General features: G+C 41.3%; 1 protein-coding gene across 3 annotated transcripts; it reads left to right on the top strand.

The window, feature by feature from the left end:
- Positions 1-20,249: 20,249 nt before the first annotated feature.
- Csgalnact2 (chondroitin sulfate N-acetylgalactosaminyltransferase 2) lies at positions 20,250-60,321 on the top strand. 3 transcript variants are annotated; one of them, XM_036182374.1, is made up of 9 exons: positions 20,250-20,346; positions 23,779-23,910; positions 37,274-38,189; positions 40,589-40,805; positions 42,466-42,567; positions 45,781-45,959; positions 47,254-47,348; positions 55,123-55,204; positions 59,064-60,321. In XM_036182374.1, exons 3-9 carry the CDS (start codon positions 37,535-37,537, stop codon positions 59,135-59,137), a joined length of 1,404 nt encoding a protein of 467 aa, XP_036038267.1. In that variant the 5' UTR covers positions 20,250-20,346; positions 23,779-23,910; positions 37,274-37,534; the 3' UTR covers positions 59,138-60,321. The 3 variants fall into 3 exon arrangements, with proteins under 3 accessions (XP_036038267.1, XP_036038266.1, XP_036038268.1); XM_036182373.1 differs by lacking the exon at positions 23,779-23,910; XM_036182375.1 differs by lacking the exon at positions 23,779-23,910 and having other exon boundaries at positions 55,123-55,212.
- The last annotated feature ends 11,768 nt before the right edge of the window (positions 60,322-72,089 follow it).

Raw genomic sequence — 72,089 nt, 5'->3', positions numbered from 1 at the left:
GAAGAAGAATTGACAGGGAAGCATATTTCCCACTGCATACAGAGAGCATTTGCCCTAGACAGGATAGAGGGACGCCATCCCTCCTTCAAGCATGTTCACATAGCATATTAAGCTTCCCCAGCCTGTAGAGGGCTGGTCAGGAAGGCTGAGGACTTTACCTCTGTGGCTGTAAGACATATATGAGCAAGGATTCTGTGACCCACTCTTCAGTGTGCAGATTGGCCAGTCTGGCATCGTCTCCCAGCCCGAACAGAAAGTCCCTCTTTGATGGCCGCACCTTAGCCAAGCTTCATAGGACTTCCCACTTCACTGGGTGCTAGGACTCCTAGGATGGATCATCTTGGGTAAGATTGTTAGAAACCAGATTTTATATATAGGGAATGGTTCGATTTGGTCGCATTGCCATGCTCTATAACAATGTCAAGTGACATTCTTGAGGGTAAGCAGATAAGTTTCATTCACTTCCAATGTTACGGAAACATGAACATTTTTTAAAAGTCAGTTTATCCTTGTGACTGTGGCATTGTGTGTTGTGGCAAGTGACAAGATGTTTTTGCAGCTATGGGGACATGTTAAATTACAGGACCTGGCCAGTGAGATCTCTCGGCTGAAGCCCAGACACAGGAGACTTGACAGGGACACATCTTGCTGTGGCGACATTGTGAGCAATGGGGTTGGGCAGTAAGAAGGGAGCCCATCTCCTGAGGGCATCCAAGCCATTGTGGCTTCACTGTCGCCCTCCTATACCAGGATACCTGTGTTGGGTGACACAGTAATTTGTTAAAGTAAGTGTTGGTAAGAAAGATAAGGGAGGGCATCCTACTGCTAAAATATCATAACTAGTTTTCAGTTGGGGGCAGAAACGTTTTTGACATTGAATGCAGATATTCACCTTGCAAACTGTCAACTTCATGAATAAAAATGTTAAGGTTACTTTAAGTGTCTGAGTATTTCATCTTTATCACTAGTCCAGATTTAGGACTGGACCAACTGTGTCTTTTATTGGCTGTTTTCACCTCATCTGCACTCTGATCCTTTTGTAGGTTTAGAAAGTTTAGAAATGTCTAGTCTGTGTTTAGGTAATATGTAAGGCTGCTTTTGCTACCTGAGGCCAGAGACCTTAGCCAGAGATGGTAGTAGATGGATGGTGCTGAGTCATACCCCTGGTGTGAGGCCTCCATTCCCATCAAGGCTTTCACATATCTTGGGTCACCCCTGAAAGTTTTAAAGAACTTGGCAATTTTCCTGGTAACTCTGGTCATGGGGCCTGGTAGAGTAACATTCTGAATTCCTGAAAACCATTGGGTAAAGAAGCAGACTGAAGCTTGAGGGGTGTCATCAGTTTACAGATAGAAGTCACTCTCCTAGAAGCCCACTTTTCTAAGAATAGGAATAAATACCCAGCAGGAGAGATACCAGGATCACAAAAAAAAACAAAAACGAAAGAGAAGTACTCTCCACACTTGGGAGGCTGAGACAGGAAGGTCACCACTACAGTGGGAGAGCTTGCCTCAGAAAAAAGAATGACATTAAGGTTGGGAAAGTTCTGGCTTCCTAGAAAATACTCAAGGAAGAACTGTAGCAGTGTGCATTTTTTGATTTATTGCGGGAATCACCCACACTATGATTGCCTGTTAGCTGCAAAGGCTGTTTCCTAGCTGCTAGGGAGAGGGGACTCCCAACCTTTTGAACTGCATGCACAATGTGCAGAAAGCACCAGGGCTGCAGATTTCATGAGTTGCCCGTGCTGGGGTGGGCTTTTGCCAACGCAGCTGCCTCTGAGTCAGACATGCTCCTCTAACCCAGTAAACCTATCGGGTCTCCAAGTCGGACCCTTGGTGCCATCACTACTTTTGTGTGGTGCTGGTTCCCTGTCTGGTAGGCAGAGACATTGGTTCATGTTGCTCAGGATTAGTGCCACACAACAGATGGGAATCCATTTGTCTGAATCGGTGAAGAATGTCATAGAGAAATTGACCTAACACCTACCTGAAATCATTTGGTGCTACCATGCCATGCTCTTGGGAGCACCTGAGGTTATCTAAGAAAGTTCTTAGATTTTCCCCAGTCTTCCTCCTCAGAGTCAAGAGTCTAAAAGTGTCTCTTACAGTGTCTTCTTGAATTCCACCAGAGGTTCATCCTTTGACAGTTACTTGGTTCTAGCTATTGCTTTGGGCAAACCTCCTTGTTTAGCATAATAGTTTGCCACAGCAGGTTTTTTTTTTTTTTTTTTTAACTTCAACATAACCCCTTTTAGCAGAGTCCCTTCCTCTGAAACAGTCTTCTTTCTGAAAAATAGAAGTGTAAAAGTTACTTAACTTGCTGGCCATTTTGGTGGCATCCTGTGTACAAAGTCATGAACATCCAAAGGCATGTGCACTCCAAAAGCATATTTCCTGTCTCTTCTCTGTGTTTGTCCCATGGGCTAGCTAGTTGACAAGTTGTATGTGTTATCAGACACGGAGACTGACGTGTCTCGGGGGAGGACTGTACTCTAAAGAAGTAGAGCTTACATTGCTACAATAGATTCCATTTGATAACTTCAGTGTTAACGTGGTTCATCCACCAGTAAGTCTTAAGTCCAATTTCTCAGGAGGAGGATCTAATAGTTGGAAGTGAGGTCAGAGAGCAGACTAAGTGAAGCAAGACAGTCACCAGGTTCCTTTCCCTGAGGGGCAAGAGGGAGGGGATTCCACGCTGCAGTAGTGAAGGGTACCACAAGCAGGAGAGCAGTCGAATCTCATCAAATTAGTTGACCCAGGAGGGGAAAGGTTGCAATGAAGAAGGGCAGCTATAGACGAAACACAGAGCACAAATGAAAATTTAGCAATGAAACCCATTATTTTAAAAAACAACTTCACACCATCTTGGCTTCTTCAATAGCAGAGTGGAGGTGCTGTAAGTGCCAGCCATGAGACATCCTTAAGATATGCATTAGGGTTCTCTAGAGAAACAAACAAAAAAATGATGAAATATATTATAAAATGGGACATAGTAGATTGGCTTGCATGGTGTCTTTGTTATGGTTTTTATTACTGTGAAGAGACACAATGACCATAGCAACTCTTACAAAGAAGACATTTAATTGGGGTGACCTACAGTTTCAGAGGTTCAGTCCATTATCATCATGATGGGGAGCATGGTGGTAGTAAGCAGACATGGTGCTCCAATAAGCAGACATGGTGCTGGAGCTGAGTGCTACATCTTGCAGGCAAAAAGAAGTTGACTGACAGTCACACTGAGGGAAGCTTGAGCAAAAGAGACCTCAAAGTCCACCCCACAGTGACACACTTCCTCCAACAAGGCCACACCAACTTCAACAAGGCCACACCTACTAATAGTGCCACTCCCTTTGGGGGCCTTTTTTTTTTCAAACCACCACACATGGTAAGGGCTGTATAGTCCAACAATAGCTGTCTGCATGTTGGAGAGGCTGAAAATGCAGAAGCTATTCAGTCCCTGAGGCTAGATCTGACACTGAAGACCTGGAGGGTTCCCAGAGAGATGCTGGTCTTCATTTGATATTGAAAACCTAAAGGAAGCTGGGTTCATTGTCAGCAGAAGATGGCAACAGGATCAGTGCGCTCACCAAGAAGCACAGGCAGACGGGCACCATTGGTCCTGCTGTTCCCTTGGACCTCTCCATACTGCCACCGCCATGGGAAGATGCCACCTGCTCTGGTAGAACAGCTTTCCCCTCTGCTAATCATCAGGAAGCACCCTCAGGGGTCCGCCTGGAAGTTTATCTTGGTTGGTCCCTCGTCAAATCAAGTTGAGAGTCAAGGTTAATCATCATAAGACAGAAGCGCAAGGTTGATCATTTTTCTAGTTCTGCTTTTAAGGCACGTTGGGCAAGCATGAGTAATGGTTTAGTGAAACTTTTAATTAGTTCTGCTCCCATCATTTCCCCCTATATCTGTGGAATCTTGATTCCTTAACTGGTATCTGCATAACATGAGATGCAAAAATCAATGGTCCACACAGAGTAATGTCAACCTACCTGTGCATGAAGAAGCCCTCTGGAACCTCCCACAGGGCCCAGAGGCTCTACTAGGAATTAACCATCACGGGTCCTTTTGAAGAGAAAGTTTCTCCTTAGTAAAATTTCAAGACTGGAGGCTAGAGAGATGGCTCAGCAGGTAAGAGCACATGCAATTCTTGCAGAGGACCCTGGTTCAGTTCTCGGTACTCAAATGGTGGTTCGAAACCACCCATAACTCCAACCCCAGAGGAATCTGGCACCTTTTTCTAGCCTCTGCAGACACCAGGCATGCACATGGCACATAGATATGCAGGTAAAACATTCATTCTCAAAATAAAAATAAATCTTTAAGAAGATTTTGAGGAGATTTCAGGGCTGATGTCACAGAGCAGGAAAGAAGGTTTTGCAGTCAAAGGCTCAAGGCTCAACGCTTTCAAATGAAGGCTGGAGAACAGATAACATCTGTGGGGTATTTAAAATGCTTGTTACCTGGGTTAAATGTTTACTCCAAGGAAGAGATGCAATAAGGAAGCAACGTTTAAAGCAGAAAGAGTCATGCTTGAATGTACCAGAGACCAGCAAGCTTGCTATCTGAAGTGGGTAGAATTGTATTCCTCAGAAGATGCCTTTGAATCCTCATCCCAGAACTGTGAATTGGACAGTATTTGAAAGTAGGAGGCTTCATGCTGCAGGCCGCAGGAATATATCATAAGAACTCAGCTGGTTATGGCAAAGTCACTACCTGGAGGAATCAGGGAATTCCTCCAGAGGAAGCAAATTCCAAGGAATTTTTGGTGTTACTTGGCTTGTTTGAGATGTGTGTATATATATCAGCTGTATTCTGTTACGAAAATCATGTGTGCCTTCATAGTTTTCCCAATTGACTTTTCCCAAGGAAGGGCTAACAGTGTGGACTGATGATCACTCTCTGGACATACACATTCCAGGTATTTGGAGAACAGCCTCAGGAAAGGCTTTCTCTGGAATCAGGTATCTCCCTTAGCCACTTTCAAGGACTAGCAGTAATAACAGTCCACATGAAAGTCTCCTGATTCAAGGTAAATTCCACAAGGAGACACCGCCTACCTAGGTCAGGTGGACGTTAAGTAATAGCTCTACACAATTTAGCTCAGACCCTCCTTTCTTACAGCCTTACTAATTTTATAGACCTCTAACTCCTTACCTAACCACTTCTAGGAATATTTAGATAAACTTCTGTGCTGACAGCTATGCTCAGCCAGAACCCCAGTTCAAGCCTCCCTATAATTATCATCAATGGCAGCATCAGGCCAGGTTCATCCCCAGATGAAGGAAAGTACCTTATCAGAGACACCTCTGTACTCTCTAAGAACAGACTTAAGCATCCAGACTACCTGCTTGAAAGGCCTGGCGGATGTGCCAATTAAGCTTTACTTCCTCCTTTCCCAAACCTTGATTCTAGTTCCAGATCTCTCTTTAACTATCACCAGAGGCATCTAGCTGTACACAAGTTGCCTAGCGACTGAGGACACTTGCCCCACCCTGCAGAAAAAACAGCAGATAGCTTGGACAGATATGAGCCACAGGAAAAACAGTTTTATTTTCTCCCATTGACCTAGCAACTTATAGATTCTTAACATTTTCTACCAACCACGTTTAAGACTATAGTTGAGCACATAAGATCCCTCTTCTTAGTTATTACTGGAATTTAGCCTTTAGTCAATTCATTTCCCCATTGGTCACTTCCTTTGGGGTTTCAAATGATAATTAACAGTTATTGCCTCCCTATGTGATTCTTATTACCCCTCTGTTTAACCCTGGAAGCCTGGCTTTGCACTGCTAAGGGAATACTGCTTATAATTGTATATATACCAGGACTTCCAGGGCACGTAGAGGACGGAGAAGAGGAAAGAGAATGGAAGAACTAGATGGGTAAGAACTTGAGAGGGGACAAACTGAGATGGGGAAGAACTAGACTGAAGGACTAGAAGAGAGTACTAGAGGAATGAGATGGAAGATGAGGAAGAGCCAGATGGGGAAGTACTAGCAGGGTAAGAACAAGCTGAAAAGGCCTAGGTGAGGCAGAATTAAGATGAGAGAATTAAGATAGAACTTAGACTGGGCGGTGGTGGTGCACACCTTTAATCCCAGCACTCGGGAGGCAGAGGGAGGCAGATCTCTGTGAGTTCAAGGCCAGCCTGGTCTCCAAAGGAAAGGCGCAAAGCTACACAGGGAAACCCTATCTCAGGAAAAAAAAAAAAAAAGAGCTTAGAGGGAGCAATAGGTAAGTATAGAGAAAAATCAGGAAAGAAAGGAGCTAGGCACAAGAACAGAACTGAAAGTGTGTATACAGGATGTTATGACAGAGGAATTAAAGCAAGTGGACTATGGAGCTTGGTGTGCTGAGATTCTATTTCCTGAAAATAGTCCTCACCGTTAGTAGTTCTCTCTCCTGAGCCCCTGGGATGTATACTATTAAGATGTATACTATTAAGGCTGGTCCCTCTAATATTATACAAGAGCTTCATATTACGGAAGCAAATGAAAATGAGGTTAGACTCCAGGGATGGGCGGCATGGATGGAGAGGGATATGCGGCCAGAAAGAAGAGAGTGTGGGCGGCACTTTGAAGACACAGGTGTGAGTGGAGTATTGCAGATCCACAGCAATGCCAAGGGATGTCAGAAACCACCAGAGGACATGTCAGAAGGGCTTCGCCACAGAACCTGGGAGCCAGACTGGGACATCTGGCTGCTGGGCTGCAGACTCTGGAACTGTGAAAATCAAATGGCTGTCTCCTTGTGTCTGCCAATGTGACCTAGAACATGAATCTACCACCTGAGTCTATAGTGAATTGTCCTTGAGTACTCAAGACCATGGTTAGGTACCAGAAATTTCCCCATCTCTGGAGAACTTCATCAGCCTTGGGGGACTTTCTTGTTTGGATTGCTTTGCAAGGAATTGTGTAGGGCATCTCCATGCCCCGGTGCTCCTCCTGTTTGCAGTACTAACAACCTCACTTGTTGAACAGATAAGCGATGGGATGCGGCCATGCAGCTGTTAGATATGCAAAGCCACCAGTTTACTTTGGTTCCTCTCTTGGGTTTTGTTTTTTTCCTTTCAAAACTCTCGTCTGGTGTTTCAGCTCAGGCAAAGGGCTATCTCTTCACTCCACTTCCATTACAGAATCACACCTCCGGTTTCAGGCTTAACTCCACAGAGAAAGTTATTTGAAAGGACTGCCTTTTAAATTCCCAAATGTAACCATGTATTTTCTAGTTTATTCTCAGCTCTCTGTGGTGGTTTGAATGAGATGGCTTCCACAGGCTCATTTGTTTGAATGTTTGGGTCCCCAGTTAGTGGAACTGTTTGGGCAGAATTAGAAGGTGTGGCCTTGTTGAAGGGGTGTGGCTTTGTTGGAGGAGGTGTGTCACTGGGGGTGGGCTTTAGGGTTTCAAAGCCCAAGCCAGGCCCAGTGTGTCTGTCTGTCTGTCGGTCTGTCTCCCCTCCCCCCCCACCTTTCTCTACCTGCAATATATTAATCAGATATAGGCCCTCAGATACTGCTCCAGAATCATTGTTATGCCGGCTGGCCTGCTGGCTGCCACACGCCCCACCATAATGATCATGGACTCACCCTCTAAAACTGTAATCAAGCCCCCAATCAAATGCTTCCTTTACAAGTTGCCTTGGCCATGGTGTCTTCACAGCAATAGGGCAGTAACTAAGACAATCTCTTATATTGTCTTTTTATTGTATGATTGAATTATAATCCAGTCTATTTACCACAAATATTTTAGATGCAGCTTTAAGAGACTTCACTCTCATGTTTTGAGCCCTCTTGTGGACTGTATTAATGCACAGAGAAATCCACAGAGTCCCTTTCTGTTTAAATCCACCTGCTTTTGCCATCCAGAATTTCAAATTGCAGAAGTAGAAATAGATTAGATAACCCTGGATCGTCACATGCCTCTCCACCAAATACTGTTATTCTATGACTAATTGCCAGTATTATCTAGGAAAATCCTTAATTATAGCTTGTTTCTAGTATTTTCCCTTTTACATTGTCATTACATCCACTCACTGTGTGTCTGCACACACATTCACATGCCACAGTGTGTGTGGAGGTCAGAGGACAACTATCAAGAAGCTCTTCTTCACTTCTTCCATCAAATAGATCCTAGGGATCAAACTCTGGCCATTAAGCTTTGCAGCAAGTGCCTCTACCCGTGGAGGCGTCCCTCAGGCCCTGTCCAAGGTAAGCATTCTACAGTTGCCTGCATATGTGGCTTTATAGGAGGTATGAGCCTTTAAAGAGACAACTGGCATTTTCAGGGACTAGGCAGGGATCTGAACACAAAGAAGGAAGTTGTGGACATATGGTAGAAGGAGATACACCAGAGCAATTTGAGGTGGTGGGGCATGGGTTCAGGGAGATGATTAAAGGATGTATCTACTAGGAAACAAATCTAGTATTTTTATTAATATTTGTCAAATTGGATTCATTTCACCAAAGAATATTTTGGGGAAGCAATTTTTTTAATTGGACTTTCACTTGGACACTTCTGTTTAGTGATTGTAAACGATTGCACATCAGGCCTGGGACGCATTCTTCTTCCCTTTGGTCTGTGAGCTGTTTGTAAGCTGAGTACTTGTGTCCAGTTTCAAGTTTCCAAATCCTCTTTGGTGAAGCGTGTGGGAGACCTGCTCTCACCTTTAAAAGGTTCCTGTGAGGAGGAGGAGAGGGGTAAGAAACTTTTAGATAGAAAGATAGCAGAAAGGAGGCAAACGGAAACACAGGATAGCTTTGGGAGGACCTAGATTAAAATCCACCGGCCTCGGGCCACGATGGTACACACCTTTGATCCCAGCACTGGGAGGCAGAGCCAGGAGGATCTCTGTGAGTTCAAGGCCAGCATGGTCTACTGAGCAAGATCCAGGGCAGGCACCAAAACTACATGGAGAAACAATGTTTCTGGGGGAAAAAAAAAATCCACTGGCCCCTTCTGCCTCTTCAAAAGGGCTTTTTATAACAATGCCAAGGAGTGGGGCAAAAGGTCTCCCCCTTGCTAGATCAAAGCACACCGCACAGCCAAATGTAGACCCTTCCAAACACCTGGTGACCATGCCCATGGTCCAATCATCGGCTTACCCAGCCCTGCTGAGTAAAGCAAGCTCAGATTCTTGGACCCTAGTAAGTTTTCACTAGGAAACTTCTGTGGGTCTTTACAGAAGCGAATGCTCTTCAGAGAGGGCGCAACAGCTGTGACTGTAAACACAGTGCCCACGCTCCTTCACTTAAAACAGCCTACATCCTGCTACACTTAATGCAAACTGAAAATGCCAGATGTTGCCGTGCATTTACTCCACCTCGCCAACCGAACGTCGAAGCCCAGCAATACGACCTACTGTAGAGCGCTGGCTGTTCACTCTCAGGACTGTGTGGCTGGCTGGCGGAGGGCTGTGGCTCAGCACGAGAGCCCACTGTTGCAGATAAGGGGAATAGAACAGGGGACAACCACAAGAACTGAATTTGTTTCCACCCCAGGAAGAGGAGCCCTGGGAGACAGCCGTGCAGAATGACGAGCCGTAAGTGCAAGTGGCAGGAGTCTGGAGTGCAGTGACGTGCTGGCAGAAATGTCGCCCCACGTTTGCTTCTCGGGGGCTGAGCTCATCCTCTAAGATTAAGCCTGGTGATTGTAGTCTGGAGCCGAAACTCTAGGAGCGAGACCACCTCTGGCGCTGCCTATCTGCCACTCACCACTGTGACTCTTGACGACTGCTCTAGTTGACACTGAGCTGCATCCCTCCAGCAGGATGATTAATACTTAGGACATCTTGCAAGTATGAGGACAGGGTGTCACCAGACACTAGATATCCGTGCTGTGGTTGCCTCCACTCCCCCAGCAACCGCGAGACACATCCTAGCTAAAACAGCCACAAGGACTCCGAAGGGCAAACCTGCCCAGCCCCCAACTGCCACGCCCACGTGGGGCTGGAGTGGCCCCTGATACACAGGAAGGTAATCTACTAAAAGGAAGGCAGAGCTGGCAGACACCGCATCGGCATCGACCAATAGAGGCTCGAACCAGCTTAAAGCATAGGAAAGACAAGAGTCCAGGGAGTTCAGCTGAGCCTCCCCCATGCAGCCATGCCGTCTCCAGTTTTCCAGGACCAGAAAGCACCAAAACTTCATCCAAACGTATCCCTCCTTGCCCTTCCGCATTTTTTGTTTCTTTTAATTGCCATTTTAGCAGTAGTGTAATTTTTTCCTTTGTAGTCATCTTTGTATATTCTTTGACTTTGTTTACACATCTTTTTCATTATTGCGCTACCTTTTTTTCTTTCTTGTTCTTTTGTGTCTCATGTTTACCTTTTCCCCTCTACCTTTTTGTTGTTTAAAAACAAAGACCCAGGGCCAGAGAGATGGCTCAGTGATTAAGAGTGCTGCCTGTTCTTTCAGAGGACCCAGGTTCGATTCCAGCCCCCACATGGCAGCTCACAACTGTCTGTAACGTCAAATAAAAGCACAGTGGAAAATGTCACCAATTGACTTGATTAATAAGAAGAAATAGTATCAAAGATGTAGGACAAATGGGAGGAACCACACTGCATTCAAACATCTACGAGAAATAATATGTAAATAAGGGACTGGGGCAATGACCCTGTGGGTAAAGAGCCTGCTCTTGGGAGGGCTTGATGGTCAGAGGTTGCAGTCTATCATGGCCTAGCAGCTCTCTCCAAAGCTCAGCAACGTGAGGGACTCCCTCTCCAGCAAGACTTCCTGCTATCTACCTGCCTTTATCTGGAGAATATCCCTGGGCCCAGAGGACTGACCTTATCTGAAAACTGTCTCTAAGCCCGGATGCCTGATTTATCTCTAGGTGACCCTGGGCACATTTTCCTGCTGGAAGCCTTTCCCCTGCTGCACACAGGGGAACTAAGACTTGTACTAGGAGCTTTGCTATAGGACTCTGATGCCACACATGAAGCCTCATGATTGGAGTGTGCCACTTAATGCAAATTAGGGCTTGTCCCCTGGCTTCCCAATCCTCTGTATTTCCTGTACTCTGGAATAAAGCTGAGCTGATTCACCGAGGCCATCTCCTAGAGGATTGTCTCCATTATTTTCACAGCCATTCGACCCTGTTCCCCACCTCTGTTCCCTCCACCCTCACAGACCAATGCGCCGATGATCCCCGAGCAAGACACCGAGCCACAGCCTGCCACGCAATCATGAGGACCTGACTTCTGATCCCCATGTAAAAGTCTAGCTCAGCAGTGTGCATCTGTAACCCTAGTGTCAGTGAGCAGAGATCGCGGATCCCTGTAGCTTGCTATCCAGTCAGCCTAGTCACTTGGAGAGCTCCGGGTTCAGTGAGAGACCTTTTCTCAAAAATTAAGGTGGGAAGCAATAGAGAGAGACACTTAGCATCAAGATCTGGCTATACACATAAAAAGATGCACATGTGCACTCACTCACACACATGTACACATATGCCACACACAAAATAGTAAAACATAAAGTAAGTAAATAATCATGACCACAGAATCCAATAACTCTGGGATATAATCAAGAGACCAAACTTAAGAATCTATGAGATAGAAGAAAAAACTAAGCTAGTGACTCAAAGCAAAGAGAAATCTTTTCAATGAAATTACGATGGGAAAATTCTAAATCTAGTAAAATGTATATGATATATAATTTTATATATTATATATCAAGTATATAATATATTAACTATATGATATGTTAAAATAATATATAATATTACATATGTGTGATATGTGTGTGTATATATATATATATATATATATATATATATATATATGCAAGAGACACTTAGAACCCAAACTAACAGTACCCTTCCATGGCACATTATAGTGAAGATGTTAAATATACAAAGGTAAGAAACAATAGGTGTAAGGGAAAAACACCAATTCACCCACAGTGGCAAACAGAATAATATCAGATCTATCGCCCCCAAAATCAGCAAAGCATGGAACAATATATTTCAAGGCCTGAAAATAAGTGCCAACCAACATTGCTATGTCAAGCAAAGCTATTTTTATACTATTAATTTAATTTTATTTAATTAAAATATGATTATATCATTTTCCCCTCCTGTCCTCCCTCCAACCTCTCCCATACTTACACCACTCCCTTTCAAATACATGGCCTCTTATTCTTTAATTATGACTGTTAGATATATATTATATATAAGCAAATAAATATATAAATTCAACCACAGAGACTGTTTGGTATCCCTTGTATATTTTAGGACTGACCATATGGGATTGGAAAACCATTTTTAGGATGTCTCTGGGGCAAACCCCTCCTCCCTGTCTCAGCAGTTTGAGACCCCAGGAGATTTTCTCCATCCATGTTGGCATCCAGGTCTTGTTTAAGCAGCTATATTGTTGAGATCTTATGAGTCATATCTGGAAGACTCAATCTTACAGCAGAATCCTGGTCCTCAGGCTCTTACAGTCTTCCACCCCTTCTTCCACAGTTTTCCCTGGACTTTAGAATTAGGGGATATGTTATAGATGCATCACCCCACAATCAGTTCTCTGCATTTTGATTAATTAAAGCTTTCTGTAATGGTCTTCATTTGTTGCAAAACCAGCTTCTTTGGTTACAGAGAAGAGATTCATGCATTTGTGAGTATACGGGTAAGAAAACAGAATGCAGTTAGGAATTATACCCGTTTAGGAATGTGGCAGTAGTAGGTTCGCCTATAAGATCTGTGATCTTACTAGCTACCAGTGGTTGGCAAGGTTTACAGTACCAGATATGAATTCTCTCCTGTTCAGTAGGTCTTAAGTCCAATTAGGCAGCAGTGGTTACAGCCCATACATAAGTACCACTATTGCACCTTTAGGGATATTTTTCTGTGGTAGTTTGAATGTAATTGGCCCTCATAATCTCATTAGGAGTGGCACTATTAGGAGGTGTGGCTTTGTTGGAGTGGGTATGGCCTTGTTGGAGGAAGTGTGTCACTGTGAGGATGGGCTTTGAGATTTCCTATGCTCAGAATACCAGCAATGTCTCAGTTGACTTCCTGTTACTTGCAAGACTCTCAGCTATTCCTCTAGCACTATGTCTGGCTGCACAGACCATAATGCCAGTGTCTCTTCACAGCAACAGAAACCCTAACTAAGACTCTTGCCATGCTGACCATTGTTGTGTTTCATAGGCATCACATCTCACTAAGACTGTTGAATGCTTTCCTCCCTTGGCTTACATAGCACCTTCTGCTATGAGGAAAACTAGTCAGCAAGCCTCTGACTCAAATCCAGTTTGATTCTTCCAAGTCTTGTGTCTAAAATGTGAGGTGCCTTTAGCAATAGAACTTGCCTTCAACTTCTGAGAGACAACCAAGGGGAGCAAAAATAGCCTGTATTGTTTTGGAATTCTCTTGGACTCTGTGACCAACAACTCAAAAGGAGATTTCTTGTTACATGTACTGGAACTGATCTCCCTCTCCTTCCTCATTTAAAGCCCCTATGGTGGTTTGGATAAAAATGGCCCCCACAGGCCCATAGGGAGTGGTACTATTGGGAGGTATGGCCTTGCTGGAGGAAGTGTGTCATTGAGGGTGGGCTTTGAAGTTTCAGATGTTTAAGCCAGGCCCAGTATGACTGTCTCTTCCTGCTGCCTTCAGATCTAGATATAGAACTCCCAGCTACCTCTCCAGAACCATGTCTGCCTGCATGCTGATGCCATGCTTCTCACTATGACAATAACAGACTGAACCTCTGAACTGTAAGCCAGCCCCAATTAAATGTTTTCCTTTATTAGAGTTGCTGTGGGGGTTGGGGATTTAGCTCAGTGGTAGAGTGCTTGCCTAGCAAGCACAAGGCCCTGGGTTCGAGCCTCAGCTTAAAAAAAAAAAAAAAAAAGAGTTGCTGTGGTCATGTGTCTCTTCACAGCAATAAAACTCTGATAATAAAACCCCTCCATTTTCCCATTTCTCTCTTCATTTCACTTCTATCCTGCTATTCCCTTCTCTGGTGTTTCTCCCTTTCCTCCTTCCATAGTCCTTTTATTTTTCCCAGTTTCTGTATGTACTCCATGTTGAGGATTTGCTGCCAAGAACTTCATGAGAGAGAACATGTAGCATTTGTCTTTTCAGTCCTGGATTACCTCACCCAATGTAATCTTTCCTAGTTCCATCAATTTAACTGAGAATTTCAGGATTTCATTTTTCTTTTCAGCTGAATAGTATTCCTGTGTGTGTGTGACATATTCTTTATTCATTTATCAGAATGACATTTATGTTGTTTCCATTTCTTAGCTATTGTGAATAGAGTGGCAATAAATATTGATGATCAGGTATCTATGGAGTATGTCATCGAGTCCTTTGGGCATATGCCAAGAAGTGGTACAGATGAGTCATATGTTTAGTTTGGTTTAGTTTTAATTTTTCAAGGATTCTTTACACTGAATTCTGGAGTGGTTGTACCAGTTTGCAATCCCACAAATAGTGAGTGAGGGTTCTCCTTTTCTCACATCCTCATCAGTACCTGTTGTTAGCTGTTTTGTTGACCCTAGCCATTCTGGATGGCCTAAGATACATCGTGCTAATTGCTAAGGATGGTAAACATTTTTGAGATATTGCTTAGCTATTTTTATTATTTATATTGGGGACTCTATGTTCAGATTTATAGCCCATTTTTAATTGGGTCATTTGCTTTCTTCACTTTTAAAAATTCTTTATAAATTCTGGATATTAATACTTTGTCAGATGTATAGCTGGCAAAGATTCTATCTTACTCTATGGGCTTCCTCTTCCCTCAGTTGATTATTTCCTTAGATATACAGAAGCTTTTCATTTTCCAGATACCATGTGTCAATTGTTGGCCTTAAGTCTATGCACATGGGGTCTTATTCAGAAAGTCCTTTCCTATGTCCATATCCTGTAGGGTATTGCCTATGTTTTCATCTTGCAGTTTCAGTGTTTCAGGATTCACTTTGAGATCTTTGATATATTTGGAGTTCATTTTTTATGGGGTGATAGACACAGGTCTAATTTCATTCTTCTACATGTAGACATCCAATTTCCCCAGCACCATTTGTTGAAGATGCTATCTTTTTTTCCAGTGTATGCTTTTGGCATGTTCAACAGATATCATATTGTATGGAGCAGATCAATTCTCTAGTGAGTGTGTTGTTGACATGAGCATGGCCATGTCAAGGATCCCAGAGTCTTAAACCCATGGGACTGGCAAGGACTCCTGGTCTGAGTATGAATGTTGACAGTGTGTGCAGAAAGTATCAACCAAGCTTCATCATCCCAAACAACTGCATCCTGAGATCGCATCTCTACCTCCTGCCAAGATTAGCTAACTCCCTCCTCATTCAGCTGTTTATAATAAACCCACATCCTCATTCAACTGTGTATAATAAACTCCTTCCTTATTCAGCTGTATATAATAAGCCCACCTCCATATTCAGTTGTATATAATAAACCCACCTCCTCATTCAGCTGAATATAATAAACACCCCCATTCAGCTGTATACAATAAACACGGTGCATTTATGTGACACATAAACATGACAGCGTTCTATTCAGCTACAAAGAAAGTTGAAATCATGACTTTGCAGGAAAGGAAATAAGCTAGAAATACCATGTTTTCTCTCATGTGCAGGCTCTAGACTTAAATATATTTGTGTAGATATGTATGTATCTGTGAGTGTGTGTATGCATGAGTGTGTGTATGACAGAGATTGAGAGAGAGAGAGAGAGAGAGAGAGAGAGAGAGAGAGAGAGAGAGAGAGTAGGTCTTGAAAGTAGAAGAGACTGTGATTTGGAGGAAGTTACCCTAAGGGAAGGAACCAGTCCTATCATGGTGTTGTTGTGTGGCACTCCTCCTGAACAAATGTTTACTCACTCCAGAAAGGGAACTGACAACAGATCAGAGTAGTAAAGATACAACCAAAGTCCAACTTGGAGAACCAATGAATTTTATTGGAGTCAATTACCACAGCAGAAATGACTTAATGACAGCTGTGTTACCAGAAGCCTGCCTCCAACATGGGTGACAGCTTGTGAAAGCTGGAAACCTGGAGCTCACTGCACAACTAAAGCAGATCGATATATTGGAGATGATGTCTTTTAGGCTCAGGTTATTATTGCCTCTTCCAGGCAGCCCAGTTTGTCTTAGAGAGTCTTTCAGCAGTCTTCACTAATTATATCTGCTTAGGAAGGGAGGTAGATGATGTATCTAGTCAATTTCAGGGACTTCCTGAAGCTTTTGAGTTGTTTCCTGAGCTTAACTAGCTTCCCTGCAGGATGGAATGTTTCACCTTTAAAACATCCAGTGTCTTAAGGAGCCTCCCTCAAAGATGGAAGGTTTTATCTTGAGGGAAGTTGCTATGTAACACCTGTGTAGTGGTTCCTTTCTGTTGCTATGATAAAACACTGACCAAATTTGACTTGGAGAGGAAAGGGTTTGTTGACTTTCACTTCCACATCACAGTCCACCACTGAGGGAAGTCAGAGAAGTAACCCAGACAGGAACTTGGACTCCTGAACTGAAACGAAGGCCACAGAGGAAGCCGCTTATGCGCTCTCTTTCCATGCTTGCTCAACTTACTTTCTTATACACCCCAAACCACTTGTCCAAGGGTGGTACCACCCACAGTGCCCTGGGCATTTTTACATCAGTGATTAATCAAGAAAATACCCCCACAGATTTGCCCATAGGCCAATCTGACGGATGCAGCTCTTCAGTTGAGGGTCCCCCCCTTTGAGAATGACTCTTCTTTGAGCATGACTCTACTTTGTGTGTCAAGTTGATAAAAGATAACCAACACCACCTAGAGTATCTTCAGCATTTTCTTCTCTGTATTTCATTTTCTCTCTGGAAACGGATGACCCGAACCATGGTTTGGGAAGGATTCAGAGGTTCAGATGAAGGGCTGGGAGACACACCCACTGCCCAGTGCCTGCACCACAAAGTAGGCACATGGCTCTGCCTGTGGTGTGGTCAGGAAGGAAGGAAGATAAAGGGAAGAGAGCAAACGCAGTGAGACAGAAACCCAGCACCTGCGGGGCTAGCAAAGAAGGAAAAAGAGAAAATGCTTCAAGGGGGCTAGGAATGGATCTATCCTGAACTGCAGTGTGCTAAGAAGTGAGGTGGTGAATTGTGAATTTGCTTAATGGGGACACTCACTTCTCTTTCTTGAGACTTTGCAAGAATTCATCCATTCACAAGCCCACTTAGACCCTGTGTTTGGCACTGAGATGCCAGAAACTCTAGATGAAGTCTCTCTCTCTCTCTCTCTCTCTTTAGTTTTTTTTTTTTTTTCGAGACTGGCCTCAAACTCACAGAGATCCTCCTGCCTCTGCCTCCCGAGTGCTGGGATTAAAGGCGTGCGCCACCACCACCTGGCGAAGTCTCATTCTTTCCATCATAGTCCTCATCCAATTTAAAGTGTCATAAAGTGGACAAGAGCCTAGAGGTTACATTCGAAAGGACCCTTTTAGTTTAAGAGTCTCAGTATGTATCCCAGGACAGCCTGGAATTTACTATGTAGTCCAGGCAGGCCTCAAGGTTAGTATTCTTCTGCCTCAGTCTCCTGAGTGCTAGAGCTATAGGCAGATGCCACACACGGCTTCTGGAGTTTCTTCTCAGTAACCTTTGATGAAATTGTTGGGCCCTGGAACTCCCAAGTTGGGTAACTGCTGCCCTGCTTGCCTGACCTTGACCTTGATGTCCTCCCTATGCTGATTCCCTGCCGGTCTCCACCCTCCTGAATGCTTAAGGGAAGTTCTTTGTTTGTGTATCCTGCATTTGGTGTAAACAGCTTAGATACAAGAATGTAGAACATTCAGTAGAGAACTTCTGCCCTCCGGGGTTCCTCCATTGTGCTGTAAGCCTGTATTTAAGGTTCCCTCCCTTCTTCAATAAACGGCATTCGGCATCCCCTGGCACGAATGACCCGCTGTCTCTTGTCTCTGTTTTTCGAGCCACAGCCCCTTGCTCGGACATGGTAAACGGGTGGTGGTAGCGCTGGCGCTACTGCAACATGAAATGTCACATGTAATGTGGGCACTCAGTCGATGTGGGCCTGGACTAAAAGTGCCACATCTGCCAATCTGGCATCATGATTCTCTAACATTTCATGAGGTGCCATTTATATTTACTCTTATTTAGTACCCTGGAGAACTTTTGTCTTATCTTGGAAATGTAGCAGTTCTGTGCACTTCATCTTTTGCTAGAAGTTTTCATGTTCCAAGTCTCCTAGGAGAGAACTCTATTGTATCTTTACACTCATACTCCTGAGTTGGGTGCTCACACTTGTGTGATAAACAGCATGACAACCCCATGTACTAGGGACACTTTAACCAGACGCACAGGTAGCTAATCATCACACAAGTGCTTACCCTGCTATCTGGGAAGAGAGCTGACTAGTGGGAGGCTACCAATACAGCCAACATGCCTTCTGCTCAAAAAAGGTCGGTACTGAACATGGAAACGATCCCTACATGCTTTTATTTTACTACAATACTAGGAGGTGAAAAGACTGGCCTCTTCAAGAAAGCATAGGCTAATGGAGTCTATGACTGGATGAGTTGTTTATCCCGGGGCCAGGCAGAAGTCAGGGGGAATCAGAACTATGTTTACAGTTGCTCCAAAATGACATGAGAAGAGATGGGGTATTCAGTCAGCAAGCCTGTCTTAGAAGTAGGTGGTCCAGACCCTTAAAGTTTTCTCTTACGGCATTAGAGGGGAACATCTGGGTTAAAGATATCTCAACAGCTGTCAGCCAATAAAGTCAGTTGTGATTAGGAACAAATTGTCTCCCCTGGAGTGCTGCTTCTTCTATAGGCTGCAACCTCACCGTCACCTCAGTCATCCACTTACTAACACAGTCACGAATTACAGCAAGCAGGGCTTAGTTGCCTGCTGTCTGCCAGCCATAGCCCCAAATACTTCCAATGCAAAATGGCATTTAATTCAAAAATAAAAACCTCATGCAGCTGGTTTAAGGAAGTCACTCAAACACTTGCCCCATCCCAAACTCCACCCATCTCAGTGGACTTTATACAGTCAGAATGGCCATTCTGGAGCTATGGAGTTTTCTGAGGATTTCACTTTCACAAGCAAACTTTTCTTTTTCTTTCTTTCTTCCTGTGGTTCTTGCTCCTTCAGTAAAAATAAGTGGAATTCACTTACCCATCATGAAAAAGGGGAAAGATTTTAAAAACCAACTATGATGGAGTTGAAACTAGGGGACAAAGGGCATGTGTGCGCCTTAGATGTTCTTTTCTGTGTCTTGTATCCCTTAGCCTGCATCCCATGTTTCTATTTCTGAATTAATTAGAATAAAGTGACTTTTTCAAACTGCATCTAATCCTCACAGTTTTAGGAAACATGTATTATTGTTATTGGCCACTAAACAGATGAGAAAGCTGAGAGTCTGAGGGCCTAAGTCCAGGGAGTCTGCCAATGCAACCCTGTAAAGAAAACAGAAGCAGAGCGGAACACACACCAGAGCTGCCTCTTGGCACCACCCGGTTCTACCCAGACACATGAGGGCCTTGTCCTGCTAGCCTCTAACCTGCTTGTGCTGGTATTCCTGGTGGACACTGCCTTGAGAATATTCCCCGAGCAATCATTTGGATAGGGGCAAGAGTGGGAGAGGTTTTGTTTTTGTTTTTCTACTCACTAAAATCATACAATTCCAGACATTAAAACCGCTTACCAGACTGTCTACTTAAACTCCGTAATTTAACATGTAAGGAAACTTGGGTCCAGTGAAATGGAATGGCTCACCCAAATGCCATTGGGAGGCTAGGTTCGTTGACTAGGGCCCAGCTCTCCTGAGGATGCTCAGACAGCTCTGGAGACCTATTGGTCCCCATGATAGCGCCCCAGAACAGGACACATTGCTGCTGCTACACATTGCTGCTGTTCTCCAAGTCTTCTGGCAGAGATCTTTACAAAGCCAATCTGTCCTTTGTTTTGGCCTGATACTCCGAGTCCCTGCAGGAGCTTGCTTTTCTTCTTTCATCCTTTTTTGGAGGTCCACAGGCACTCGGTTGTTGTTTGTTTTTAGAAGAATCCAAAGTGTCAATTGTGGAGCTTTCTGTGCCAGGCATAGAACAGAAGGAGGAATGGGCGTGTCCTGCCTGTAAAGGGCGAGGCCTGCTTTAGAAGGCGGGGCCTGGTCGTGGGGGCGGGGCCTGTCGTGGAGGGCGGGGCCTGGCCCTGGAGGGCGGGCGCGCGGTGGCGCCCCACCCTCATTTTCCCTCATTTCCTCGCGCGCGCCGGAAGTGGCGGTGCTCCGCGGCGGCGCGCCGGGCCGGCCAGCGCAGGGCGCTGGCCAGGTGTGCAGTTCCCCTGGGGCGGCGGCGCTGAGCGGCGGGCGCGGTGAGTACCGCCCTCGCCTGCCGCGCCTCTGGGCGGCGGCCGGTCCCTTCGGACGAGCCCTCCGGGACGGGACGCAGCCGGGCGCGGCGCTTCCCTGACGCGCCCTCCCGAGTCTGGTCCGGTTTCAGGAGACGGCTGCTGCCAGAGACCGTTGGTTGGCGTGTCAGTTACGGGTTTTTGTTTTGTTTTTTAACCTACTCGCCGTCGTCTGTGCTGAGTGGCTAAACTTTTTACTGTGGGGTTAAAAGCGTCCTCTGGCAGCAGCCTTCCTGGGTCTGATAAAAATGACCTCCTTTAAAAGATGCTCTTGGAGTAGGAATCGGTGACCCCCGGAGCCTGGAAAAAACGGGGAATCGTCAGAATGACCAGATAGTTTGGAAAATTCCTGCATTTCTGAGCAAGTGGCTGTGTAATTTGTCAAACACCACGGCGGCGCTTGTGTTTGTGGTGATGGTACTGGCAGCATGACAGTTGGATTACAAATCTAAAGCTTTTCCCCTTAAGCTCTTGTTGAATCCTGGAAGTGTCTTTAGCCTTGCTTTTGAAACGTGTGTGTGCAGTGTCTTGACAGTACCTGTCGTTGAAGGCCCCTGGGCCTTTAAGTCCTTGTAGATTAATGCTGTCTTTTAAAGGTGTATTAAAATAACACCTTCGGGCCAGGCGGTGGTGGCACACCTTTAATCCCAGCACTCGGGAGGCAGAGGCAGGGTGATCTCTGTGAGTTCGAGGCCAGCCTGGTCTACAGAGTGAGATCCAGGATAGGCTCCAAAACTACACGGAGAAACTCTGTCTTGAAAAAACCAGATAGATAGATGATAGATAGATAGATAGGCCTTCAATTGGGGAAGTGACAAAAAGTGTTTTATGGCATAAAGTTCAGGAACATCTAGTATTATTATCTGCTACCACTTGTTTAAAATTATATGACTAAAAGAATGCAGAAAGGATTTAGGTTTCCAGTACATGTGGCTTAGAGGATTTGAAACTAAGCAATCAGCTTTAGTTTCAAATAATTTTTTCTTACTTCACTTCTTTTGTGGAGGTATAAAATACACATGAAGTCAGCAAATGCAAACCAATTAACTATATAGGTCAGTGACTCCTTACATGCTTATTACCTATTTCCTACTACACACACACACACACACACACACACACACACACACACACACACACGTACGTCAGATTGTAACTGTAAAACATTCCCATAGTGCTCTGCTTCTTCCAAGTCTGGTGTAACCCTGCTTCCCCCATCTGTATTCTGATGTCTCTCCGCAGCCATTAGTTTGGTCTCTTTATTAATGGAGTTAATATGTAGTATTCTCTGAATATTGCTTATGGAAGTCACCCTTTGTGGTTTTTGGTATGGTGACATTCATATCATGCTGTAGTTATTGATAGTTCTTTTGTAATGTTCCATTGTGTGGTGTGACTGTTCTTCTGTTCTGAGCATGTCTGCTTCCGGTTTTGTGTATTATTGTTTTAGATGTTAAGAATGATATAACATTCTTGTAAATGTCTTAGTGAGTGTGTGAATACATTTCTGCCAGATGTAGAATAACTGAGACATACAATGGGGAAAAATTACATCTTAACTAACATGGACTTGCTTTTAAAAATGTAACAGAATCTCTTAACTAATACAACAGTAAAGGTTTTAAAGGTATAGCAATTATACATTAAGGCATGGTGTCACACACCTTTAATCCCAGCACTCAGGAGGCAGAGGAAGGCATATCTCAGTGAGCTCCAGGCCAGCCAAGGATACACCCTGACATGCTGACCATCTTCTGGCACACTCATTACGTTTCATTATCTTTTACCCACAAGTCAGTTAGAGCAGGCCATGATATGACTGAACAGTTTGATAACAGTTAGGTAAGAACTGTATTACTCAAGTTAGTGGTTGTCAGGGGAAATGTGGTAGCTACCGAGGAAATGAAGCATTGAAAGATACAACTAAAAATGGGTTGGAGAATCATGAGATTTTAAGACAAAAAACATAACATAGTTACTTTCATGGCACACAGACTAGGTGTAGTGTAAAACTGAATTAAATTAATTATAAGGTTAGTTTCAGATGGGAATTTATTGCAGTAGTCTAGTTATTTCCATAACAGAACAAAAATCACTAAACATCTGTAGGAAGTCAGATCATATAATTTGGACAAATGTAAGAAGCAATTGAGTTGAAGACTTTTAAATATTAGTACCCTTAAGTTTGGAAAGGTGCTTTGCCAACTGAGTGCGCGCGCGCGCGCGCGCGCGCGCGCACACACACACACACACACACGGGGGGGGGGGGGGGGGGGAGGAAGGGAGGGAGAGAGACAGAGAGAGAGAGAGACACAGATCCTTTAGGGGACAGAATACTAGCAAACATAGATCAACCCTTCCCTCTCTAATTTCGGGGTTTTTTTTCCCTCGGGGTGAAGATGATCTGAATATCTGAAAGTAAGACCTTTCAAAGGGCTGGTGTGCCAGCAGCTCCTGATTGCTGCTCTCCAAGATATATAAGGATATTTCTCAAAGCAGAAGTGTATGAGTTTAAGAATGAATTGATACACCAAACTCTTAATATTGTTGAAGACACACTTAGATACTGCCTAGTAAAATTTATGAACTATGCAGATGAGTATATAATTTTATAAGCTTCTAAAAAAATGTTTTATTTATTTATAAAGAAATAGAAATCAGATTTCCAAACATTGTATGACAGTAGTGTTGTGTTCTAAAGAGGCTATGGTAACAGGGCATGGTCATGCATGTATGTAATCCCACCACATGGTAAATTGAAGATCATGAATTCAAGTCCAGTCTTGGCTACATTAGGAGATTTTTGTCCCAGAAAAGAAGTCAAACAAACAAACAAAAATGCCCATAGGATTATTTTGAAATTGGAACCTTATCTCTGAACAAAATCATTTCACCCACATTCAGTAGAATATACAAGATATACTGTATCAAAATGAAAATTTTAGGAAAAAATATGTATGGAATTCAAAGAAAACAGTGAAACATTTCTTAGCTCCAAGTTATAAATAAATTTACCTAAGAAATTTAAATGTAATACTAAGAATTTTTAAGTCTTTGTTTATTTGTTTTATTTTAGGTTTCTTTGGGTTTGTTTTTGCTTTTCAAGACAGGATTTCTTTGTGTAGTTCTGGCTGTCCTGGAACTTAAGACCAGGCTAGCCTCGAACTCATATCTACCTGCCTCTCCCTCCCAAGTGCTGAGATATAAAGATGTCCACCACCATGTCCAGCCTGAATTTTTAAGTCTTTAATAAACTGGAGAAAAATTTTAATGTGGCAGTTAGTCAGTCAGCTTGCCGTTACTGTGATAAAATACTTGAAATAAAAGGAAAGGGTTATTTTTTCTCCAAGTTTCAACTTGTGTTCACTTGGCCCTGTTGCTTTGGTTCCACGGCAGCAAACATGGTAGCAGAAATGTGACCTGTCTTGGGACCAAAAAGCTAAGGGAGTGAGGAAGGACCCAAACTTCAGTATCCCTCCCCCAAGAGCACACTCCCAGTCACCTACTCCCTTCTGCTGCTCCTTAATGGTGAGTAACAGTTCTGCTACTTCCCAGTGGCACCAGAGGCTGGAAGCCAAGGCTCTAAACACATGGAGTTGGGAAGGACATTCCAGAGCTAAGAGATAGCAACTGGGAAGTAGAAAGTAGTTAAAGGTATACTGGAAGCTTGTCCTGGGCAAGGGACATTGTAGGAACTGATTATATTCAAGGGAATGTAGGCAGCGGTTCCATTTCAAGGATTGGTGTGCTAGTGAAATGCTGTGTTCAAAGTCAGGTATATTAAAGCCAAGATACCAAGATGCTTAATAGTGGCCAAAATTTTGGAAGGATACACAAAAATTGGGAGGTTGGGTAGTAGAGAGACTTTTCACTGTATACCCTTAATTCATGTTTAACTTTTTTATTTTTCAAGACAGGACTTCTCTGTGTAACAGCCCTGGCTGTCCTGGAACGTACTCTGTAGACCAGGTTGGCTTTAAACTCAGATCCGCCTGCCTCTGCCTTCTGAATGCTGGGATTAAAGGAGTGCGCCACCATGCCCAGCTGTGTTTTACCTTTTTTATCCTATTCCTTTACTTTATGATATTTTATAAGCATAACACTTTCTTTTTTAAAACTGGATATGACCGAGCAGTGGTGGTACACACCTTTAATCCCAGCACTCAGGAGGCAGAGGTAGGCAGATCTCTCTGAGTTCCAGGACAGCCAGAGCTGTTACACAGAGAAACCCAGACGTGGTAATATACAACTGTAGTTCAGCTCTCTAGGAGGCTGAGGCAGGATGATCACTTGAGTTCACCAGTTCAAACCCATTGTGAACAACATACAGAGAGTGAGACATAGGGGAAACTGAGACATATAAAATCATTAAGTTTTAGAATAAGAGTTGCTATATCCCACTGGTTACCTGTACTAATATGACCTGTGGCCTGAGAGGGGTTTTTACTTTGTTTGTTTGTTTGTTTGTTTGTGTTTCGAGACAGGGTTTCTCTGTGTAGCTTTGTGCCTTTCCTGGAACTCGCTTTGGAGACCAGGCTGACCTCGAACTTACAGAGATCCGCCTGCCTCTGCCTCCCGAGTGCTGGGATTAAAGGCATGCACCACCAATGCCTGGTGGGTTTTTACATTTTTAAATACTATGGGAAAGTAACACATTATGACATGAAGATTATATAAAGTTCAGATTTCAGTGGCCCTTGAAACTCAACTCTTTATGTAATTTCTGTATTGTCTGTGGCTGCTACAAAGGCAGAATTGACTGGCTTTGACCTAAAATCCTTGCTTACCTCTGGTTTAGAAGCCAGATACAGAGATCTCTACATAAAGGCATTTTGTGTATGATAAAACTGACATTTCAAAGGGACTGTAAAAAGAGTAATGAAACTTGCTTATATGCTTGAGAAAGAAGGTGATAATTAATTTTGTATTAGGATTACTTCTGGTAGAGAAACTAAAACTGAAAAGTCATGTAGGAAAAACTTGATAGATTTGAATGTTAAAAATATTACATGCTAAAAAAAAATTACACAATGGAAACTAATACCTGACAGTTATTGAGTACATAATACTTGTTGGGTTTTGCTTGACTGTTATAGTAGTACCCCAAAGAAAGTTCTATAATTATCCCCACTTAGATGAGGAAACTAAAGCTTATAGAAATGGAGGAACTTGTAAAGTAGAGCAGATACTGGAATTTTGCCCTTCCAGCCACAAAGCAATTTATACAGACAAGAACTGAGAAAAATAATTTGTAATGTGTTAATGCCATTTTATAGGCATTATATGTGTTAGAAAGAAAGATCTGCTTCATTTAAATATTCTATTGCATAAATGTTTATAGTTTATTTAATCTTTCCTATTTTTTGTTTTTCAAAAAATTACTTTTATTTCATTTTTTAAAATTAAGTATATTATATTTTGCCTGCATGCATGTCTATGGACCATTGAGGCCAGGAAAGGGCATTGGATCCCCTGGAACTGGAGTTATAGATAGTTGTGAGCTGTTATATGGTTGCTGGGAATTGAACCCAGGTCCTCTGGAAGAGCAGCAACTACTCTTAACCACTGAGCCATCTCTCCAGCCCTAAATTGCTTTTTATTTTTATCCCACTGTTAAATAAACTTATCTTATACATGTAACATTATACACTAGTATTGATAATTGTGTAGTAAAAATAATCTTAAAAGTAGAATTACAAATTACTGAAAGAGTGTATGCATTTTAATTAAATCTGTTCCACCAAAACGGGGGTCATGTGCATGCACACATACATATTTAGTTTATCCTTAATTAAAGGAATGACAACATCTGAGAAGGAAAATTAGCTATCTAGGGACTAGAAAGATGGCTCAATGATTAAAACACATCCTACTCTTGCAGAGGACCTGAGTTTGGTTCCCAGCACCACATTGGGTAGTTCATAGCTACTTGGAACTCCAGTTCCAGGGAGTCTGGCATCCCTTACCTCAGGGGCAGCTACACACACACACACACACACACACACACACACACACACACACACAAACCAAAAAAAAAAAAAACCACCTTAAAAGTAATAAATTTTTAAAAATTGGCTATCCAGGAAAACTGGCTCATTTTATGAGCAGAGAGGTTACATTTTATGCCTAAGATTACATAACGCTGTAATCTCCTTCTTCCCAGACATAACAGTATTCTGATAGTAGTTATGTCTTCAGGTAATTCTGTGGCCTTTTGTTGCTGTGTGAAAAAGGGACTTTAAAAAAATAGCTGTGGTAGCTCGTGCATATAGAATTCAGCATTTGGGAGGCTGAGGCTGGAGGATTGCTCTGAGTTTGAGGCAAGCCTGGTCTACATAGTGAGTTTCAGGACAGTTGGGCTGTGTAGAGAGACTCTATCTTAAAAACAAACACACACACAAAAACCTCCTAAAATTGTGCTTAGTTTTTTAAAACTTACAGTAAGAAGCCAGTTACCAATGTAGTTAACATTGCCAGTGCTTTACATTGCTTTTTGTAGATCTGTTTTCCTTTTTGTAGCACAAGCGTGATGGTGATGAATTCTTTCAGCTTATTTTTATGTCTGAATAAAAATATTTTACCTTTGTTTTTCAAAGATTATCTTGATGAATCCTCAGTTGGTACAGTGGAGAACTGTAGTGAGCATTCTCAAAAGTTATTTTTGCTGGGCATAGAATTCTAGTTTGGCTTATTTTTTGAATATTTAAAAAGGTTTTAAACTTATTTTATTTTTTATATGTTGAGTGTATATGTATGCATGTAGGTATGTGCACCGTGCATATGTGATGTCCTCAGAGGTCAGAAGAGGGCATGGATCTCCTAGAATTGGAGTTATGGGTGATTTTGAGCCACAAAGTAGGTGCTGGGAACAGAACCTAGGTCCTCTGTAAGAGCAGCAAGTGCTCTTAATTGCTGAGCCATCTCCCCAGCTCTTCCTTTGAATATTTACAAAATCACTCCACTTTTTCTCACTTGTATTGTTTCCAAGAGTTCATTTTGTTTCATTAATTTTTTGAGATTTCATTTTTATTTTCATGTTTGAATGTTGTGTCTGCATATGTCTGTGCACCACATGTATGCAGTACCTGAAAAGAAAAGGTTTGGCTCAGGAAAATGGCAGTTTATAAATGTACAAGGGGAACCCCCATGTTAGAATGAAGTGTTTAATTTTAATTGTGCAAGCCAAGGGGGCCTTTTGATGGCTGGGCTTCAATACTTTGATAGCTGGACCTTGGTGGTCAGCCTCAGGAGGAAGGGGCTAAATGAGGGAACAGATCTTGGAGGCCAGCTTTAGGAATGTAATCTGATGGTTTTTCAGCAAAGCAAAGGGAATAGGGGAGAAGGGCAAGGCCTACCAGAGCCATGCTCAGGAGGGCTAGTGTCTCTTCAGTATCAGAGGAGGCCAGAAAGGGTGCCAGATCCTCTAGGGTGGGGAGTTCCAGATGGTTGTAAGCCTCCATGCAAGAGCTATGAACAGAACCTGGCTCCTCTAGAAGAGCAGGCAGCCAGTGCTCTTAACCATTGAGCCATCTCTCCAGCCCCACAAGACAGTCACTCCTGTTCTTGTTCCTTATATGTGATGCATTTTTTTATAGCCACTTTTAAGGGAGAATAATTTTTATGTGAGTATCAGATATTGTATGGTAGTATTGTGTTCCCTGAAATATTGTGCACCCTAATAAACTTATCTGGGATCAGAGACAGAACAGCCACAATATTAAACATGAGGATAGGCAGTGGTAGCACACGCCTTTAATCCTAGCATTCCAGAGGCAGAAATCCATCTGTTCAAGCTTGGTGACACTAGCCTTTAATCCCAGGGAGTGATGGTAGAAAACAGAAAGGTATATAAGGCATGAAGATCAGAAACTAGAAGCTTTTTGCTGGTTAAGCTTTTAGGCTTTTGAGCAGCAGTTCAGCTGAGATTTATTCTGGATGAGGACACAGAAGCTTCTAGTCTGAGGAAAACAGGATCAGCTGAGGAACTGTCGAGGTGAGATAGCTGTGGCTTGTTCTGCTTCTCTGATCTTCCAGCATTCACCCCAATAACTGGCCTCAGGTTTGATTTCATTAATAAGACTCGTAGAGATTCATGCTACAATATTGTAAATTCTATTTTATAGTATGCCAAATATTTTATATTCCTATATTCTTGAAAATTATGGTATCATAGGGAATTTAATTCTTTCAGGGTTTGCTTTTAATATTTGTTGGCAGGAGTTAGATGAATGTTTATAGTTAATTATTTCCCTCTACTGGGGCAAGACATTTTTATTAATTTTTTAAAATTATTTTTACATACCAATCACAGTTTCCCCTCCCTCCTTGCTTTCTGTTCCCTCCTCCTACCTCCTTTCTAGCCCTCTTTCCTCCCCCCCTTCAGAAAGTTAAGGCAGAACCAAGCTCCTCCCCCCTGCATCAAGGCTGGGCAAGGCATCCCACTATAGGGAATAGGCTCCAAAAAGCCAGCTTGTGCACCAGGGACAGATTCTGGTCCCACTGTTAGGGGCCCCACAAACAGACCTAGCTACACAGCTGTCACACACATGCAGAGGGCTTAGGTCAGTCCCATGCAGGCTCCCCAGCTGTTGTTGGTCTAGAGTCTGTGAGCTCCCACGAGCTTGGGTCAGCTGTCTCTGGGTTTCCCGTCATGATCTTGACCCCTCTTGCTTATATAATCCCTCCTCCCTCTCTTCAACTGGACTCCTGGAGGAGCTCTGCCCAGTGCTTGGCTGTGGATCTCTGCATCTGCTTCCATTAGTCACTGGATGTAGGTTCTATGATGACAATTAGGGTAGTCACCGATCTGATTACAGGAGAAGGCCAATTTAGGCACCCTCTCCGCTATTGCTAGGAGTCTTAGCTGGGGCATCCTTGTGGATTTCTGGGAGTTTCCTTGGCCCCAGGTTTCTCCCTAACCCCATAATGGCCCCCTCTATCAAGAGATCTCTTTCATTGTTCTCCCTCTCTGTACTTCCCCCAACCCGACCATCCCAATCCCTCATGTTCCAACCCCCAAACCCCTTCCTTCTCCCCCCCCCACAGTTTACCCAGGAGATCTCATCTGTTTCCCCTCCCCAGAGTAATCCCTTCATCCCTCTTAGGGTCCTCCTTATTACCTAGTTTCTCTAGGGCTGTGGATTGTTCTTTCCAGGTCTGTGAAGAATTTTGGTGGGGGATTGCATTGAATCTGTAGATTGTTTTTGCTAAGATTGCCGTTTTTATTATGTTAATCCTACCTATCCATGAGCATGGGAGATCTTTCCATTTTCTGATATCTTCTTCAATTTAGTTCTTCAAAGATTTAAGTTCTTGCCATACAGGTCTTTTGCTTGTTTGGTTAGAGTTACCCCAAGATATTTTATATTATTTGTGGCTATTTTAATGGGTGTTGTTGATCTGATTTCTTTCTCAGCCCATTTATCATTTGTATATAGGAGGGCTACTGATTTTTTATATTTTTTTATTTTTGGTTAATCTTGTATCACACCATGTGTAATCACACATTACTGAAGGTGTTTATCAGCTGTAAGAGTTCCCTGGTAAAATTTTGGGGGTCACTTACGTATATTATCATATCATCTGCAAAGAGTGAAAGTTTAACTTCTTCCTTTCTAATTTGTATCCCCTTGATCTCCTTTTGTTGTCTTATTGCTCTACCTAGAACTTCAAATACTATATTGAATAGATATGAGGAGTAGACAGCCTTCACTTGTCCCTGATTTTAGTGGAATTGCTTTGAGTTTCTCTCCATTTAATTTAATATTGGCTGTTGGCTTGCTGTATATTGCTTTTATTATGTTTAGGTATGTTCCTTGTATCCTGATCTCTCCAAGACCTTTATCATGAAGGGGTGTTGGATTTTGTCAAAGGCTTTTTCAGCATCTAATGAGACGATCATGTGGTTTTTTTTTTCCTTCAGTTTGTTTATATGGTGGATTACATTGACAGATTTTTGTATGTTGAACCACCCCTGCATGAAGCCTGGGATGAAGCCTACTTGATCATGGTGAATGATTTTTTTTTTTTTAATGTATTCTTGGATTCGGTTTGCTGGTATTTTACTGAGTACTTTTGCATCAATGTTCGTGAAGGAGATTGGTCTGTAATTCTCTTTGTTGCATCTTTGTGTGGTTTGGATATCAGGGTAACTGTAGCCTCATAAAAAGAGTTTGGCAATGTTCCTTCTGTTTCTTTTTGTGGAACAGTTTGAGGAGTATTGGTATTAGCTCTTCTTTGAAATTCTGCACTCAAACCATCTGGCCCTGGGATTTTTGGGGATTGGGAGACTTTAATGACTGCTTCTGTTCCATTAAGGGTTATAGGTCTATTTAAATTGTTTATCTAGTCTTGATTTAATTTTGGTGTGTGGTACCTATCCAGAAAATTGTTCATTTCTTCTAGATTTTTCAGTTTTGTGGAGTAGAGGTTTTTAAAGTATGACCTAATGATTCTCTGGATTTCCTCAGTGTCTGTTGTTTTGTCCCCCATTTCATTTCTGGTTTGTTAATTTGGATAGTCTCTCTCTGCCTTTTGGTTAGTTTGGATAAGGGTTTGTTTATCTTGTTGATTTAAAAAAAATTCTTGTTTCATTGATTCTTTGTATTGTTCTCTTTGTTTCTATTTTATTGATTTCAGCCCTCAATTTAATTATTTACTATTGTCTATATCTTCTGGGTGAGTTTGATTCTTTTTGTTCTAGAACTTTCAGGTATGCTGTTAAGTCGCTGGTGTGAGATTTCTCCAACTTCTTTATGTGGGCACTTAGTGCTGTGAACTTTCCTCTTAACACTGCTTTCATACTGTCCCATAAGTTTGGGTATGTAGTACATTCATTATCATTGAATTCTAGGAAGTCTTTAATTTCTTTCTTTATTTCTTCCTTGACTCAGTGGTGATTCAGTTGAGCATTGTTCAGTTTCCATGAATTTGTAGGCTTTCTGTAATTTGTGTTGTTGTTGTTGAATTCTAACTTTAAGCCATGGTGATCTGATAAGATACAGAGGGTTATTCCAATTTCTTTGGTATCTGTTGAGATTTACTTTGTGACCAAGTATATGGTCAATTTTGGAGAAAGTTTCATGAGGTGCTGAGAAGAAGGTATATTCTTTTGTATTTGGGTGAAATGTTCTATAGATGTCTGTTAAGTCCATTTAAGTCATAACATCTGTTAGTTCCCTTATTTCTCTGTTAAGTTTCTCTCTGGCAGACCTGTCCATTGGTGAGAGTGAGATGTTGAAGTCTTCCACTAGCAGTGTGTGGGATTTGATGTGTGATTTAAGCTTTAATAATATTTCTTTTACAAATATGGGTGCCCTTGTACTTAAGGCATAAATTTTCAGAATTGAGCCTTCATCTTGATGGATTTTTCCTTTGATGCATATGAAATGCCCTTCTCCATCTCTTTTGATTAATTTTATTTGAAGTCTATTTTGTTAGATATTAGGATAGCTATACCAGCTTGTTTCTTGGGTCCACCTGATTGGAAAATCTTTCCCCAACCCTTTACTCTGAGGTAATGTCTGTCTTTGAAGTTGTGTGTTTCTTGTATGCAGCAGAAGAATGGATCCTGTTTTCATATCCATTCTGTTAGTCTGTGTCTTTTTATAGGCAAATTGAGCCCATTGATATTGAGAGATATTAATGACCAATGATTGTTAATTCATGGGGGTTTTTGTTGTTGTTGTGTTGGTGGTGGTGGTGGTGGTGGTGGTGGTGGTGGTGGTGGTGGTGGTAGTGGGATTTGCTAGTGAGACATTATCTATTACCTATGTTTTTATGGGTACAACTAACATCCTTGCATTGGAGTTTTCCTTCCAGTAATTTCTGTAGGGCTGGATTTGTGGATAGGTATTGTTTAAATCTGGTTTTGTCATGGAATATGTTTTCTCTGTCTATGGTGATTGAAAGTTTTTCTGGGTATAGTAGTCTGGGCTGACATCCATGGTCTCTTAGTGTCTGCAAAATGTCTGTCTAGGACCTTCTGACTTTCAGAGTTTCCATTGAGAAGTCAGGTGTAATTCTGATAGGTCTACCTTTATATGTTACTTGACCTTTTTCCTTTTCAGCTCTTAATATTCTTTCTTTATTCTGTATATTTAATGTTTTGATTATTATATGGCGAGAGGACTTTTTTTTTGGCCAGTCTATGTGGTGTTCTGTAAGCTTCTTATATCTTCATAGGCATATTCTTCTTTACATTGGGAAAGTTTTATTCATTCATTCATTCATTATGCATACAGTGTTCTGCCTGTATGTATGCCTGCAGGCCAGAAGAGGGCACCAGATCTCATTACAGATGGTTGTGAGCATTACAGATGGATGTGGGTGGGAATTGAACTCAGAACCTTTGGAAGACCAGCCAGTGCTCTTAACTGCTGAGCCATCTTCCCAACCCCGGGAAAGTTTTCTTCTCTGATTTTGTTGAATATATTTTCTGTGCCTTTGAGCTGGAATTCTTTTCCTTCTATCCCCATTATTCTTAGGTTTGGTCTTTTCATGGTGTCTCAGATTTCCTAGATGTTTTGTGTTAAGAATTTGTTGGATTTAACATTTTCTTTGACTGATGAATCTATTTCCTCTATTGTATCTTCAACATCTGAGATTCTCTCTTCCATCTCTTGTATTCTGTTGGTTATGCTTGCATCTATAGTTCCTGTTCATTTTCCCAGATTTTCCATTTCCAGAATTCCCTCAGTTTATGTTTTCTTTATTGCCTCTATTTCAATTTTTAAGTCTTGAACTGTTTCCTTTACCTGTTTGATTGTTTTTCTTGGCTTTCTTTAAGGTATTTATTGATTCCCATTTTTTGTTTGTCTTTTCCTCGATTTCTTTAAGGGTCTCTATCATCTTCATACAGTTATTTTTAGGGTCGTTTTCTTCTTTCTGCTTCATCTGCTTCATCTGCATTGGGATGTTCAGGTCTTGCTGTTTTAGAACCACCGGGTTCTGGTGGTGCCATATTGCTCTTAATGTTGTTGGATGTATTCTTACACAACTGTTTACATATCTGGGGTAATTATAGGAGCAGGTGTTGATTTTGTGATGTCTTTGTTGGATGGGTCTTTTGTTCCTTTTTTGTCTTTTGGCCTGAACAGCCAAAGTTCTGGTGATTGGCTGGTTGTCAGGTGGAGTAGGGTTGTCTCAGCTGAGGTTTGTGGGGCTTGGGTGCCTAGGTCCAGCGTATTATCCAGTTCTTCTGGCTGGGGTGGACTTGACTTGTACCTATGGAATCTGTTGTTCCAGCTGGTGTGCGTTTTGCCTGTGCCTGTTCTTCCAGCGGGTGTCTATACCGTCTGCTGAGGTTGCTGGAGAGGGCTGTTCTCCGGGAGGATGCTCTTCTTCCAGTTGGTGCAGGTGGAGCTTGTGCCTCTAGGGGCCGCTGATGTTGTAGGGAATGGTTGGCCACGGGGAGGATGATGGGTTTGGTGGGTTTCGGTCTTGTCGGTTACAGAGTCTAATGGGTGGTGGCGGCAGTGGAGTAGCCTGCCTACAGGACTCTTACCTGCTGGCTGACTGCTAGGGCTGAGATCGAGGCAAGACTTTTTTGAATACCCAATGCCCCATGAAGTTTAAGTTTTCCCGTCTGTCTGCTAGGAGCATATACTATTCTTGGTCCTATATAAATATTGGAGTTTGTGTCCTCTAGTTTCTTATAGTCTTTTCCTTGGCTTATTTCTTCAAAAGCCTGCACTAATGAGCAAGCACTCTGTTGAATACCCAAAGGATACCCTCTTTAGGTCTCTGGAGTTGTAGCCTTTGAACCCTTACTGCCTTGGTCTTTTCAGAGTATCAGGTCTATCTTGTCAACTCGGGAAATTTGCTGGGCTTTGCTTAGGCTTGCCTTCCTGAATTATACATACAAATTATATTTAATATCAGAAACAGTTTCAGTAAGATATGTAATGATTTGTTTCTCATTTCTCCAAGGATCACTTGATGTTCAAGATTTGGAAAACTGTTGTTTCATATTTTGCAGTGTTTGCAGGAGGTGGGCTGTATGACTTTGGTTGTTTCAAATATAATGGTCAATTTGGTTGCTGTTATTCCATCTTAGGATGAAGTCTCTTAGTTTCTTTTTGAGTTATAATTGATTGCTTTTAAAACTTCTTTCAACTAACTCTAAAAATATTTGATTTTGTTTTGTATATCTTTAATTTCTCATTTTCCTGTCACTACAATATTCTATATCTCTTCAGACACTTCCCTGTGTTTAGAGGTTGGTTGAATTAACTCTGAGCTGTGAGTGAATGTCATATCTATAACACATAAACAGTACACAAAAGATGGATTCAAGGTGTAATAGCAGAAAGGTGTGTGTGTGCATGCGTGTGTGTGTGTGTGTGTGTGTGTGTGTGTGTGGTGGGTGCTGAACCTAGGACCTCGAGCATACTTGCAGATACCCCATCACTCAACTGTAACTCTAGCCCTTCTAAGATTCTTAGTAGCTTAGAACTGTTTTAATCTGGTCTTGTGATATGTGGCCAGAGTTCCTTTTAGGAACTAGGCAAGTAAGATTTAATAACTACCATAGAGCTGTGCAAGTACACTCTAATTTATTATAATAGCCTTTCTTTCATTTCAATGGAAAACAATCAACTGCTATATTAAATCACACATTGATATTATAAAATCTATATTTTTATTAAAATGGGAGAAAGAACACCTTAGTTTTAATGTTTTCATTTAATTGTTATATAACCTTATTCAAATCTGTTTATTTTTGAACAATTTTCTTCTATAAAATGAGGCTAATACTAGCATTGTTCTGAAAGGATTGTATGGAATATGTGAAAAATGGGTCCTAAACTAGTGTCTTTTAGGATTTTTTTTTATCACAATTCAATTACATGGAAGTCTCATATATACACACACAATTTAATTTAATCACAGTGCAAAACTTACTGCTACGCATATTTTCTCTTTCATTGAAAAGTAAACCTTTAGTAGTGACTCGTTATGAATTATAAGTCATTGTATAAAATATATACATAAAAGAAAAGACTATGAAGTGACTTATTAATAAAAGGTTATAGTACATAGAACATATGTTACTTTATGATCGAGTTATACCTCAAAATCATTTGAGTATATTATATGGTTAGGTATGTCAATCTTTATTAACAGTTTTTGTTGTTGATGTTATTTTTTTTGAGGTAGAATCTTACTATGTAGCCCTGGTTATCCTGGAACTCACTCTGTAGACCAGGCTGGCCTTGAATTCACAGGGATCCACCTGCCTCTGCCTCCTGAGTCCTGGGATTACCACTACTGGGTTTATTAAGGTTTAAGAAAGATTATGTTTCTACACTTTGAACAGTAGCCTTTCTTTTCCCTAACAAGTATGCTAGTAATAACTTTTGTCAAAGATTATGTTTCTAAGCAATGGTAAATCCTTAGAACTAGTATTAGCTTCATATTGTCTTTTAATTAGCTTGTTAAAACTTAAAATTTCCCCTATTTTCTCCAACATTTAAATAAGATTACAATCATATTGTAAATGTTTTCATAACAAAAGATATTGTCATAGTAAAAGACCCTTAGTGAGTTAAAATTTTCAGGATGCTTGGTTGTCATTTGATTTATTAAGATAACAAATGGCTAAGGGAAGTTAAGCCTATTATTTGTGGTCATAAATAATAAAGTTGTCATAAAAAGTTTTAATCTTGCCTACATTTTAAGGCAAATTGCCACAAAAAAAGTACACTATGCAGGCTTTTCTGCAGCAGGCACCCAGGTTTTCCTAGTGTCTAAGAAAGCAAGTAACCAGGAGTGATGTCCTCACTGATGGGCTTCCTGGGTTGTGCCGCACTGAAGAAAGCGTTCTTGTGAAATGTCCCCAGGCATGTCACTTTATCCTGCTCAGAAACACTTGATTGGATGAAAGTTCTGTTTGCAGCAGAGGACTTCTTGCCTCCTCTTGCCTGAGTTTCATCTCTTCTATTTCTCGAGTCAGTAATCCTTAGTTTAGAATTAGCTGGAAGAGCCCACACAACTGGGTGGAGTGTGAAAGGTAGCATATACTTTTGTAAATTTACCGTTTTTCTCAAGGCAGACAATTAATTAAATCATTTGTGTTTTTTCTTTATATCGACTCCAAATCTTCCAGAATTATAAGGTCTCTTGCTGTGTCATACAGTGGAAAATGATGTAATGCTCAAGTAATCTACCAGAGGACTTTTGGATATAAAAATGTTTTTAATGTGTTTTCCAGATGTCTGTGACCTTTTGAAATTGTGCCCACCCCGCTTGATTTTTTTGCTCCCTAGATTGGTTGAGTTGAACAATAAATTAGTGAGCTAGACTGAGTATAACTGGAAGAGCTTTGTCTTGCAATAAATCGTTATTGCTATAATAAAAACTACTTACAGAAATCCAGTTCCCACATATTACATGCTCTAGTTAGAAAGTGGTGTGTTAATAAAGAGTTATAAAAAGCATGATTTTAAAATGATTTCATTAGAATCTGTGTAAAAAAATAACTGAACATAATTTTGATGTTTCTTTGAGCTAGATGTAATGAGTGTATAAACAAATGGGTTTAAAGTTTTATTTATTTGTTTATTTGTTTGTTTTTCAAGACAAGGTTTCTCTGTGTAACAGTCTTGGCTGTCCTGGAACTCTCTATGTAGACCAGGCTGTACTCAGACTCACTGAGAACCTCCTGCCTCTGCCTTCCAAGTGCTGGGATTAAAGGCCTGCACTACCAGCACCTGGCAGTATTTTAATATTTTATATAGTATTTTTCTGAGTATTGTCTCCCAGTGATTAGCAGTTATTTTAAACTGTATTAGCACCTCCCTGGAACTAGATACAGTAGTGACATAGCTGCCAACAGTTGGATATACTTAAAGAAACGAAATTCTGATTGACTCTGATCTGTTTCTTTCAGAAAAGTCACCACCCATATAATGGAGTTTACAGATCAGATTGCTTAGTGTGGATATCATGGTAACAATACAGGAAATACACTTAATTTCTCACTTCTGCAAGTAGTCATGACTATTGAAGAAAGAATCTTTTTAAACTACAGCAGAGTTCACTTGGGTACCTTTTATGGAAATCCTAATTTTGTTTTTAACTTCTGGTAGTTTTTTGCTAGTTATGAACAAGCAGAGAGCTTGTCTTGTTAGGCAAACACACAGTGGTGAGGATGTCTAGAAGAGGACCGATTCTTCACAGCCGGACTCAGTGGCTGCTCTTGGGCCTTGCATTGTTCTTCAGCTTAGTATTATTTATGTACCTCCTGGAATGTGCCCCCCAGACTGATGGAAATGCATCTCTTCCTGGTGTTGGTAGAGAAAATTATGGTAAAGAATATTACCAGGCCCTCCTGCAGGAGCAAGAAGAACATTACCAAACCAGGGCAACCAGTCTGAAACGCCAGATTGCCCAGCTAAAGCAAGAATTACAAGAAATGAGTGAGAAGATGAGATCATTGCAAGAGAAAAAGAACATAGGGGCTAATGGCTATCAAGGCAACAGAGAGCAGACACCTAGTGATCTCCTAGAGTTTCTTCATTCCCAGATTGACAGGGCTGAAGTTAGCATAGGAGCCAAACTACCCAGCGAGTATGGAGTCATTCCCTTTGAAAGTTTCACTTTAATGAAAGTATTTCAGTTGGAAATGGGTCTCACTCGCCATCCTGAAGAAAAGCCAGTTAGAAAAGACAAACGAGATGAATTGGTAGAAGTTATTGAAGCTGGCTTGGAGGTCATTAATAATCCTGATGAAGATGATGAACAGGAAGATGAGGAGGGCCCCCTTGGAGAGAAACTGATATTTAATGAAAATGACTTCATAGAAGGTAATATGAAAAATAAGTTGGTAAGATCCATGCAAGTTGTCATATGACCTCCACCCACATGCTGTGGAACGTGTGCATGTGCATACAGACACACACAAATATAAAAACAATTGTAATGTCTTGATAAGTTCTTATGTTAGTATGATAGGTGCTAGTAGCATATGCTAATATATCAATTATTACCATAGTACTAAAGCACTTACATTTTTATCCATTTTATTTCACTAAAAATTTGAAATGGCTTTTGGAAAAAGTTAAAATGAGATCATAATGAAAACAAGAGTAAGAGTTGGAAAATAGTAAATCTAAGCCTAAATACAAGACTAGGAAGCCGAAGGACTCTTGTGGGCCATGCGATTTGCATTCCTCTCGTATCTGCTGTTGATGGCCCTCTTACGTTTTTAAAAATGCATGAACTAAGGTTCAAAATTTGAAAACCATTTGATACGGAATGAGAAAACCTAATGCGATAGGTTAATGGTATTTTGAGAGAAGCAAATGGTCACAGCATCAAAGGGAATACATAGTTTTACATTTGGAAACATAAGGAAGTAGCACATTTTCATAATACAAACTGAAAAGGATATGGGGCTTTCCTTTATTTTTATGTGTAGGGGTGTTTTTGTCTGCATGTGTAGTGCACCTCATGCGTACATTGCTTGCAGAGACCAGAAGAAGGTGTCGGGTCCCTTGGGAGTTACAGACAGTTATTCTGTCATATGGGTGCTGGGAATCAGTGCTCTTAACCTTTGAGCTGTCTCCAGACCCAGGGTATGGTTTTAAGATGGTGTATAGCTTAAAGGTCATGTAAATTTTAGATATTTGTTAATTGTCCTAAAAAGAAATAATTGTACATCCCTACCTGTGTCCATATTAATGCCCACTGCTAGATATTTAACTGCAAAGAAAACCTTTTTGGATATAAGTGTTTTGTAAAAGTTCTTTTTGCTTTGTTCTATAAATATCCCACCACATAAAGCAGTTTGTTTGACTCCAGATTGTCATGGCTGTCACTTGTATGGCTTCTGAGGTCTGTTGGGCAAAGCATTGTGCTTTGCTGGGACATTTTAGCTACCTTCTTCCAATGGCTGCCTCTTTTTTTCTGCTGTTAAGTCATGCTAATTTTTTTACTAGTTGTTTCTCTCAAAATTCTTCCAACTTTCTGGAAAGCTTAGTTTTGGCTTTGTTTGTTTGTTTGTTTTGTTGGTTGGTTGGTTGCTTTTTTATGGCAGAATTGAAAGCTGCAGAGGAAATAGGATAGTTAAGTAGCATATGACATGTCCCTATACCTGCTCTGAACATGACAGTTGTATGTCCTGCAGCCTCTGCTTGTAGTTCTCCTTAGTGCCTGTCACTTTGCTGGAATATAGTCTGTCTTTTACTTCTCCTCCACTGTGCCATGGCTGTCTTTCTCCTGAATTAATTCCTGGCAACCACTAAGCAACTTCTGTTCCTCTTCCAGGCCTTGGTGTAAATGCCATTCCTTCCAGGAAGTGGCCTTAACCTCAAGCCTAAAATAGTGATGTTTTCTGTGTGTTCTTGTTAACTCTATAATGCATCCTCTGTCACAGAACTTGCTGCATTATGTGGTGTTGCTCGGATCCTGGTAGTGGTTCTTTTTAGACTGTAAGCCTGAGGAGGGCTGGGGTGAGGCTAACCTTTTTACACTTAAAACTCATATTGCCCAGTCAGTGTCTAGGCTTTCCTCCTAAGCACACCCAAATCATTGTATTAAAATCTATACTATTATTTCTTTGTCTGACTTAAATATATATATGTGTGTGTGTGTGTGTGTGTGTGTGTGTGTGTGTATGTATGTGTATATATGCATATCCGTATGTATATGCATATGTCTATACATATGTATATATACATACATACATACATACATACATACATACACATATTACACATTGTATTGTTACTCTTTATTTTTCTGTCTTCCTCACTAGACTGTGCCCCCCCCTCATAACTGAGACCACATGGTCTCTGTTATCATCTATGACTAACATGAAGGTACTTGATTAATTTTTGTTGAGTTGAACCAAGTAATAAAAGTTTTGACTCTTGGGCTCAGAATTTAATATTACAGAAGTATTTGTTTGGCGCTGTGGCAGTAGGGTCTGGTATTAAGGGGGAAAGTCGTATGTAAAAAGGAATAACTACCATTGGATGTTATTTTGTGGATTGAATAATGTACCAGAGCAAGAAGCTTCTTTTGTGAACCTTTTCTTCCAAAGAGTAGTTGTTTCTGGCTGTACATAGTAGGTATTTTCACAAATAAATAAAGTCCCCTCGGTCTAGTTTAATACTTTTGATCCTTGCCTGAGTGAAGTCTGTATTCCTAGTGAATTGAACTTTGACATGACCTTGTTTTTGTTCCAAACTCTTTCCTTTAGGCTATTATCGTACTGAGAGAGATAAAGGCACACAGTATGAACTCTTTTTTAAGAAAGCAGACCTTATGGAATACAGACATGTGACCCTCTTCCGCCCTTTTGGGCCTCTCATGAAAGTGAAGAGTGAGATGATTGACATTACGAGATCAATTATTAATATCATTGTGCCACTTGCTGAAAGGACTGAAGCATTTTCACAGTTTATGCAGAACTTCAGGTAACTCTGAACTTGAAGATGTGGCTAAGTTCTTTTTTTTTTCAAGACAGGGTTTTTCTGTGTAGCTTTGTGCCTTTCCTGGAACTCACTCTGTAGACCAGGCTGGCCTCAAACTTACAGAGATCCGCCTGCCTCTGCCTCCCAAGTGCTGGGATTAAAGGCATGTGCCACCACTGCCCAGCGTGGCTAAGTTCTTTAAATACCATATTTTGTACAGATTTACTTAATCTTCACCCAATATGATTACTTAGAATTATAAAATAATTTTATAGGCTTTAATGGATATTTTCTAGATTTCTCTTTTTCTTAAAGCATATATAGTGCATTATGTTTCATGACAGTTTGAGCTATGAAATAAATTTGAAGGTGGCATCTACTTGGAAACTCATTTTGACTTTGTGTTGAATTTAAGATAAGCTGAACTTTTTAAAAAAGATTTATTTTACATGTATGAGTGTTTACCTTCATGTATATATGTATACCACATGTGTACAGTGCCCATGGAGGCCAGAAAAAGGCATCAGGTCCCCTGGAACTGGAGTTTAAGATGGTTATGAACCTCCATGTGGCCTGGGAACCGAATCCGGGTCCTATGCTAGAGCATCCAGGGATCTTAACCACTGAGCCATCTCTCCAACCCCAATAAGTTAAACTTTTAAAAGCCAACTATATTGAAGCCTAGTTTAGGTACAATAAAACTCCATATAGTCTAAAGATAATGTAAAAAATACTTTAAGATTAAGTCATATTTTCATGACTTTTGAGGAATGTGTAAACTCACAAACCACCACGATGAAAATCCAGAACATTTACCTCTCCCAGTAAAATCTCCCAAAAGCAATTTGAATTTTAAGACTGAAATAAACTTAAAAATGTAAACATTCAGCTAAAAGTAGGAGAACATCTTAGGAAGCAGAGTACTTATTGTGTTCTTTTAAAATGCTAAGTGTTAAAGTGTGTTAGAAGAACCATTTAAGGAAAATGCTGCTTTTTTGTTTCAATTTAACAATTGCCATGTTTTAATATACCAGTTTTAGTTCTTTATGGGTCTAATCTTTCTTTTCATATATAAAAATTAGTTAACTGTGTTCTGTGATAGGATATCCAAAAGTCACACTTCAACTGAGTTTTGCCTGTTTGAAATAGCTCCCATGAGATACGATTTCCTACAGCTTTTTAAAATTGCCTTTCTTGGCATTGCTTTAAGAGGCTACATTATCCTCTTTACTAAGTACCCTGATGATAGGTGTAATCAGCACTGTGCCAGCAGCACTGGCTAATCTTTTGAATTTGAGAACAGTCTCTTGATCTGAGACATTTATTTATTTGGTTCTGAACTCAAAGGATGTACTTCCTCAAATAGTTTTTAATTTGCTACTGAAAGCAATCCCATTGCAAATGTTCCAAAAATATTTTAAAATGTGACAGTAAAGTAGCCATGGTCTTTGTTGTACTCACTGACAGACAGACTGTGTTCCTTCACTGTAATACCTTCAACAATTGGGCAGGATCCTCACTTTTATGTTTGCTTAATATTGCATGTGATCTCACTCTGTATTGATAGTGTCTTTCTTGTTTTCTTGCCAAAATGTCATTACTTTCTGAATGAGTTGTGCCTTGTATGTTTTCTGGAACAAACTTTATCTTTCAATTCTCTTAGAGATGTTTGTATTCATCAAGACAAGAGGATTCATCTTACAGTTGTGTATTTTGGGAAAGAAGGACTATCTGAAGTCAAGTCTATCCTGGAATCTGTCTCAAGGTTGGTGAGCCACAAACATGCTAAGTGTTAACATGTGTAAGAAGGATGAGAATCCAGGTGCTTAGTGATTTTAAATAACTATGTTTGAAAGTCTTGGCTGAGGGCAGAGCTGATTGCTCAGTCAGAAAAGTCCTGCTGCTCAGTGTGAGGACCCGAGGTAACTGAGCTTGGCAGCATGCATCTGTAATCCTGTGGTTCCTATGCAAGATGGGAGGCGGAGGCAGGAGGATATCCAGAAGTTCACAGACCAGCTGACATGAACAGTGACAACCCAGAGACACTGTCTTAATATAGAGGGCAAGATTGTTCCCAGACATTCACTTGCGCACACACGCGCACACACACACACACACACACACACACACACACACACACACACACACAGTGTGCACACACATGTACATGCATATACATCATACATATACACACATACATCACACGCACACAAGGTTGTCCTTATGTGTGTATATGAGTAAGTGGTAATGATAGTAAGTTCTTCATTTCACATGTGACTCTACAAGCCCATCTTCCCTTATTGCTTAGCAGGTAGCCAGGGATGATCAGGATGTCCTATGATCTACCCACTTGCTGCATCTTGCAGGTTCTGTCCCCTTTTTTAAATCTCATCTGTACTTTGATGCTATCTGAACTTACCTCACCTTTCTTCCCTCCTGAAAGTGGCACTTAGGTCTCTGTCTTTACAACCCCCCCCCCCCACCTGATTCTGCCCTGCACAGTAGATACTGCTTTGTTTCTTTCTTTTACAGCCAAACTTCATGTAACTAAGCAGCTTATGTAGTACTGGCACAGAGTAGATGCTCAAAGGTTTGAATGAGTGAATTAGTAATTCCTTAATAATTTTTCACTCTTTAAAATGAAATTTTTATCTCCAAATCGTGGGCCCAAATGTAAGACTCAATTACCAAATTGATGGTTCTTTTACATGTGATAGCCAATCCTTCTTTAAAATTGTTCTTGTGTGTGATTTTTAATTTTTAATGTAAATATGCTGTATACTGTTAGGTTGGTTGTCTGCTTTTACTACACCATAAACTGCATATCTTTCATAGCTTTTTTACCTTTCTGCTGGTTGTGAGCAGCCATTTTTCATGAGTTATTCAGCTAACATCTGTTGAGTCCCACCACCTATGTCCCTGTCCGTGTCCTGCAAGGACTCTCAGCCTTGATGGACAAAAATATGACTCACCATCTTTCCCTCTTCACATCGTGGTGGCCCTCTTTCAGCTCAGAATGAGACTATTTTCCTAGGCCTTGGGCCTAGTATCTGAGAGCCAGAGTCTTTTACTCTACTTCTAGTGGTCTCTGGTGAGTTACTTTCTATTCAGGGCCTTTTCTCTGTCCCTTCCTTGCATCTGCCATTGGTTGGGTTCTAAGCCCAGTTCTCACTTCCTTTGTGACCCACCTCCCTCTTTACTGCTTTCAGCCACCTCCCAAGCACCAGTCATTTACCCTGGTGTATTGTGTATTACTGAAACTACCTCCCTGTGTTGTCAAGATCTTCTGTAGAAAATGGAGAAACCTTGAGCCTGCTTAAGGAGAATATAGGCAACATTGAAGAATCTTGGATATCTCCCCAAAATGACAGGATTATTGCAAATAAATTTGGAGAGGAAAGTAATCAGAATAACTTTGGGACCTGAAGGACTGGAACCAAACCTTAAATACATGAAGATTTTCTTGTGGTCTTGTCTGTTTTCTGCATGTTGACTCCATCCTCCAGCTGCAGATTGGCTTCTTCCACTTGGGGAGGGATTCGGCTGTTGGCGGCTCTTGGCTTACATCCTCATCATCCGAGATTCAGGAGAGAAAATCCCAGGGAAGAACGTTTCACCCACCCTTGAACTACCCAGTCATTATGGCTGAGTGGAGTGGAGGCTTTGCAGTTGGCCACACATGAACCTAGGCCTTACCCTAGGAAATGACTATTATTAGGGTAGGTAGAATAAGAGATAGTTTGTGATCAGAGCATCCAGGCTGGCAGTGGGAGAGATTTATACACCATAAGATGGAGAGAAGAGTCTGGGTACCCAGAGCTCTTGGAGTCACTCCATGCTTGGTATGAGTCTTTGCTTCTTTCTTTCCGTTACCATTACTGTTGGAAGAGCAGGCTTCTCCACATGCATCCCTGTTCAATGGTTCTCTAGCATTAGTGCCAGCAGCACCTAGCGGACTCATTAAAGTATAGATGCTAACTCTGCCCCTAGCTTCTGAGTCAGCGACTCTGAGGTGTAGCTCCAGAACTTGCCATCTGATTGGTTTTAGGGCTTCGCTGTAAGAACCACTGTCCTAGAAGAAAATCCTGCTGTCTCCTCCTTCCTTTTAAGGCACTAACAAAGTTGTTCGGCCTGGGATGGATGATACTCCTCAGTCTAGCTTTCCTCTCATTCTTCCTCATTTACAGTTCATTGGTGTGACCCTCTCTTCATTGTTTCTGTATGGATAATCTGACCCAGCTACTTTCTTTGCTTCTGAGGATTATTTGAAAAAATTTTACTTGCCACTAACTTTGGGATCCTATCAAGGTGTAATTCAAGTTCCCCATCTGACATTCAGCTACTACATGCACAAGCAATTTCCTCCCAGAACCACTGTTCGTTCATTCATTCAGCAAATATTATTTAACTACTACTCTGTGAGGGGCACTGTGTCACAGTAATGAACACACAAATCTATTTTGATGGAGTGGGAAGATACCCAAACAAACATGTCCCATGATACTAAGGGAAACAGCTGAAGAGGAGGATGGAGATTAAAGAGCCTACTTCCTGTTTGGTATCAGGAAGGAGCTTCTGACCAAGGAGCATTTGTTCTAGGGGCCTGAAAGAGGCTAGAAGAGCATTCTGTGTGTATTATTTGTATAGAATGCATTATTAGTTACCAGAAACTATGGCTATTTTTCCACATACATATGTTTCTTTCACAGTACATTTCTAAGATCTCAGTGCCCCTCCTAAATATACCATTAGCATTTTACTTCAAATGTGGGCATTTGGTGAATATCTCTTCCTGATAATGAACAAACACATGAAGCTAAAGATTTCCTTATCCTGTATGAATATATAACCAACATGAATATATAACCAACATAATAAGTTATTTGAAATATAAAATACATTTTGTAAGTTCTGTTGATGGAAGGACATTGTCAACTTTAACTGGAACTTACTGCCTCTTGTATGTGTTTCCTCATAGTGAGTCTGACTTTCACAATTACACCTTGGTCTCACTGAATGAAGAATTTAATCGTGGACGAGGACTAAATGTGGGCGCCCGAGCTTGGGACAAGGGAGAGGTCTTGATGTTTTTCTGTGATGTTGATATATATTTCTCAGCCGAGTTCCTTAACAGCTGCCGGTTAAACGCTGAGCCAGGTGCGTAAAATAACTGTTGAATGAGGCCATGCTGGGAGCTTAGGGGAATGTCTGCTCATTCCAGTGTTAGTCACGTGATTTGAGGGAAAACAAGTTTCTGTTAAACCTTAGGATGTTTTTTATATTAGGCATGATTTAACTTAGACAATAAATAGTACATTGAAATGTTGAGCCTCTGATGTTCAAATCCTTTGTCTCCTTGGAGTCAAATTCCGGCAGTTCTTTCCAAAGGGAAGTAAAGAAATGCAGAGGCTTGGTTGGGGTGAGCTCAGTGGTGGAATGCTTGCCTGGTGTGTGTAGAGCCCTAGAGTGGGTGTGGAGGTATGGAGAGGAAGGAAATACAAAGGAAGGTAAGTCTGGGAGTTGATAAAAAGAAAGCAGCTCAGCTCAGGCCAGAAAGAGTCACACAGGTGATATAGAGGGAGAGTTAAAAGTTCATAGTCTCAGGAAGATAATGTGTTCACACACACACTCACTCACACACACACACACACACACTCACACACACACGAATACACATACACATACTCATGCACACACCTTACAGAGGCATGCAGAGGTCTGTATACAAGTAGTGTTTGGTCTTCAGGTCATGCATTTTAAAGTGATTCATAGTACATTGCTTTACATTGTAGATATAAAAGAAATTTGCAAATTTGTAAGTATAAAAATAAAGAAGGCACAGTGTAACAGGTTCCTTGACCATTACTAGGTACTTGATGCTAGCATATCTGTCTGAAGCCAGTCATAGCAAGGGTTCCTCTACTGAGGCAAAATGGCCTCGTTAGTGCCATCAGTTTGAATGACAAGGTCTTCTTGTCTTTCTCAGGTCTTCATTTAAATCAGTCTGCACTTCCGTTTTATTATTCTTTATCATCTGTGCATTACACAGTATTCTAAGTATTTACTGTTTTTATTGACTCTGTTTGAAAAGGGAAGAGCAGAAATATCTGAATTCCTTGGTGCTTGTCAGAGGTTCCTGTACATCTGTTAGTGCTGAGAAGGTGAGAACACAGAGTAATGACATGGCTCACCTCCTGCGGACCTGAGAGAATGCCTCTGCAGCCTCCACATAGTAGAAAAGAATAAGCATGCAACACCCTTTAGTATGTTTTTTCCTGTTAGTTTTCAGCTACAGTTTCATAGTTTGACCTGTTCTGTGTTATAAAATAGACAATAATACTCTGTAACTTCAGTATTGATAAAATTATCAGGATAAAAGATAAAAATATAGTAATAAGAGTCTTTCATTTGTAACCTCTTTGTGTGAAATACGCATATATTTCATTTCTAGGTAAAAAGGTGTTTTATCCTGTGGTGTTCAGTCTTTACAATCCCGCCATTGTTTATGCCAACCAGGATGTGCCACCCCCTGTGGAGCAGCAGTTGGTGAGACCTTATGTCTTTGGTTATGAAAGGCTCAATGGTTTTTCTCTAGTTTCCTTTATGTTTGTTGTACAAGTAGAAATAAAGTTTCAATTGAAAAATTAGCTGTTTCACATACAGTTCACAGCCTCTTTTGCCTCCCACCCCCAGCAAAAGGCTTTCATTTCCATTTCTTTAGAATTAAATGATAGTGTCAGGACAAAACATTTAACCACAGAAAAACCCTCATTTCCAGAAGGTAGCAATTGTTACAGTCACATTTCTGCCAATTTATTTTAGTAGTACTAAAACTAAAATTAATTTTTAAACTCCACTAACTGGAAATTAAAAACTGCTTTGCTGAACAAGTTTGAGGGAATAATACACTGTAGGAAATTATGTAGAAAGTCATGAAAGGCAAATGCCATGCATCAAAGGCTTACTTATTGCCTAAGCTATATTTAAATAAGCTTCTTTATTAATGGTAAATAAGCTTTAAGCTTACTGTTTGAAATGATGTGGCTTACAGAGACATTATAAAGCTAGGATATAGTGTTCCTGTACTTCATTCACCTGGTTTCCAGGGTTAGCACCTTGTGTACCATGGTACAGAGCAAGCGTGAGCACACACACACACACACACACACACACACACACACACACACAATTCCCATTCCCTGTGGATAGGTCAGTATTGTTTAGGAGTATATAGACAAATAGGACCAAAGTGGTAAATGGATCACTCACATCCACCTAATCACATATCCCAAATCTTTTAAAAATGAATGACTAGGAAAGGACAGACATCTTCTTCAGTAGTATAGCCACTGATAGGGTGCCTATGCTCCTATACATAAGCCTTAGTGAAACTTACTGGATTATAGGAAAAAAAAAAAACAAAAAAACAACAGGATGAGCAGATGGGGTTGGGGGTGGGAAGAGGATAATTATTGTTGGTTGTTTTGCTCTTTTGGGGGCCCACCACCAGCTCCCAAATAAATCACACACAAAGGCTTATTCTTAATTATAAATGCCCAGCCTTACCTTGGCTTGTTTCTTGCCAGATTTTCTTAAATTATCCCCTCTATCTTTTGCCTCTGAGCTTTCATCTTTCTCTATTCCTGTATAACTTTTCTTTCCTTTTTACTCTGGCTGGGTGGCTGGGTGGCTGGGTGGCTGGCCCCTGAAGTCCTCCTCTCCTTGTTCTCTTACTCTTTCTTCTTCTCCTCCCAGATTCCTCATATTTATTCTCTTTGCCTACCAGCCCCACCTATCCTTTCTCCTGCCTTGTTATTGGCCATTCAGCTGTTTATTAGACCATCAGTTGTTTAGACAGGCAAAATAACACAGCTTCACAGTTAAACAAATACAAAATAAAAGAATGCAATACATCTTTGCATCATTAAAACAAATGTTCCACAGTATAAATAAATGTAACACATCTTAAAAAAAAAATTCTACTACAGATAATGGGTATGAATATGATCAAAACAAATTATATACATGTGAGAAAAATGTCATACTGAAGCCTGTTATTGTATATAATTAATATGTTGTGAATAAGAATATTTAAATTAATAATTAAAATGGACATATGAGTACTGCAAAATGGGATAAAGTTAGCAGACATACGTTTTATGAAGTTTACGTAAGATGACATAAGGTTGCTGTTGGTGGATGGGTGAGCTCATTAGCAGGTAAAAGCACTTGCTGTGCAAGCCTTGCAACCCAGGTTCCAGCCCTAGAACCCATAATAGAAGGAGAAATGATGACGGATAGCATCATCAGCAATCTCATGTATCCCTGATGTGTGTGATACAAGAGATAGGGCACCTAACCTACAATTTCAATATAACCACTAGAAAAAGTTTCTGACAAACTGATCCTGGGTGACATCCTGCAAAATACCTGGCCATAACTTAAACTTCAGTGTCATTAAAAACTCTGAACTTTAGTCTCTTCATTTGAGACAGAAACTTGATCTACTTGACATTTAAAATGATACTAAAAATAAACAGTAACCACATATAATAGAAAAATGAGTTGACAATAATTCACAAATATAATTAGTCAACTTCACTAGGAATAAAAGAGCTTTGTGGAATTGCTTCTTTTAAAAATCACAGCCATGCAAGTGAGGCTAATGGGAATGTAGGCCAGCTCTCTGGATTCAGGTTTGAACAATTCATCTCTGCTATCAGTAATATCTACTCCTGGGATCTCTGCTGAGCAGATAATCAGAGCCTAGAATAGCAGTGTGCATAAATTGACAACATTAAACACAAGTAAAACTCTAATAAGAAATTTAATAGTACCTACTATAGTGAGTATTATATACCAAGAGGAGGGCATGAAATGTAAATAAAGTAAATACCAAAGTGTAAGTATGGAGGACATGGAACACTAAAAACTGAGACGTGTAGCTGGGCAGGCGGCCTTTAATCCCAGCACTCAGGAGGCAGAGGCAGGTGGATCTCTGTAAGTTCAAGGTTAGCCTGGTCTACAAAGTAAGTTCCAGGATAGTCGGGGAAGTTACACAGAGAAACCCTGTCTCAAAAAACAAACAAACAAAAACCAACAAGACATTGACATGGGTATATTTCCAGATGACTTTTTATTATTGTTGTTTTGGAATTTTTCCCCTTCCTTCCTTCTCTCTTCCTTCCTTTTTTCCTTCCTTCCTTTTTGAGACAGGGTCTTACTATATAGGCTAAGGCTGGCCTTGTACTTACTGTCTAACGCAGGCTGGACTCAGACTTAAGCCTCAGTCTTTCAAGTACTGGCCATCACAAAAATGTGACATCATGCCCAAACAGGAGACTGGAATAACAGCTAATGTTGCTGTGCCCTTTCCTGTGTATATGGTACTGCTCTGTTTGGCCTATGTCTTAGCCCCTCTAATCCTCCTAACAACCTTTGTGATGGATGCTTTCATGACGCCCTTTGACAGATGAGAGCACAGCTGTGCTGCTGTTGTATCTGGTAAACTGACCAGACTGGGGCCCAGGTAGTGTGCTGCATGCTGACTCTGAGGTACTGCACAGACTGCCTCTGTGATAGTAATTCATCTAATAGGATGGGACTGTTCTGTGCCAAGCACTGTATTTCACTGAGAACCCTACCTTGCTCACAAAGATCTTTATTCTGGAAGAAGACAAAAATAAAGTCAGATAATAAACATGATTAAAACAAACCAAGTTGTAAAAACTGATGAGGTGATTGTTGTGCTGCGTTCAGTCAAAAGGGCATTTCAGGGATGAGGCTATTGACAGCCATGGAGTGGCTGGAAGGAAGCAGCTAAGCTCTGGGGGTTGGAGCACAGCCGGCATGGTGCAGGCACAGTGCTGGGCCAGGTCACATCCAACTAGTGGAACCCCTAGAAGAAGTTCGCACTGTATGGTACAGGTTAGCATTTAGAGAGAAGAAAGACTGTAACTCTGGCAAGAAGCAGCCAGTAGGACTTTTGCAGTAGATGGAAGTTGGGGTGTGGTTATAGCTGTGCAAAAGGTGTTAATTGCACAGATATTTAGATAGTATTTGGAAACAGAACTGATAGCTTGTTGTTGGACCAGATGTAGAAACTGAGGAAAAGAAAGGAATGAAAATAAGAAAGATCAGGACTTAGCTGTAACCATGGTAGATGTGTGTTACTATATAAATTCAAGGAGGGTTCCGTGTTGCTAGCTGCCTTTGTGAACCTGGCATTCCTGGGGATAGGATGGTGGGGGCTAGATATTTAGGTTATGGTTAGCCTGACTGCTTCATGTAGCAATGTAGTAGTGCAGTAAGTATTAACAACTGGGATTAAAAATCCAAATAAGTTCAAGATGAAACAAAGCTAATTAATCCTTTTCTCTAGACTGATAACATTTGAAGTGTTTTTCATAAAAACTAAATTTAGCCAGGCAGTGGTGGCACACGCCTTTAATCCCAGCACTCGGGAGGCAGAGGCAGGTGGATCTTTGTGAGTTCGAGGCCAACCTGGTCTCCAAAGTGAGTTCCAGGAAAGGCGCAAAGCTACACAGAGAAACCCTGTCTCAGAAAAACAAAACAAAACAAAACAAAACAAAAAAATAAATAAAATAAATTTAAAGAACATATTTCCCTCACAGTCATAGTATGTATAGAATCAGAGTTACAATGGGGTAGAGATGTCAAAATAGGTAGTTTGCTTTCTTTAATATTCTCCATTGTTGTATTTTGACTAAAGAGGTAGTAGACTTTAAGCCAGGCATGTACTTGACAGGCTGAGAAGACTGGAGGCTCTCAAGTCTCAGGCCAGCCTGGGCTACATAAGAAATTTTCATACTAGTCTCAGCTAGTATAGTCAAACTCGGGTTCAGTCTTCAGCACCATTTCAAAAGAAAAAGAATATTGAAATTATTCTGTCAGTAAAACTGTACTTATAAATTCATTTATTTATTCATTCAGCATACAAATCAAATGTTGACCATATGCATGGCATTGATCTGTGTGCTAATTATACTGTAGGAATGATCAGAATTTGTGAAAGTCCTGCTGTAAGAGAACTTTATATTTTAGAGGGGGAAAACATGCCCTCTTCAAGGAAATGGAACTAAAAAGTGTGTCTTCGTCTGTCAGTTCCCAACTGAGCAGAGCCCTCGGCTGCCTGGCTCATTCTTTTTTCTGCTCTCCTCTCCTGTTTTGTACAGCAGCATTTTCAGACCGTCTGCACCTTGTTACCATTGTTAGTCTCTGAAAAGCTCCATCTTCCTGCTCTCTGTGTTCAAAGTGGCTCCTGCTTCAGTGGCTTGAGCCCAACTCCACACTGTTTTTCTGGGTCAGCCCTTCCCCCGGGTTCCATCTGAGAGGATGCCCATCATTAACCCCTCCTTGAAGACGCAGCCTGTGTCATCTGGCAGTAGTTCTCACTGCCACCCGTTCAGTCACTTTGACTTAGGTCCATTCCCTGACTCTTTCCCCTTCCATCCACTCCTCTCTGTTCCGGGTACACTGCCAGCTTTACATCCTCACCTATAATTACTGCTTCATAAGTGGCCTCTTGTCTCGGCTTTCCTAACTTACTCTCTTATCTAGCAAGTGATTTTCAAAAACATCCACATTATTCCTACAGCTCTTCAGAGAAGTTCTACTGCTTTTAGGATAAAAGCCAAACCATATGACCAAACACACTGGGCCAGTAACATGGCTCTGCTTATCCTAGGCCAGAGGTCAGAAGCCAGCTGCTGTGGTTTGTGGTTAAAATTTATCCTTCTTTAATTAATGTGAACTGATTTTTTTTTTTTTTTTTGGTTTTTCGAGACACGGTTTCTCTGTGTAGCTTTGCGCTTTTCCTGGAACTCGCTTTGGAGACCAGGCTGGCCTCAAACTCACAGAGATTCGCCTGCCTCTGCCTTCCAAGTGCTGGGATTAAAGGCGTGCACCACCAACGCCCGGCCTGATTTTTTTTTTTTTTTTTTAAGACAAGGTATCACTATGCAGTTCAAGCCAGGCCCTGGAACTCACTCTGTAGATCAGGCTGGCCTTAAACTCACAGAGATCCACCTGTCTCTGCCTTCCGAGGGCTGGGATTAAAGGTGTGCACCACCATGCCTGGTGTCTTCCTTACTTTATAGAGCCCACAAGTTGGGGATTATATGTAAAATACTAATGGTTTTTAAATTAATATTTTATCACACATGAACATTACATGAAGTTGAAATCCTAGTGTTCATAATAAAGTTTACTGGAGCACAGCCTACTCATTTGATTATTTATTGTCAGTGACTGTTTTCACAGTACAAGAACTATGAGACTGTATGTTCCTTAGACCCGGAAATACTTACTCCATAGCTTTCTACAAGATAAGTTGTAGACTGTTGGCTACAATACCTCTCCTTGAGTCTTACTCCCTAGTCCCTACTGATCTTCTTACCTGCAGGCCTTGGAGAACTATCATTTTGTCTGACATCTTTACCTTGGTTCCCTTGTCAGTCAGATTCCAACTTCTGCTTCGTTTCTGCAGGAAGCTGTCTCAGTGCTCACAGTTTGCATGATGTACCTTGCTTTAGCTCTCCTTACCTTCATGTCCTGACCCAGGCCAGACTCAGTGGGCCTGAGTAGCTCTGGGTACTTTGCTGTGTACTCTCCTCCTTTGTCTGCTGTTCTCTACAGTGTTATCTTACAGGACCCCAACCTTTCTAAAGATGACTGTCACCCGGGCCCCGGGAGGTAGACCATAGTCCTCTCCACACACATTCTGCCTTAGATGTCTGAGTCCAGGCCTCGGCTCCTGGGCTTCCTTGGAGCCTTGCACCCTACGTCTTACCACTCTTTGTCCTTGGGGTCATGCTGATCCCTGCCCCTCCCAGAAGCCTTCACCTTCAGCTTGCTTTGCTTCCTATTTCACTCGGAAAAGATAAGCATCCAGGTCTTCATTCTCCTCTCAAGAGCTCTGTCTGCCTTACTGCCCAAGCCTCTGCCATTCCCAGTGGAAGAGCTGCCTGCCCCATAGGCCTGAAGACAAACAACTTCCTGGGACCAGCCTGCCCTTCCGTGGTGACGAGGGCCGATCCACCCCCTTGACAAGGGCTCCTTCAGCCGTCCCCCTCACTCTCATCCTAGCGTTTTGCCTCTTCTGGGTCACCTTAGGGTCTCGATTACTGTATTCTTGCCACAGTCACTCCTTTCTTGGCTGAAGACTCCTTAAACAAAGCTCTGTGGATGCTCCACTCCTGGCTTCACTGCTTCTCCTCTTCCTTCATTCAGGTCCCGGCTCAAAGTTCTACCTGCTCAGAGTGTTATGTAAGAAACCATCACACAGACTAGGCTTCTCCTCTGTCCCGCCTTCCCCTGGTCTTGGCATGTGGCACAGCCTTTTTGAAATGAATATATCTTGGTTTGCTACTTTCCTACAAATCCCTAATTTTGTGTTTCTCCACTAGGACTTCAACAGCAACAATTTTAATATTGGCTTTCCTCATGGCAAAAAAGGATTTGGTAGTTTCAAACTTCTTTTGTACCTTTACCAATTGTTGGCAAACTCTGTAAAGAACTGATGGGAGAGATTTTAGGCTTTCCAGGCCAAATGGTCCAGTTTTAACTGTGTGGCTCTCTCTCCCTGTATTGTGAAAACTTTGTCATGATAAAGTTATTTATAAAGCAGGTGGCAGGCAAGAGTTAGCCCAGGGCAGTAGTTTGTTGGCCCCTTGCTTATGCCACATAAAAAGAACAAACTCTCTCCGAAGAGTAAAGCATCTAATGTGCCCAACAACCCTCCCTTTTAGCTTGTTGGTTTGAATTCTGTCTCAATACCTGTTAGCAATCAACTTCAATAAAGTGGGGTGACACTGTCTTACAGGTACAAAGCCTGGTTGAGAGGCCACAGGTGACAGGGGTTTCCTAAAACTCACAGGTTGTATAGGACCAAAGAATTACCAGAACACAACTGTACCAAAGAAGTTGGGGATGGGTGGTGGTAACACCCAGATAAGGTGTGTGTGTACAGGTGATCGTGGCACATTGTGGTGCACATACATGTAACTCTTGTCATCCTCTCAGGAGACCGCTAACGTCAGGACTGTGCTGTCTTGTTATTATTAACTCAGCCCGGACTCTGCACGGGGCTGAGTTCAGTTCAGTTCCAGGAGACAGAAAGCCTGTGCTCCTGCAGATTAGAGTCTTATTGGTTTGTAAGGTTGTAACAGAGTAAGTTCATATGATCCCTTGTCAGTCACATAAATGACAGCACAAACAGCTTTTGTAAAATGGTTTAATTACTGATTAAAACTTCTAGTTATTAAAGATTAAATTGATTTTTTTTCTTCTTTAACATAAGGTTCATAAAAAGGATTCTGGTTTTTGGAGAGATTTTGGCTTCGGGATGACTTGTCAATATCAATCAGATTTCCTGACCATTGGTACGTACGTATGCATTACATCTAAGAATAGAGCTTTATGTTTAGTCTAGGCCTTATGACATTTTCCAGAAGTTATCAGATTTGAGTACTTTTGGTTAAATTGTAAGGTTATATCTGAAATATGAAAGGTAAAGTGAAGTTTATAATTAATGTCTTAGATTAGTACAAGTGGAGTTATAAAGTTAAAAACTAAATTTACTAGTTTCTTTAAAACAAACACACCACGTTAAGAAAACTCTGGACTGCATGTTACTGGGCTGAAGTTGTTTGGCGTACTCTTCTAGAGCTCCATGTGACTTCACTATCGTGTCAGTAGGGTCACGGCTCAAGAAACGGTGGAGTACCTAGTCATTTTTTTCATTCAGCGATGATGCCCTTTTCAGTTTTCTGTTTAAGTACTGTGCAGAATCCCAGTGTGAAGACAGAGGGGAAGAGGGCATCTCTGAAGTGGGAGCTGGAGACATTGTCTACCCTAGCCCAAAGAAGTGGTGAAAGGTCTGGCTTAATTTCCCTCTTCCCTCACTTTTAGTCGTATTCACAAAAAGTAAAATGTCAGAGAGTAGTCTGGTGAGCGAGTCCTATGACTCCAGGTTATTTAGTGTCTCTGTCTCCATAGTGCAGTGGAAGCCACAGGACATAGCTTGTGATAGTCTCAATCCTTAATAAATTCACTTTATAGTTAGCCATTTATTTAAGTCCTTCCAGTCTGTCTCTTTATCATTATAATACTTGAAGAATGGAAAAACAAGAAGTAATGATAAAGCAAATGGCATTACCCTGATTTTTTAACATGTAAAATAGTAAGTACTCACTGTCTTTCAAAAACAGATTTTTGTATGCTGTAACAATATTGTAATGTTTTGAGTACTACACTGACTTACAGATCACATGTGAAATTTACCAACTTGAAATGTACAGTTACCTAAGTTGTATAGTTATCACCAATCAATTTAGACTGTTACCACCCTTAAAAGAAACCATATGCCCATTAGTAATTATTCTCCATTGCCCACCAATTCCCTCACTCCCAAACCCATTAATCTACTTCCTATTGATTTGCCTCTTCTGAGCACTTAACATAATTGCAGTTGCACATCCCGTGGTCTTTTTGTTACTGATTTCTTTCACCCATCATGATGTTTCCAAGATTTAGCTGTGTGCCATGTATTGGTTACTTTATTCCTTTTTTTTTTTTTTAGCTAAATAATGTTCCACTATATGGTTATACCACATTTTTCTGTCTGTAGATAGATACTTGGATTCTGTTTTTAGGCTATTATGAGTATTTCTGCTATGAACATTTGAATATTTGTGTATACACTTTTGTGGAGATATGTTTTTCATTCTCCTTCCTACAGTAGGGTTATATGGTGTGATTGTTCATCTTGAATATCAACTTGAAGGGATTTAGAACCACCAAGGAAACAAAACTCTGGTCATGTCTGTGAGGAATTTCTGAATTAATTCAGATGGGAAGACCCATGTTACATGTGAGCCATCTCATTCCATGCGCTAGGGTTCTAAACTGAATAAAAAAAGCAATCTAACTGCACGATTCATCACTCTGTGGTCCTGGCTGGGAAGAAAATGTGACCAATTGCTCACACTCCTGCAGCCATGCCTGCTGTGATAGACCCTTGAACTGTGAGCCAAAGTAATTTTCCCTTAAATTGCTTCATGTCAGGTATTAGTCACAGCAAGGAGAAAAGTAATCCATCAGGTAATTGTGGTTAACCTTTTCAGGAATCACCAAGGTGCTTTCCAAAAGGCCACTGTGTATTTACATTCTCCCAGCAGAATATGATAGTGCTAATGTCTCTGCATCCTCATAGTTTGTATTGTTATCTTCTTTTTAAGATTGGTTTATATATTTTATGTATATGAGCGCTATGTTTGCATGTACACCTGTGCTCCATTATAGGTGGTTGTGAGCCACAATGTGGTTGCTGGGAACAGAACTCAGGACCTCTGGAAGAGCAGCTAGTACTCTTAACCACTGAGGCGTCTCTTCAGCCCTGTTATCTTTTTTTTTTTTTTTTTAATTTTGAAAACAAAACAAAACAAAAACAAAAACAAAATTCTGTTCAGAAAGAGCAGAGGGAAGAAGGATGCACCAAGTTCTCAGTGCAAGCCACAAGTTTACTAAAACCCTGAGACCTAAACAACAACCCAAGAACAAAACCCCCAACAAGATATTACTTCACACACACTCCATAACAGCTGAAATTTAAAAAAAAAAAAAAAAAAAAAAAAAAAAGGATAATAGGGCTGAAGAGACGCCTCAGTGGTTAAGAGCATTGGCTGCTCTTCCAGGGGTCCTGAGTTCCAGCAACATCAACCACCTGGTGGGATCTGATGACCTCTTCTGGCATGCAGACAGATTGCTCATTAGTTAAATAACTTTTTAAAAGTCAGTTGTTTAGCTTGAACCCAGTTTTAAAAGTATCTCTATCTCATTGCCACCCACTGCAGTTAGCTTCTGCTTTTACTACTCCATCAGAATTTTGCTAATAAGATTATACCATTTGTGCTGCTAGGTCCACTGGCATGCGCACGCACGCACTCTCTCTCTTTTTTTAATTTATTCAGTATGGAGACTGGACCCGGCTGCACCCCATGCACACACAGCCTTTAGTAGCTCAGACTGTCTTCAAACTTAAGATGCCCCTGCCTCTACCTCATGAGTGTTGGTATTACAGGTGTGCACCACCGTGTCCAGTGTTCTTGAACTATTTTTCTGTTTCTTTTTTCTTTCTTTTTTTTTTTTTAAGTCCCTAATTGAGTAACATACAACTGGCAACTTCTTCCTGGAATACTGTCTTTAATTGGCTACTATCTTGGCACCTTTTCCAGAGTTTTCTCCCTTGCCTGAATTCACTTCTCAGCCTCTTGCTGATTTACCTTTTTCTGCCTATGTTTAACCTCTAAAACTTGGCATTTCTTAGTATTTAAACCTAGGCCTTATCTTTATTCTGAACTCCTTCAACAATCCCAGTTCATTCCTATGACTTCAAACCATCTGTTGCTAAAATCCCTTCCCTAAAGAAGATGTAAGCAATGTTTACTCTTCCTCCAGAGACCCCAGGGATATAGCAGGTATAGTCTAGCGCTTCACTCCATTGAATCATTGGGCTTACAGGCTGGAACATGGGTGACTTTAAGGAGCCACACTGGAACGCCTGCACTCAGCACAGATAAAGATTCCCCCATGGCCAAAGGGATTGCCCCCCCTCCCTAGGCCTTCCTACACTATGTACTGTCCTCCCAGAGGCCACTTGCAATTAGGGCAGATTGTATATCCCTGGTTAGGAGACGGGGCTGGATACTGCAGTGAGGGTCCCACGACCCTCCCTGCTCCTGTGAGGAAGGTCAGTAGTCAACAAGTCAGTCTGTGGTATCTTTTGCAAACAGGCTGAGCTGAACTCATGAAGATGGTGGCAGTGTGGTCCAGAGTGATACCATCTGTGCACCCAGTCTTAAACTTCTGTCTCCAGCTTGGTCCATTTCTTGTGTTTTTCCCTATGGAAAGTTTTCTATAACCCATAACATCCTGTTTCTTGAAGGATAGAAAAAAGTATATTAATGGTGGGGGTGTGATTTATTTCCTTCTCCTTTGACCTTCTGTAGAACTTAGTGTTCTTAAATACTCATTGTGATGGCGGTTCTCAGCAGCTGGTGTTGAACTTGCATAGTCTAAATGTCAGCTGTCAGTGGGATTTCCAAACCAGGAAGTTATCCTACTATGCTGTCGTCTCTGTGCTGTCCCAGGCCACTTCCTCTGAAGCAGAACATTTACTATTAGGATGCTTGTTTATGCTCTGGCTGTCAGACACTTGAAGTGTCGGTTTTGTTCCTGCAGGTGGATTTCGACATGGAAGTAAAAGGCTGGGGTGGAGAAGATGTTCATCTTTACCGGAAATACTTACATGGTGATCTCATTGTGATTCGGACTCCAGTTCCTGGTCTTTTCCACCTCTGGCATGAGAAACACTGTGCAGACGAGCTGACGCCTGAACAGTACCGGATGTGCATCCAATCCAAAGCCATGAATGAGGCTTCTCACTCCCACCTGGGAATGATGGTCTTCAGGGAGGAAATAGAGATGCATCTTCGCAAACAAGCATACAGGACAAACAGTGATGCTGCTGGGTGACAGCCATCAACACATTCAAGTCTGAACCACAAACCAGCACTGTTTATTCAGCCTTAATTCCAGCTTGAGAGTCTGTGCTTCTTTCAGAGAAAAACTGGCTTTCATGTTCTTTCTGAATGTGTTTTGTAGTTCAGACTGATGTAAGAAGAAAACACAGGTATTTTGATGCAAAACCTGTTTTGTGAGAGTACTATAGTTTGAAACAGTTGACAAAATGAAATTTGATATTTGTTCCCAAAATAGTTTGAAATAGATCTGCCTGGTACCTGTGTTCTGATTGGTCTGGCTGTGCTGGGCTGATGTTGAGTTGGTCAGCACATTCCTACTGGGAGCAGAACATTGGTTGCCATTCTCCACAGGCAGATATCACCTGCTGACCACTAAGTCAAACATTCAACTTCAGTTTTTTAATGAGAGCTTGTTGATCACATGCAGAATATTTTTTCACAGAGAATAATTAAATGGCATATCTGGCCATCATGAAGATCTTCAGCCCATCATGAAGGCAGAAAGCAAATCCCCTTAACTCCTTGTTGCTTTCCCTCTAAATATCTGTTTTTAAGCCAGTGGGTAGAGCAGGCATAGCTTAGAATCTATGGTCTGTTTATAAATGTATCCTTATGTTACCATCGTGTTCAAAATGCATAGTCAAAGCTGCAGTAGATTGTTTTGAGCAAACAAGTAAATGCAGAGCTTTTAAACAAAGCGTTTATTACATTGGGATGCAGGAAAATAACTATGTTTGGGAACATCTTTTTCTATAAGCCAGATGCATCAGAACCTTCCTGAAGAGGCATAGAAGATATGACCATTATAGCATGGTTTTGTATGGCTTTTGTTTTGCACTGTCTTATTTAGCATGGGTACATATATATTTATTTTCTAATAGGTTAATATTTGCCACAACTGTGTTTGCATTTGTATTATTCTTTCAGTTGAAGGAGTTTCATTGAAAAAAAAAAAACTATTTAATGCATTATATAATAAAATCACTCTGGTTTGAGAAAAGGGAAGGAAGGAAAGTAATCTGATAGAAATATGAATTATAGAGTACTTTAAAAATTATGTACAGATTGAATGTTATTTTAATTGAAGTGTAAATTATATTGAGACAAGATGAATAAGAAATTATATTCTAATAGGACTGTACTATAATATTTATCACACATGGATATTTTATCATCATTGGGCCATTTACTAGACAAAGTAAAAGGCATGCATAATTTTTTTAACCCTTGACTTTTAAAAGGTACCTACTATTTGTATATAACCCATGAAAACCCAGAAAAAAGTCATTTTTGTTCAGTAAGTCATACACTTTCAATTGTTACAAATGCCAAATTTCTAGGTGCTAAAGTGAATCCAGTTTCATAATAACTAATTGTTGAGGGGCCTAGCTGGGGTAGTGTTTAGGTGTTTTTTAAGATGCATAAAGTGCTTTCTGCGGAGTAAGAAAAGCCAGCATCTCCTTTATACATGTTTATTGTGAAGACTGTGAACATGGTATTTAAAATTAGGGAACTTAAATTATTTACAAAGGTGGATTTTGACTTGGTTTTGAGATAATCAATTGTTTTTTACTTTAACTCCTATTTTTTAAAACTAGCATTTATTTAAAGATGGGAGCTGAACAATGAAAGAGTTACTATATTTTTACATTAAGTGGTACCAATAAAGTATTTTGTTACCAAAAGTTAAATGAAAATGTGGTAAATTAATTTCTTTCTCATTTAAAATATCCTAAATTCAATAAGGTGTGTGGTTGTGACATTAAAGGATGATAGAGCAAAGACAGTGCACAGCGCTGCTGCCAAGCACCAGAGACAGCCCTTTGTGCCTTTCTAGTACATCTGCCTCCCTCTTCCTGTCAGTCACAACCTGATTTCTGTGATAATTTGTCACTCGTTCTCATCATAGGTTTCCCAACTCTGTATATCTCTACCATTTAATTTTGTCTGCTTTTGAATTCATGTTATTATTTCATTATATGTTTTCTAACTTTTATAAGGTATTATGTTCTTAAAGTTCATCCATGTTAATATCCAAATTGATTCATTTTTATTATTGAGTAGTATTTCATGAATATACTATGATATTGATTTTATTGATAATGTTTGTGGTGCTTCCAAGTTTTGGTTTGTTTTTTTTTTTTGTTATATTATTGGTAGCTTTTGGTTGTTTATACTTTTTACTGTTTTCTTTTGCTGTTTCAAACTGGTATCATGAGCATAACCAAACATGTCTCTTGTAAGTATGCCAGAATTTCTGTAGGAGTAAAATTCCTGTATCATTAGTTGTGTATATATTGAACTACTTTCCAAAGTAGACCATCTTGCAGCACTGGTGGAGTTTACTTTATGTCCTTGGTAGTACTTAATTGTATCAGACCTGAAAACAATACTCCTGAAATTCTTCTGTAAAATAGAGAAGGAATCTTTTGGGAATTCTTCATACAAAGCCATATTACCTTGATACCAGGCCAGACAAAGACCCTTAAAAAAATGAAGGGAGAGAGAGACAGAGAGAGAGAGAGAGAGAGAGAGAGAGAGAGAGAGAGAGAGAGAGAAGAAGAAGAAGAAGAAGGAGAAGGAGAAGAAGAAGAAGAAGAAGAAGAAGAAGAAGAAGAAGAAGAAGAAGATTATTATTATTATTATTATTATTATTATTATTATTATTATTATAAGACGGTCTCTCCTAGGTCAGCAGTTCTCAACTGTGGGCCATGACATCTTTGGGGTCAAATGGCCCTTTAATGGGGGTTGCCTAAGACCATCCTGCAATCAAATTTTATATTATTCATAACTGGCAAAATTACGGCTATGAAGTGGCAATGAAATAAATTATGGTTGGGGGGGTCACTACAACATGAGGGACTGTATTAAAGGTCAAAGCATTAGGAAGGTTGAGAACCATTGTCCTACATGAACATGAATATAAATTTTCTCAATAAAAGACTTGCAAACTAATTTAAAAAGATCATCCAAAATGGCTAAGTCAACCTCATCGTAGAGTTGCAGAGGTGGTTCATTATACATAAATCAATAAATGCAATCCACTGCATAAATACACTCAAAAGACAGAAACCAAGTGATTGTCTCATTAAATGCAGAAAAGGCCTTGGCAGAATTCAGTATCATTTCATGGCAAAAGTCCTGCAGAATCTGAAGACAGGAAACATCTCAACACAATAAAGGCAACAGCAATACACAACAAGCCCACAGTCAACACTAGACTAAATGGAGAAAAATTTGATCTGCTTCCATTGGACAAGACAAGGGTGTCTATTCTCTGCACTCTTGTTCAACAATAAATAGGCCTCGAAGCCTTAGAGTAATAAGACAACAGAATGAGATAATGAGGATACGAATAGAAAAGGAAAGCATAAGTATGTGTGTTTGCAGATAGTAAGATTCTATACATTAAAAACTGAAGACGCCACAAAATAAAAAAAAAAACCCACCTACAGCTGATAAACATTCATGGAAATAGCAGGATACGAAGTTAACACAAAAATTAGTAGCCTTCCTGTATGCCAACAACAAACATACTGAGGAAAAAGTAAGAAAACAAGCCCATTCACAATAACCTCAGAAACATCTTGGAATTCGCCCAACCAAAGAAGTGAAAAGACTTCTACCATGAAAACTTTTAAGACACTGAGGAAAGAAATTGAAGATTCCAGAAAGCAGAAATACCACCCATGCTCATCCACTGGCCGCGTAATAATGGAGATAGCTTCCAACCAAAGGCAATACACAGATTCAATGCCATACTAATCAGAATTCCAGTGCAATAACCATAGAAACTGAGAGAAGAATCTTAAAATTCATATGGAATCACAAAAGACCCCAAATAGCTAAAACAGTCCTGAAAATAAAAATAATGCCGGTTATCACCAAACCTGATTTCAAATTATGCTACAAATACCTAGTAATAAAAACAGCATGCCACTAGCACATAAAAATCACTGATAAATGGAAACAGAAGACCCAGCTATAAGTCTGCACCTACAGCCATCCGATTTTTGATAAAGATGCTAAAACACACAGTGTTGAGAAAAGACAGCATCTTTATTGGGAAAACTGGATATCTGTGTGTAGAAGAATGAAACTTTTTTTCTCTCTCACCCTTCACACAAACCAATTCCAAATGGGTCAAAAATCTCAATGTTAGACCTGAAACTGAAGAAAGAAAGAAAGAAAGAGAGAGAGAGAGAGAGAGAGAGAGAGAGAGAGAGAGGAGAGAGAGAGAGAGAGAGAGAGAAAGAAAGAAAGAAAGAAAGAAAGAAAGAAAGAAAGAAAGAAAGAAAAGAAAGAATCATGGGTCCACTTCAGGATGTAGCTCAGGTAAGGACTTTCTGAGTAGGACTTTGGAAGTCCAGGAAATAAGACCAACAATCAACAAGTGTGCATTCGTGGAAGTAAAAGGCCTCTGTACTGCAAAGGAAACAATTGACTGACAAGGTAGTCAATGAAATGGGGAAGATTCTTTGCCAGATATATATATATATATATAGATATAGATATAGGTAGATAGATAGATAGATAGTATAGATAGATAGATATAGAAATATATATAGAGAGAGCTGACAGTATTAGCATCTATAATATATAGGGAACCTAAAAAACTGAACAGGATAACAACCCAGTTTTTAACTTGGGCTATGGAACAAAACAGAGTTCTCAGAAGAAAAGTACAAATGGCTAAGAAATATTTCTAAAGTGTACCCACCCTTAGCTGTCAGAAAAATCCAAATTAAAATTACTTTGAAATCTTTTTTTCCCAGTCAAAATAGCTGAGACTAAGAAACCGAAGGAACACATGCTAGGGAGGTTGTGGGCAGTGTTGACTCCTCATGCATTGTTGATGTAGGGAAAATTTTGATTAGCTGCTGTGGCAATCAGTGTAGCAGTTCCTCAGAAAACTAGAAATAGATCTACCTTATGATCCAACTATACCACTCCTGAGCATATCCCCAAAGACTATTTCCTGCTATAGAGACTCATGGCCATCCATGTTTATGGCTGTTCTATTCACAATAGCTAGAACATGAGAACAACGTAGATGCCCATGAATTGATGAATAATAATGAAGTGTGGTACCTTACAATAGAAATTTTATTCAACCATAAAAGTGAAATCAAGAAATTTGCAGGTAAACAGGTGAAGCTGGAAAACATACTGAGTGCCAACACAGACACAGAAAGACAAACACATATTCTCACTAATACGTGGACCTTAATGTTGAAGGTTTGGGGGGGCAGGGTATGCACACACGCGTGCATGCTTAATTTTAAGTACCTGTAAAATCCATAGAACTAGAAAGAGATTATTGGTGGAGAGGGGAAAGAAAGATCTTAAGTGAGAGGGGATAGTATAACATAGGTGGTATGAAGGAGAAAATGGAAATACTGGGGAGGAAGTTTTAATTGGGAAAGGGAAGGGGAGGGGAGGGGAGGGCAGAGAAGGAGGTTGAGGAAAGGATAAGTAATTTCTAAGGATGTTTGAAAAAGCCATGTGGAAACCTATTTTATATCAGCATGGCAAGATATGCCCATGGGCACTGTGATGTCTAATGGTAGTTGTCAATTTTATTGCATCTGGAATCAACTAAAACTCAAGCTGCTGGGCATTCCTGTGAGGAATTTTTTTATTCAGAATATTTGAAACAAGGTCCATTGTAAATCTGGGTCACACCTTCTGGTGGCTGCCTACATAAAAGCACATGGACGAAGGAAACTTTGCTTTTTGCCCGCTTGCCCTCACTCTTGTTAGCAAGTCCATCTATCTGTTGTTACTATGTTCCTTCACCAATATTAGAACTGACTTCTTTGGGATTCCAACGTAGACTGAAGTCCAGCAGCTTTCCAGGAGTCCTCCAAGCTTTTCAGCATCAGATTGTGACTGCTGAGACATCCAGCCTCGTGGACTAAACAACAACCATATGTCTCCCCTCTGCAGTGTGAGACAGCCACACTGTACTATCTGGAACACATGTTGTAATCCAGTCTAAGAAATCCCCATTTAAATATATTCACATCTATTCTAACAGTTCTAGCATGTTAGAGAACTGACTGCTATAGGCACAATAGTGGCAATGCATGTTATGGGGATAACAACCACTTCCCATTTGGGTTTAAGGCCTGCTCCACAGGAGGAAACACATGCCTAGTACTGAAAATCTGACCAAGAACCCTTTGTTGGGGAGCTCACAAACCTCAAGGGTGAAACTAGTAGTATTGTTTTGCTAAATAGATATAGTATCAAACTGCCCTCTAAATTTGTATCTCTCCATCAGAGAAAATTTTTCATGCAGTGAATGGTAGTTATGCACAAACTTACAGCTGGTCCAAGGGAAGAGAAACTCCAAGGGAGTACTCAGCCACATGTGGGACACCTCAATCACATCACCTCCCCAAGGGACCATCATGGAAGAGGGGGTGGAAAGGTTCTAAGAGCAAGATGTTAGGGATGACTGGAGCAAAACTATTGTCTTATGGACATGACAGGACCTCTACACTTGTGAACTGAGATAGCTGAGGTTGCCTACACAAGGGCAAGCCAGTCAACATTCTAGCATGGGATGGGAAGGAATTCATGAGCCTTTACCCCTAGCTAAGAAGCCGTGAATAGTCGATGGATTCTGGGGAAGGGATAGTCAGTTTTCTTTAGGGCTGTGGCTCCTAGTAGGTTGACCATGCTCCAGGAGATGGCCCCAATGTCCAGAAGTGTATGGACAGGACCAGTGGAATCAATGGGTTCTTGAACTTCTAAAGTGGAGCAGGGAGGTAAGTGGGGTGGATCTAGAAGTTAGGGGGAAAGAGTTGGGTGTGAATATGATCAAGGTACATCGTACGAAAATCTCAAAATATTAATAAAAGTACTTACTTTAAAAACAACTGAGCTACCCTGGGGACCTGACATTAAGGAACAACCACGAGTCAGTTGGAGTTGTGGAGAACCGAAGATCCAGACACTGAGAAGCTAAAGGCACAGGCAGCAGGAGGCTCAGCTCCAGGCAAGTAAACAGATACACAAGGAAAGCTACTCCTCTCCCTGATGGCTGGGATCAGATCTCATCAGCTAAGAATCATGCTGATGTGTGGTAGTGCTGAGCCTGAGACAAGGCGGTGGAACTGCCACTGCTGTGAAACTGCTTAAGTTCCAGGAATGTCCTCAATACACCACAGCCCCATTCCTTCAGCCCGCGACTAATACTCAAGAACTCTTGAAAGCAAGAAGACAGGTCCTCAGCCTGACCCCAGTCCTCTGGCTGCTTCCCACACTCACAGTGGCCTTGGGAGACACATTTCCCAAAGCTACCCCCACCCCGACACCCCCTCCCCCCCCCCCACCCCACCCCCCCACCCCACCCCGCAATCCACAGACTGCAAACTCAAGTGTGGCCAGCAGAGGCCTCTAGTATGCAAAGAAAGGAAGCTGGAGGAAATAGTGCCAACAGCGACACCAAACACTGGTCCAGGACAGACTCACTAGGCCATGACATAGACCAGGATCTCAAGGTCATCTCATGCACAGCAAATTGGAGACCAGCCTGGAATATATGAAAGAGACCTACTTTCAAATAAATGAACAAGAAGTCAGATCTCAAATACCCAGTGAGACCCTTCAAGGTCTTAGAAGAAAAGAAGGAAAGAGGGAGGGAGGGAGGGAGGGAGGGAGGGAGGGAGGGAGGGAGGGAGGGGGAGGATAGAAGGGAGAAAAGAAGGAGGAAAAAAGAAAGAAAGGAGGAGGAGAGGGAGGGAGAGAGGGACAGAGGAAGGAAGAAAGATGAGGGTAGAAATGAGGAAACGGAGATTAAAAGAACAACACATATAATCAACCAACCAAAGACCCCAAAGATGCCACCAAAATAAAAAACAAAAAACTCTTAAAACTGATCGTTTTTCCTTTCTTTTTTCTTTTTTTCTCCAGAGCTGAGGACTGAACCCAGGGCCTTGTGCTTGCTAGGCAAGTGCTCTACCACTGAGCTAAATCCCCAACCCATTTTTCTTTTTTATTGAAAAAAATTTCATGCAATATGTTCTGATCAGTTTTTCCTCCCTCAGCTCCTCAAAGATCCTCCCCACCTCCCCAACCACCCAACTCCATGCCCTTTCTTTTTCTCTCTCTCTTTAGAAAACAAACAAAAAACCAGAATTTTTTAATGAAGAAAAAACACAAGAAACACAAACAAACAAAACCCATAAAAACACAAAATGACCATTTTCAGCAAAGTGGTAAAATACATAATTTTCCTGCAAAGCTTTTCTATATGACAGTAAGAGACCTTCATAAAAAGAATTTGGTGGGAGGAAATTCTATTCAAATAGCTTAAGAAGAAAAACCCAGGACTAGCCCTAATAAAAGGGTGGAAGTCTTCTAATGAAAACTGGAAGATACTCAAGAAGGAAACGGAAAGGACATGGCAGACAGCAAGCCCTCGCACACTCGTGGATTGGGAGAATTAAAACTATTAAAATGGCTGTGTTACCAAAAGTCAGTACAGATTTAACGTTTCCTCATCAAAATGGCAATGGCATTCTTTTTTTTTTTTTTTTTTTTTTAAAGGGAGGTTTATTTTGTGGGATAACTTACAAATGAAGGGGTAGGTTGCAGGGTCTGGCAAAGGTATGGCGCAGTCTGGCGGTGTTCTCTGGAGAACTCTGCTCGATCTACCTCCAGTGTCCAGGGTCCTGGAACCAAGAGAGGCCTCTCCTTTGGATCCTGGGTCTTCAGCATCCTCTCTCAGCCCCGCCTTGTAGGTGTGACCATTACCGAAGCCTCAATGGGGGTTGGAACTTCCAGGCCAAGGCTGGAATGGCTACCCACTACATCTCCCCCTTTTGTCTAAATAAGAAGGTTCTAACCTACTACAAGACTATATACAAAGAAATGGTTATCAAATATTGTCCCGGAGTAATGAGGGATAATGACCTAGATAAGTTGGAATTACAATCAATGCAAACAATATCAAGCAAAAAACACATACTAAAATCTAGGGAAGTCTAGAGCATGGGTAGGTGGCAAGTTACAAAGATCATTCCAAAAGGTGTCCTATCCTAAAGAACCTGAGTCTAATACTTAATATATTCTATCTAAGATATTATATATGGATATATACTAAGTTGTAACTATAACTGCTAATCTCCAACCTCATCAAAGACCTGAGAAGGAATATAATAATACCTAAGAAATGGGAGAAGGATGCAAGCAACTTTCAGGAGTCTTGCAAGAGTAGACAGACACAGCTGGCAGCCTGGACAGTCACCTAATGTTTCTCAGCATCGTTGGTGCATTCAAATTGGCTACAGGCCTAGAGTATCTGACAGACCATTTTCAGTAGCAGGAATTCTGAAAGACCATCTTACCCTGTCTTGGCAAAGTACAGTGGTCACTTTTCTTGGGTCCCACTTGTCCAAAAGGACAGCATTTGTACTGTCAGCAGTTGAGGCAAGGGCAGTTCTTTGCCCAGTAGGCCATTTTGTGCCAAGAAGACAAACTTCCAAATGGAGATGTCTTAGAAGCCCAACATTCTCTCAGGATCAAATTGGTGCTGCCAGGAGCAATTGTGTCTCATGTCAACAGAATTCTAAGTTATGTAAATGCCATATTCTCTAGGTCCATGAAGTGTTTGAAGATTACCTGTCTATCTGAAATATATCTATGTATACCTAGAAAGGCATTCTTTTCTTTTTTTTTTAAGGTTTACTTATTATGTATACAGAAGAGGTCACCAGATCTCATTGCAGATGGTTGTGAGCCCTTATGAGCCACCATGTGGTTGCTGGGAATTGAACTCAGGACCTCTGGAAGAACAGTCAGTGCTCTTAACCTCTGAGCCATCTCTCCAGCCTGGCAATGGCATTCTTTACAGACTAAAAAAAGCGGGGGGGGGGGGGGGCTAAAGCTCCTATAAAAACACCAAAGTCCCAAACAGCCAGGGCAGTTCTGGGCAGAAAGAGCGATTCTGGGAAGGGCCGCTGTTGGCAGGCTGACCCCAGCACTGGGGAAGGTGAAGCAAGGTCTCAGGTGGGCCAGAGTTAAGAGCTCTGGCTTTTCTTGCAAAGAGCCTGGGTTCAGTTCCCAGCACCCACTTGGCCCCACACAACCATCTGTAATTCCAGCTCCAGGGGACCTGGTGTCCTCTTCTGGCCTCCATGGATACCAAGTACACACACTGCACAGACACACAGGCAGGCAAAGCACCCATACACGTAAAATGAAGTACATTTTAAATGTTTTTAAAAGAAGACTCCGGGTTCAGAGTCAGCTGGGCTACATAGCAAGACCCTGTTTTATACACCAAGGAGAGTAACATGTGTTCTCTTTTACTCCATCTCTAGGTGGTAGAAACTAGGAGTATTTGGGGGTTGGAGAGATGGTTCAGCAGATAAGAGCACTTGCTGCTCTTGCAGAGGACTGGGCTGTGTCCCAATTCTCTCTTGAATTCACGACAGTGTGTGTGTGTGTGTGTGTGTGTGTGTGTGTGTGTGTGTGTGTGTATGTGAAACCACTTAGTATTGCTCATGTGTGTGCTTACATCTTGGGGTTCAATAACCAATCAAGACACTCACCTCTGAGAAAAACTGATTCTCCTTTCCTCATCAGTCGTTGATCTCCTGTAGCTCTTTATCTAGGGTTGAGGCCTTGTGAAATTAACCCCATCCATGTTGCCATGTCAACCGATGTGGTCACTGGGTAGGACTCCTATAGCTAACCATATTGTTGAGACTTCACGGGGGTAGCATCCTCGCCATATCTAGAAGAAACTCTCCACAACTGGTGTCCTGATTCACTGGCTCTTATGGTCTTCCCACCACTTCTTTCTCCGTATTTCCTGAGATTTAGAAGCCGGGGTTGCAAAGCAAACAAACAAACAAGAAAAGAAGCCGGGGTTGCATTGTGGATCTGTCCGTTGAGGCTGGGCTCCTTGCGGCCATTTTGACCAGTTGCGGTCTGTAGTTGCCTTTGTCTGCTACAAAGAAGCAGAGTCTTTGGTGAGGGTGAGGGCTAACTTGCCTGTGGGTAGAAGGCTGAGTAGTTAGAATACAGTTAGAAACTGTACTGCTGTAGGAAAAAGACAGTAATAACAGCAGAACCTTCTCCTCCAGGCCAATGACCTCTCCAGCCACAGGTAGTTGGCCACGTTTATAGTGCATGAATCCCCACCTGTTGAGTAGGCTTTAAGTCCAATTAGATAACTATTGGTTACCCCAAGATAAAAGTGCCCCTACTAAACCAGTGTAGATCTTGCCAGGCTAGCCATTGTTGTGGTTTACAGTCTTTACAGCTGAATAAGACTGTTAATTGCTTTTCTCCCTCAGCAGCCTGCGTAGCACCTTCAGAGTAAGGAGAGGTAGTTCTCAAGGAAGAGGTTTCCGGGTCAATTCCTCTAAGTCCTGTGTCTTTAATTGTAGGGTCTTACACTCAAGCTCTGGGAGGCCACCAAATACAGCCTGTATTGTTCCAGAAGTTTCTTGGAGCCCCTGACCAACAACTGGGAGGGTGGTCTCCTTTGCCTGGCAGCGGGGGTTTTTACTAATCCATGGCTTTTTAAACTTTGCACTTTATTATTTTACATGTGTGGGTGTTTTGGCTGCATGTACATCTGTGCACCTCATGTTTATGGTGCCTGCAGAGGCCAGAAGAGGATGTAGGGTCTCCTGTGACAGGAGTCACAGATGGTTGTGAGCCACCATGCGCATGCTGGAACTCAAACCCTGGTCCTCTGCAAAAGCAGCAAGTGCTTTTATATGCCGGGCATCTCTCCAACCCTAGTCTACAACTCTTAAAGGAGCACTAGCATGGGGGAAGGCCATTGAAATGGGGGTGGCGCCCATACACACGTGCACATCATATGTGTATTTTAAAGAGTATAAACCATGTTTTCCTGTGGCTTTCTCAAACTTCCTCAGTGCCACTTGTCCCCCCTTCCTCTCCCCTTGCCTTACTCTCCCGGCTCTCCAGCTAAGCCCCCCACCCCTTTCCCATCCCTCATATCTCCTAGGCCCCACTATGGCCCCTCTGGGGCTGCTGCCTCTCATCACTTTCCACTTTCCTAGCTTCCTTGCTTGCTTCCAGTCATGGATCTAAATCTAGATCTTCAGAACTAGGGCCCCCAAGTAAGAGACAATTTTTGACACTTGCTTCTTTGTGTCTGGGTCACTTTGCTCAGGACTGTATTTTCCAGGTCCATCCGTTTACCTACACAATTCATGGTTTTGCTTTTCTTTACAGCTTCATAGGATCCCACTGCATATGTGTACCACATCTTCGTTATTCATCCGTTCATTGAGGACATAGAAGTTGTTTCCATGTCCTAGCTAGTGGGAAGAGAGCAGCAGTGAATACAGCTAACAAGTAACTGTGGAGTAAGTTTGTCCTTTGCACATATGCCGAGAAGCGGTAGAGATGGGTTCTGTGTTAAATTAGATTTATGTTCAGTAGTTGGATAATTCTCCACACTGATTTTCACAGTGTCCACACTAGTTTTCCATCCCATCAGCAGTGACGAGGGCTCGCTCCCCTTTGCCTACATCCTCACTGACATTGGTTGTCAGGCTTTTTCTTAATCTTAGCCATCCCAGCTTGGTTAAAATGAAACTTCAGAGTAGTTTTCATGTGCATTTCCCTGGTTGCTAAGGATGCTGGATGCTTTTTAAGGTATTCCTTGACCATTTTTATTTCCTCGTTTAAGAACTCTCTCTTCATATCCACTGCCCATTTTTTG

Source organism: Onychomys torridus, chromosome 3 (genome assembly GCF_903995425.1).
Source record: "Onychomys torridus chromosome 3, mOncTor1.1, whole genome shotgun sequence".
NCBI classification, from domain to species: Eukaryota; Metazoa; Chordata; class Mammalia; order Rodentia; family Cricetidae; genus Onychomys; species Onychomys torridus.
The sequence above is the reverse complement of the archived record's forward strand: the minus strand, read 5'-3'. Positions and strand labels throughout refer to the sequence as shown.

Excerpts from the sequence above, each read along its gene's own strand:
- Csgalnact2 (XM_036182375.1), top strand. The coding sequence starts at position 37,535 with ATGTCTAGAAGAGGACCGATTCTTCACAGCCGGACTCAGTGGCTGCTC. Across the intron at positions 40,806-42,465 it reads CAGTTTATGCAGAACTTCAG|AGATGTTTGTATTCATCAAG; the intron begins GTAACTCTGAAC and ends CAATTCTCTTAG. Across the intron at positions 47,349-55,122 it reads CCCCTGTGGAGCAGCAGTTG|GTTCATAAAAAGGATTCTGG; the intron begins GTGAGACCTTAT and ends CTTTAACATAAG.